General features: G+C 41.4%; 1 protein-coding gene across 1 annotated transcript; it reads left to right on the forward strand.

Annotated features, from left to right (window-relative positions):
- Positions 1 to 4,980: 4,980 nt before the first annotated feature.
- LOC142102265 (C-C motif chemokine 21b-like) lies at positions 4,981 to 35,581 on the forward strand. Its single transcript, XM_075187012.1, has 4 exons — positions 4,981 to 5,098; positions 26,997 to 27,117; positions 27,937 to 28,105; positions 30,784 to 35,581. The coding sequence occupies exons 1-3, from the start codon at positions 5,035 to 5,037 to the stop codon at positions 28,082 to 28,084; spliced, it is 333 nt and encodes a 110-aa protein (XP_075043113.1). The 5' UTR covers positions 4,981 to 5,034; the 3' UTR covers positions 28,085 to 28,105; positions 30,784 to 35,581.
- The last annotated feature ends 36,508 nt before the right edge of the window (positions 35,582 to 72,089 follow it).

Raw genomic sequence — 72,089 nt, forward strand, 5'->3', positions numbered from 1 at the left:
TGTAGGGGCAGAATTTGCTCTTGATACAGAGCGCATTTCAAAGGTAGCTGTGACTCAAAATAATTTTACATGAAGCGCAAAATGCAGGGGGTAGATAAATGAATCACCAACAGTTCATCACCCCAAATGTTGCTAGTTGATTATATATTACACCCCTGTTCAATACTATAACATACAGGTCTGTGGGTATATTTACGAAACTGCGGATTTGAAATAGTGGAGATGTTGCCGATAGCAGCCAATCAGATTCTAGCTGTCATTTTGTAGAATGTACTAAATAAATGATAACTAGAATCTGATTGGTTGCTATAGGCAACATCTCCGCTTTTTCAAACCTGCAGTTTAGTAAATACACACCCTGGTCTTGCGTATACCCATAAACTCATGTTTGACTTGGAACATCTTTTTTAAAAAAGATCAATTGCCGATACTTTGCGTATTTGCATAAAATCACTCAGCACATATCCAGAACTGGAGCATACGCCTGAGAACGCAGCAGCTTCCAATTCATCTTCCAGCGTAAAAGATCCTTAGTACAGACTACAGTTTCAAGGGATGAATGGCGTTTGGACTGGGCTGTGTATGCCTGCTAGAACATGTGTTTGCAATTAGGATCAACTGTATACATTGATTTTATGTACAGTAGACATTAATAACATCCTGATAATTGTATTTTATGGAAACAAAAATACTTTTTTAAAAATGTTTTCAATATTTTGTCATAAATGACTATATTATTAACAGATTATATTTAATAGAATAGTTTTTTTTGTCTGTGCGTACAGCTGGGACTCTATATTCCACATATGTATAGGACGTATTCTGCAGAGCAGAGCGGACCTAGACCCGTATTCATCACCAGATGTATCTTCACATCTGCTCCTTGTTGAACAAACCTCTGATTTCTACAGTACAGAAATACATTTACCAAGTCATCCAATAGATCTCAATTTAATAAAGTAACATACTATTACACATAAGCCCTTACTTGAAACATAACAAACTGGGTTAATTTCTATGTGTACATTGCATCAGTTTAAAGCAAAGAAGGATATAGAAGAAGTAGCAATGCCACACGTGTTTATCTTTACAAGTAAGTACCTGTCTATAAAGTATTAATATTATATTTATCCCTGAACATTCCTAATATCAAGTACTTCCTAACTCTCCAATTATGCCAATAAAACAATTGCTGTAAAGAATCACTCATTACACGGAGATCCAACTTGTGTAACAAAATATCCTGGACAAGGTCCAAACTACAAACACAATTTAGAAACGGCAAAGATTAGAGATAAGGAAAATAGTTCGGTTTGCCAAATAATTCCGCATGAGCGGCAGAAAATGTCTTTGGCCAAACGCTCATCGGAGATTGGAGTAGAGATCGGTATTGGTGCCACGCGGGCATCTGGGATTCCAGTGGTTTGAGTCCTTACAATGCGGTTTCTGTGCTTGCTGATATATTGTATAAACGGTCGCAGATGTGTGCGATGACTGCAGGTTTAAACATGACCACGCATTTAATACACAACTGAAAACCACTCAGCATTGTCCACTTTCACACTTGGCCTCCATCCTTTATTTAACCATGCTCGTCCCCCAGTCAGTGTAATTTTATATTTTTAAATAGAATGGTTGACGTGCAGGTACCGTATAGATGCGCAGTTTACGGTATTTACAGCGTTGCTAGGTATGAACGGAGCAAAGGATTTGGTATCAGCTTCATGAAATAATTACTTCCTGCCATCTTTGAGGCAACTCTGCCCGTTTTAAAAGTCCCTCCGCACCGCACAAGAAAGAAAAATCAGGAACACCTTGGTAAATAGGCCTCTAACCTATCAGGTGATTTAAATATTTCAGGGTCTAATTATCAGAGCCCTAAATCCAGGGAAAGCTGCTATCCTGAGATGGCGAAAGCAGGACGGGATATCTGAAAAACATGTTTAATGCTTTTGAATTAAACATTTTTTCCTTTCTTGAAATAAAGTTGTTTTCTATTTTTTTATCCTGTTTCGGAAACTTTTTTTTTTTGTTTTTTTATTAATAAATCTACAAATGAAAACTTGCAGTCTCAGTGCGCATGTGTAAAGCAGCAAGTGGGCTCGCTCGTTCGCACAGGGACACTGAGCTGGCCTGTCAGGTGGTAAGCCTCCTCTTATCGCTGCTAGCCAGTATTGCCGGGTCATGATCTAAGAAGGGTAATAGCGGAGGGTAAAGACGGGGCTGTCGGAACACGGTAAGCCTGGTAAGTGTGGCAGGAGCGTCAGTCAGCCTGCTTCAAAAAATGTTTTCTTTTAGTGCGGACAACTTGACCCCTAATGTTTTATTACCGGCTCTAAATAGAACAGGGTTTGGTCTAGGGGCAGGGTTGTAGGGGATTGGCACAAACTCAGGGAAGATGGAAACTGGAGAGGCCAGCGCTGGCCTTGGGTACAGAGGTAATAAAGGAAGGAATCATAGCATACGTCCCAACTGTCCCGAATTCTGCAGGACAGTCCCGACTTTAGGACTCTGTTCCGCTGTCCCACCCAGGGATATGTTTGTCTCACGGATGGGAATGTTGGGGGAAGGGAGGTATGTAATGGTCAGCCGAGTGCTTTACAGCGCTAGGCAGTCCTCTAGCAACATGACCACGCCCCCATCACAATGTGGCCACACCCCTCTTTGCAGTGGACACGCCCTGTGTCCCACTGTCAGGGACATGCATGTTGGAAGATATGTCATAGCTACCTATGTATTCTCTGCCCTCACCTCCCACAACTGCGGCCTCCCAGAGACAGAGAAATGTCTTATTAGATAAAGAAAGCATTTTTTTCTCTTTTACTTTTATTTTATACTTTTTTTTTTTACATTTTAAACTTTTTAAGTTTTTACAATTTTTCATAGAAATTGGAACTGCGATCGTAGGCGTGTGTGACCGCTGCCAGCCGCTATCACTGGCACCTGACTGTCGCCCAGGTGCCTGGCGAAAACCCAATAGTAAATTACAGCAATAGGAAGTTTATGTACAAACACAGCAGGACACCGTCACACATAGCAAGGCATGCTGGGCGTTATGTTTCTACATATCAGTAGGTAAGGAACCGCATGTTAATGCTTTGATAAAAATCCTATAGAGATCTAAATGGCTTCCGTTGCCCTATTCCACTTACTGCTGTCAGACTAATATGTTATAAGTGTTTTTATTTTTATTTTGTGTGTTGGCTCCTTTGTGTCCCTACATGCCTTTCCTTTCATCATCATCAGCTGTTTATATAGCGCTTCTAATTCCGCAGCGCTGTACTCACTCACATCAGTCCCTAAATTTCCGAACACACAGACACACAAAAAGAGTTAGCAGCTAATTAACCTACCAGTATGTTTTTGGAGTGTGGGAGGAAACTGGAGCACCCAGAGGAAACCCACACAAACATGGAGAGAACATACAAACTCCTCACAGATAAGGTCATGGTCGGGAATTGAACTCATGACCCCACCAGTGCTGTAAGGCAGAAGTGCTAACCACTGAGCCACCTTGCTGCCCGTTCCTTTTCCTGTATATATTATATATATATATATATATATATATATATATATATATATATAGAATAGTGAAAAAGACAACGGCGCTCAGTGTAAATTAAAACACGTGAACAAACGTGCTCATAGATACATAAAATCACATACAGTAGGCTGCTTCACTTTTGTACATCAGATTGCAGATGTAAACCTATAGAAAAAAATAGAAAAAGGAAGTGCCAAACATAGTGTATTATCACCAATTGGTTAAATGTGGAAACAATTGTTCCAAATTAGCCCCGTACCAGATAGCAGATGATAGATTGCACATCTTTGTGATATTCCACTGGGATTCAAAGCTGGCCTCCGAATTGGATTCACACACTAGGGCTCAAAGGAAATAGCAACACAATAGTGTAGTATATTCATGACAGGTGCGTTATTTTCATAAAAGATAATAAAATTTAATAGACATGGCACATTCCAAAAAGACAAATAGATTGCCCGTACATTGAATAAAATATAAGCAGGCTTATCTGTGTCATATAGTTCCAAATAGAACCAAGCATGGACCGGGAACTCCTTCTCCTGCCGCCAGCTGGAACACACAGAAAAAGACGCTGCCTCCTTGACGCGTTTCGTCCACAATAGACTTTATCAAAAGGGTCGATATATATATATATATTAGAGATGTTCACTGACCCCCGTATTTTGGTTTTGCTTTTGGTTTTGGTTCTATATTAACTTTGTGTTTTGGTTTTGCTTTTGGTCTTGGCAAAACCGCCCTCGTGTGTTTTGGCTTTGGTTTTAGATCCCTATTTTTTACTAAAATCCCTATTTTCTTTTAAAATCACATAATTTGGCTCTTTTTTTGTGCCTACATTATTATTAACCTCAATAACATTAATTTCCAGTCATTTCCAGTCAATTTTTGTCAAGTGACAAGAACACTGCTACCCCTCCTGTTTCTGTGTGAGCAATGTCACTGAGGAATGTCACTGGAGAATGGAGAGTGACAAGAACACTGATACCCCTCCTGTTTCTGTGTGAGCAATGGAGGGAGGTTCTTATGGAATCCAAAACCCACAAGATGCGATAATGCAACAATGACGGTTTGCATCGATTCAGATCCGAGGACTCGTGAAAGTACCGAGCCGGCTCGCTAGCCTTATCGGATCCATTAATTTCGGGTGAGCTTGGTTTTCAGAAAACCGAGCCTGAGCATCTCTAATATATATATATGTATTGGCCAGGCTTACTGTGATATACATATATATATATATATATATATATTACATAGTCTGTGTGCAGGTGTGTGAGTGACGGTGTGCCCATACCTGTGTGCCCAAGCCAAGCTCCGGGCATATCAGGGTGAGCCTGGCCATAGAGGACACATGGAGAGGAATCAGGCTCTGGGCATCCAGCCAAGATATTGAGATATGAGGCAGCTTCCTATAAATACAGGGGAGGGAAGGAGGAGAGTTCCTGGACAGACATCTCTGAGCTTCTCTCTCTCACAACCCTCAGCCGCTCACTATGAGGAGAACCTGGACCCTGCTTCTCCTGGTGGTCCTTCTGTGTGACACGGTCTACATGCAAGGTATGTCCTGACTAACACAGGGATCCCTCTCCCTGTCTGTTCTCACTCTGACCAGCGTTTTATAGAAGCTCTTTATAAATATAAATATAGCTAAATATAAATGTAACTGCAGGGGGGGAGGTATTTTTCGGCACAGGGGTACCTTGGGTAGATTCACGGGTACTTCTTAAAAATAACTGAGCATACAACTGAAATAATTAGTACAGTATAAAATATATTCAAAGCTAAACAGAAGGAATAGTTTAAAAACATTGCAGTTGATAACGAGTGACATTATACATTTATTCAGGGGTACTGTATAAAAAAAACATACTTCAGGGGGCACTTTGTAAATATTTACTATTAAATGGGAGCACATATTAAACATACGTTGAGCACTTTGGTGCATTATGTCCTCTCATACTGACAATCTTATTCTGTAAAAGTAGTTTTCCTGAATTATTTGTTAACCTCATTAATGCAAATGATTCTATCACAGCACCTCTGTCCTGTACACGGTTCTCTACCCTAATTCATGTATTTAGTTTGTTGCACAGAGAAAGTTGTGTCATCAAAACAAAATCCCACTGCGGACGTTACCCTGAACTCCTGAAAATGTATCAGTTTATCTTCTAGTTAATGTGTCGGGTTCTCTTTACTTTCACTTACTTTTTTTCTTGCAATCATCTTGACAAACTGTACAAATGTTGTGTTGTCAGTAAGTTCACAATCATTGTCCTGCTGTCTATTGTACATAACGACCTGCCAAGGGGAAGCCATGTGAATCCCAATACAGCTTAAATCAACACGCTACATGGCTGTATCACATGTACATTGCAGTTTTTACTCTTCAGACATACAACATACATGTGTGGCCCACCTGGTAATCATACCACTAACATAATATTACCATAATGACCACTCTCTACATGTCCTTCCAGTTATATAATTGTTACATTGTCTAAACAGAAGACATTTGGTTTATGCAGCTGAGTACACAGCATGTTTAGGATATTTGCAGACGCTAGGACGTATATTTACTAAACTGCGGGTTTGAAAAAGTGGAGATGTTGCTTATAGCAACCAATCAGATTCTAGCTGTCATTTTGTAGAATGTACTAAATAAATGATAACTAGAATCTGATTGGTTGCTATAGGCAACATCTCCACTTTTCCAAACCCGCAGTTTAGTAAATATACCCCTAGAACTTTATATTTTATCCATGCAGAAAGGTGTATTGCTGCATGTTCAGAACATATGTGTAGCATGCTTTTTTTGTTTAACGTACTACTATATACCCTACAACATATCTCCTTATAACTAGTTTTTAAAACACCCATGTTGTCAATTACCTAATTCCGCTAAGGTAACTGCAATATGAGGGTTAGTATTTAGTACTCACTCAAGTGTCTCCGGTGGGGATTTAAGTTCTTACTACTAGGAAAGGACAGGGTTAAAATCACTTTGCAGAACTGCAGCTCCCGATACACAGAGGAGCTGAATTTATTGCAGGAATGTGAAGGTACTTAGTGTAAAAGTTGAAAGAAAAGTCAATAGAGTTCTTATCACTTCCAAAGAAAAGATGCCTACAGCTTAATGTCTGCCAGTTCGTGGTTGCTGTGATTGGTAATTAGGTGTCATTTTAGGGTGATTACCTATAGCTGCTTCATTAACACCATCAAAATCATGTAGATAGGTATGGGAAATAGAGCCATTGTTCTGCCTTTCGTATTTTTGCGCTTGTGTTTGGGAGCATTTGCGTTGTGCTGCTGTGTTTTGAATGCTGAATGTTTTATTTACTTAAGTGGAATGCAAGGGAACGTAAATGGGTTACTAGCACGCCCTCACTGACTCCCAGCACAAATGGATGTACTTAATATTACCACATATCATCATCATCATTTATTTATATAGTGCCAACATATTCCGTAGCGCTTTACAATTGGGGACAAACATAGTAAACTAATAAATAAACTGGGTAAAACAGACAAAGAGGTCAGAAGGCTGCTCGCAAGCTTACAATCAACCGCAATAGAGTGTGACATGCAGTCCGACTGGCAGGTAACGCAAAGCCAGTATGTAACCAATCAGATTCATTTTCTGTACTGCTACTGCGATTAGTATGATTCTGCAAGGAGATCTGGAAAACATGCACTGTTGAGTATATTTGAAGATTGATGCACTCCTATGTATTGAGGCATATATACAACTGTGCAAGGAAGTAAGATTGTCATAAATTACATTTAAGGCATAATAAAGGCTGTGACACTTTCATACAAACTGCATTTATTACTGCTAAGTAAGACTAATATGCTGTGAGATGTGTGTATATCACCAATCGTGATTGGATCATATTTGATTGTGTGGCAATCTGGTTGTCATCTGTGTGTGGTTAGTGCCAACGAATCAGCCAATGCTCCCCCATTATTCAGTCATAGAGCAACAATGTTAAAGAGATCTGCAAAATGTGATTCAGGTTTAGGGTGAGCCCAGTTTTGTAAATATTCCCCAGATGAGATTACGCAAATACAAAGCAGTTTCTTACAGTCTGTGAGATTAATGTACCTGCAGGTTACACCTAGAAATAGCATCGAGGAAACAACTTTATTTTAGATTTAATCTTTGGGATCTGAGGAATGTCATAATAACATCACCACATCCAACACGGCAGAATCCTTTGGTTGTAAAATGATTCATTGCATCAACATTCAGTGAGATGTGATCCCAGTGTTGTGTTTGGATATTAAACATCAGATAAATGTTTCTCTTGTAACATAATCTAACACTCGGACAGAAAACCAATTCTCCCAATTGTACCCATTGCCCATTAATGGCAGTAACATAAACAGCTGTTCACATAAAATATTTTGTAGTGCATTAAAATGAATATAAACATCTCATGTGAAAGGATAAACCGAGGTTGTTAAAATACTAGAAGACAATGTTTCTTTTCTTTTTATACTTGCTCTATTATGATAATAGTAATAAGAATAGTAATAGTATTGATGAATAATCACTGTTAAGTGTAACCTTGCTGAACATTAAATCAAAATCTATTCCAACAATTATCACAAAAAATGCATTAATAACCATAATGAATTCCTTGCTACTAGGAGCTTACAATCAAACACATTTGGTTAAAGAAGCAGTAACGTCAGGTCCTGTAGTTCCAGTGTTGTTGTTTTTTACTTTCTGTTTGAAGTGTTACTGTTTCTGGTGACACAATTACCAAATATACAGTAAAATTGTTGTCTCAGAAAGGGGGTAGTGGTTAGGGAGAGGAAACTAGGATGTACTTACACATCATCATCATTGTTTACTTCTATAACGCCACTGATTCCATAGCGCTGTACAGAGAACTCACTCACATCAGTCCCTGCCCCATTGGAGCTTACAGTCTAAATTCTCTAACATACACACAGACAGACAGAGAAAAAGACTAGGGTCAATTTTGATAGAGACAATTAACCTACCAGTATGTTTTTGGAGTGTGAGAGGAAACCGGAGCACCCGGAGGAAACCCACGCAAACACGGGGAGAACATACAAACTCCACACAGATAAGGCCATGGTTGGGAATTGAACTCAGTGCTGTGAGGCAGAAGTGCTAACCACTTAGCCACCGTGCTGACAATTATAAGCTTTAATTATAGACAGATAGATAGATAGATAGATAGATAGATATATAGATAGATAGATAGATAGATAAGGGAGAGATAGATAGATAGATAGATAGATAGATAGATATGAGATAGATAGATAGATAGATAGATAGACAGACAGACAGACAGATAGATATGAGAGATAGATAGATAGATAGATAGATAGATAGATAGATAGATAGACAGACAGACAGACAGACAAACAGACAGACAGACAGACAGACAGACAGATAGATAGATAGATAGATAAAGTAAATGAGGCAACCAAAACATTGATATACAATAGTATTTGCTACTAAAATTTTGGGGGTATATTTACTAAACTGCTGGTTTGAAAAAGTAGAGATGTTGCCTATAGCAACCAATCAGATTCTAGCTGTCATTTTGTAGAATGTACTAAATAAACGATAACTAGAATCAGATTGGTTGCTATAGGCAACATCTCCACTTTTTCAAACCCGCAGTTTTGTAAATATACCTCTTGGACTTTTTAAGTCTTGTGTGTACTGTTCTTCATCATACACTGAGCTTCAGCCAATCAGATGCTGGATTCAGATCTCCGGTGAGTATAATGTAGATGTCGGATGATGAAGATTAAGAAGCTTCTTCTTCACATTCCTACAACGAGCATCCAACAGGGTTCACTATGGGAATACTTCCCAGTATAAAATATATTTTGAATTGAGGACGTTGTCTCACGCTGGTCAGAGGACAGCTCTGCAATAGTGTAGGAATATAATAATTCTTAAATAGAGGGTTTTTCTGTATTTTACTGTAGAGTTGTGTCCCATTGTTTTCTCTAAACTAAGTGATTAGGACATGAAAGTGTGAAAACCATAAAATCCATGGTCTGGGGTTGCACTGAACAGCAGATTCTCAGTTCAGCCCTAATGGTGATGTTCCCTTTAAATTAATCTATTTGTTCTTACATTATAATACATATCAGCATGTCCATAAATCTGGTCAGCAGGTGACCGCTCTCTAATCACTTGGCCCACATGTTATCGTGGTTCCTGATCGTGTGTTTGGGAACATTCCTGTTATGTGGCACATAGCACCTTAAATCCATCACATGTCTTGTTGCTGTATCCTGAAGATTTGCTGGGTAGGACATGTGTATTGTACAAATAGCCAATGAGTGAAAGTCACAAGAGTCAGATGAAAAACAATGTTAATAAAATCATCATTTCCTAAAAACACCCAAAGCGTCATATATAGAAATATCTACGGCCGCGGACACAGTAAGAATGATTGATAACAAGTGTGAGCCACTAATACATCCTCCAGAAATAACTGTGTACAAGATCTCAGGTTCATCAATAACTACAATCCAGAAACTAAAAGCTAGAATTCATATTTGTCAGATTTGTACTATCCCTAAATTCACAATAAGTCATCTGCAGAAACCGACTACAAAACCGTCATTTTCAGACTAAGTTTGGAGACAAATTTAAGAGCCTGTGATGGAGAAATCTACAGAGTTTGTGCTTTTCATTGTAAATAAGTATAAAATTATAATAAAATAGTAAATATTGATCCATAAGAAATAGATGACAGATCTGCCCCTGTTAAAGCTACGTTTAAACACAAATACTCAGATCCTCGCTAATAGTTTACTTACTGGATAAAGTGAAGCTGATACTGACACTACAGTATATTAAACATTTGCTGATCTTTATCAGGGTGGAAAATAATAATATGTGGTGCAGATCCCCTGTCTGAGTATACCCATTATATCACATCATTCTGTGAAACATGTTAATGTTACGTGATGTAACATAATATGCAGAGAGCCCTCCAACGTTATCCAGTATAATGAACTAATCCTAATTGTACGGAGGTTTGCTGAGTACGGTATATATTACATTATATTCACATATCATCTGTTACCTCTCGTACAGGCAAATGTTTCTCCTCTAGTTTTTTGGTTTGTACAAAAATGTGTTTGATTTATTGGTTTATTCTCATGTAACTGCTGAAATGTCTCAGTCGCTGCACAATATGTGTTCATAGAGGTTATTTAAAAAAACAAAAAACAAAGACAAACCCCTATGTAATGTAAAGGGTCAGTACTGCTCATATACTGACAGTGCAAAATTAACACTGGAACACAGCATTTAAATGGGTATTATATATATTTTGGCTATACAATGTGGGCCCTCTTGCAGACTGTACATGAGGAGTACAGAGGATAAATGTCTTTTTTATGTCATTGGATATATGTCATTTGGCAGCCTTTAAATATTGTCAGATGATGGACGTGATTGTTATACAGCCAGGGTCAAATCCTGTCAGTGAGTCATCCGGCTGAGACATATGGGGCCAAACAGGACCGCCCCTGAGCAGCCAGTTTAAGCTCCTCTGCTTTGCAGCACAGTGAGAAGCGACAACGGATAGGACTGAGCGAAGGAATCCATCATTATAACAGCAATGATATAGACTTTTCATGATAAACGTTATCCACAAAAATAATTAAGACTGGTTAATCTCCTGGATATAAATTCAGCAAGAAAATATTCCATCCCATACACACAATGTATGTGATCATTCACATCTGTCCCTGCACCATTGGAGCTTACAATCTAAATTCCCTGTTGACTGTAATAGGAAACTCACATAGACACGGGAGAACTAACACACAGATAGGGTCCAGGCTGGAATCAAGCCCTTGGCCGCAGTGCTGTGAGGGAGTAATGCTAACCACAGTGCCAACGTGCTGCCCCTGAAGATGTTTGGAGCAAATCGGGCAAAAGGCTGCAACTGTAACCCTAAATATTGATTTTACATGCAGGGAAAACACTTTAGGATAAAGCACTTGAAAGCTTTATTATAACGGCACAGTTTAGAGTTGAGTTGGGACAAGTCCCCTGCTGACTCTAAGCCTGTCTGCACATTTTAGATTTACATATTTCCATCTGCTCTGTAATATGAGAACACGTGCAATATCATTTCTTCAATTCTCATAAAGTTTCCATTAGTGATTGTAACGTATTAGAATTTGAGCGTTGTCACGGTATTTGGGCTGAATGTCACCATAGATTCTGTAACTAATATCTCTATTAATAGTAGCTGGGTGTGACGCTCACTCTCAGCCTCTTGTAAACATGTGTATTATAATAATAATATAATATATAATACTGTGAAAGAAAGCCACTCAGTGTCCCTGGGAAGTAATAACTGACAAGTCCTGGCTCTGTGACTTTGGGCAGGGGGGGGACTCTAAATCCCCGGGACCCCCTCTGCCCTTCTGAGCACATTGGGGGAGGGGGGCTGTCCTTGTTTAGGATTCACAACACTGAGCCACGTCAATATCTATTTGTCTGTAGTTTTAGAATGCTCAGTGATGAAGTTATTCTCTCCTAGAAGACTGTGTATCGTCTTGGTAGTGAGATAATTGTGTCAGTGTTCAAATGAAGATTCTTTTCCAGTTCCATCTGGCAGCCCACAATGCATTGTGCAACTTTACTTAATGTCTTAAGCAAAAAAACCCATCTTAATACAGTTATATGTGAGAATTCCGGGGTCAAAATTCTTCACTGAATATTGTTCAATCTACCGTCCCCAGCTAGCTAACTCCGGGAGGTATCTATGATGGAGCACTGCAGTGATGTTCACTAGTGCGGTCTTCTCCCTGTCTCCTTCTGTCTTCTCTGTGGATGTGATGGTGTTACCGGAGGTCTGAATGAACACGTGGATGTGGACAGTGAGCTTACTGGTTTTATTATTGAGCAACATACGATGGACATTGTTGGTGCTGAGAAAGATTATGCTCTAAACGGAAAATTAAATAAACTAATCATCATGATTGACTGCAATGTATCACTGATAAACTGGGCACCTGGGGGGCATAAATAAAGATAATTGTAGAATAACTTTTGCTAATGCTGGTTAATTAGATGGTCTGTGAGAGTTTCTAAAGCACAATAGTGGCATAATCATTGAAAAAAACAAATAAAAGCAATGCCAGGTCCTCTTTATACCACAATTCTGTACTAAGGACTCCGGTGTCTGAGTATTACAGACAATTCTGCAACATGTGAGATTCTCAATACTAAGGTGATTTGTAGCTGGTGAGTTCAACGTTGTTTCTTAAATATTTTGTTTGGATAATAGAAACATAGAATTTGACGGTAGATAAGAACAGCTTGGCCCATTTAGTCTGCTCATTTTTTAACCTATTGTAACCTCCAACCATATTTAATTCTTGTTTATTTATAAGGGTATCCTAATGTCTATCCCAAGCATGTTTAAATTGCTCTACTGTATTAGCCTCTACCACCTCTGATGGGAGGTTATTCCACTTACCCACTACCCTTTTTGTGAAGTAGTTTTTCCTGAAATTTCCTCTGAACCTCCTTCCCCCCAGTGTCAGTACATGTCCTCGTGTTGTAATATTTCTCTTCCCCCCAGTGTCAGTACATGTCCTCGTGTTGTAATATTTCTCTTCCCCCCAGTGTCAGTACATATCCTCGTGTTCTAATACTTCTCTTCCCCCCAGTGTCAGTGCATGTCCTCGTGTTCTAATACTTCTCTTCCCCCCAGTGTCAGTGCATGTCCTCGTGTTCTAATACTTCTCTTCCCCCCAGTGTCAGTGCATGTCCTCGTGTTCTAATACTTCTCTTACCCCCAGTGTCAGTACATGTCCTTGTGTTCTAATACTTCTCTCCCCCCCAGTGTCAGTGCATGTCCTCGTGTTCTAATACTTCTCTTCCCCCCAGTGTCAGTGCATGTCCTCGTGTTCTAATACTTCTCTTCCCCCACTGTCAGTGCATGTCCTCGTGTTCTAATACTTCTCTTCCCCCCAGTGTCAGTACATGTCCTCGTGTTCTAATACTTCTCTTCCCCCCAGTGTCAGTGCATGTCCTCGTGTTCTAATACTTCTCTTCCCCCAGTGTCAGTGCATGTCCTCGTGTTCTAATACTTCTCTTCCCCCAGTGTCAGTACATGTCCTCGTGTTCTAATACTTCTCTTCCCCCCAGTGTCAGTACATGTCCTCGTGTTCTAATACTTCTCTTCCCCCCAGTGTCAGTGCATGTCCTCGTGTTCTAATACTTCTCTTCCCCCCAGTGTCAGTGCATGTCCTCGTGTTCTAATACTTCTCTTCCCCCCAGTGTCAGTGCATGTCCTCGTGTTCTAATACTTCTCTTCCCCCCAGTGTCAGTACATGACCTCGTGTTCTAATACTTCTCTTCCCCCCAGTGTCAGTGCATGTCCTCGTGTTCTAATACTTCTCTTCCCCCTAGTGTCAGTACATGTCCTCGTGTTCTAATACTTCTCTTCCCACCAGTGTCAGTACATGTCCTCGTGTTCTAATACTTCTCTTCCCCCCCAGTGTCAGTGCATGTCCTCGTGTTCTAATACTTCTCTTCCCCTCAGTGTCAGTATATGTCCTCCTGTTCTAATACTTCTCTTCCCCCCAGTGTCAGTACATGTCCTCGTGTCCTAATACTTCTCTTCCCCCCAGTGTCAGTGCATGTCCTCGTGTTCTAATACTTCTCTTCCCTCCAGTGTCAGTACATGTCCTCGTGTTGTAATATTTCTCTTCCCCCCAGTGTCAGTGCATGTCCTCGTGTTCTAATACTTCTCTTCCCCCCAGTGTCAGTACATGTCCTCGTGTTCTAATACTTCTCTTCCCCCCAGTGTCAGTACATATCCTCGTGTTCTAATACTTCTCTTCCCCCCAGTGTCAGTACATGTCCTCGTGTTCTAATACTTCTCTTCCCCCCAGTGTCAGTGCATGTCCTCGTGTTCTAATACTTCTCTTCCCCCCAGTGTCAGTACATGTCCTCGTGTTCTAATACTTCTCTTCCCCCCCAGTGTCAGTGCATGTCCTCGTGTTCTAATACTTCTCTTCCTCCCAGTGTCAGTACATGTCCTCGTGTTCTAATACTTCTCTTCCCCCCAGTGTCAGTGCATGTCCTTGTGTTCTAATACTTCTCTTCCCCCCAGTGTCAGTACATATTCTCGTGTTCTAATACTTCTCTTCCCCCCAGTGTCAGTGCATGTCCTCGTGTTCTAATACTTCTCTTCCCCCAGTGTCAGTACATGTCCTCGTGTTCTAATACTTCTCTTCCCCCCCAGTGTCAGTGCATGTCCTCGTGTTCTAATATTTCTCTTCCCCCCAGTGTCAGTACATGTCCTCGTGTTCTAATACTTCTCTTCCCCCCAGTGTCAGTACATGTCCTCGTGTTCTAATACTTCTCTTCCCCCCAGTGTCAGTACATGTCCTCGTGTTCTAATACTTCTCTTCCCTCCAGTGTCAGTGCATGTCCTTGTGTTCTAATACTTCTCTTCCCTCCAGTGTCAGTACATGTCCTCGTGTTCTAATACTTCTCTTCCCCCCAGTGTCAGTACATGTCCTCGTGTTTTCATACTTCTCTTCCCCCCAGTGTCAGTACATGTCCTCGTGTTCTAATACTTCTCTTCCCTCCAGTGTCAGTGCATGTCCTTGTGTTCTAATACTTCTCTTCCCCCCAGTGTCAGTACATGTCCTTGTGTTCTAATACTTCTCTTCCCCCCAGTGTCAGTGCATGTCCTTGTGTTCTAATACTTCTCTTCCCCCCAGTGTCAGTACATATCCTCGTGTTCTAATACTTCTCTTCCCCCCAGTGTCAGTGCATGTCCTCGTGTTCTAATACTTCTCTTCCCCCCAGTGTCAGTACATGTCCTCGTGTTCTAATACTTCTCTTCCCCCCAGTGTCAGTACATGTCCTCGTGTTCTAATACTTCTCTTCCCCCCAGTGTCAGTACATGTCCTCGTGTTCTAATATTTCTCTTCCCCCCAGTGTCAGTACATGTCCTCGTGTTCTAATACTTCTCTTCCCCCCAGTGTCAGTACATGTCCTCGTGTTCTAATACTTCTCTTCCCCCCAGTGTCAGTACATGTCCTCGTGTTCTAATACTTCTCTTCCACCCAGTGTCAGTGCATGTCCTCATGTTCTAATACTTCTCTTTCCCCCAGTGTCAGTGCATGTCCTTGTGTTCTAATATTTCTCTTCCCCCCAGTGTCAGTACATGTCCTCGTGTCCTAATACTTCTCTTCCCCCCAGTGTCAGTGCATGTCCTTGTGTTCTAATACTTCTCTTCCCCCCAGTGTCAGTACATGTCCTCGTGTTCTAATACTTCTCTTCCCCCCAGTGTCAGTACATGTCCTCGTGTTCTAACACTTCTCTTACCCCCAGTGTCAGTGCATGTCCTCGTGTTCTAATACTTCTCTTCCCCCCAGTGTCAGTACATGTCCTCGTGTTCTAATACTTCTCTTCCCTCCCAGTGTCAGTACATGTCCTCGTGTTCTAATACTTCTCTTCCCCCAGTGTCAGTACATGTCCTCGTGTTCTAATACTTCTCTTACCCCCAGTGTCAGTGCATGTCCTCGTGTTCTAATACTTCTCTTCCCCCCAGTGTCAGTACATGTCCCCGTGTTCTAATACTTCTCTTCCCCCCAGTGTCAGTACATGTCCCCGTGTTCTAATACTTCTCTTACCCCCAGTGTCAGTGCATGTCCTCGTGTTCTAATACTTCTCTTCCCCAAAGTGTCAGTGCATGTCCTCGTGTTCTAATACTTCTCTTCCCCCCAGTGTCAGTGCATGTCCTCGTGTTCTAATACTTCTCTTCCCTCCCAGTGTCAGTACATGTCCTCGTGTTCTAATACTTCTCTTCCCCCCAGTGTCAGTACATGTCCTCGTGTTCTAATACTTCTCTTCCCCCCAGTGTCAGTGCATGTCCTCGTGTTCTAATACTTCTCTTCCCCCCAGTGTCAGTGCATGTCCTCGTGTTCTAATACTTCTCTTCCCCAAAGTGTCAGTGCATGTCCTCGTGTTCTAATACTTCTCTTCCCCCCAGTGTCAGTGCATGTCCTCGTGTTCTAATACTTCTCTTCCCTCCCAGTGTCAGTACATGTCCTCGTGTTCTAATACTTCTCTTTCCCCCAGTGTCAGTACATGTCCTCGTGTTCTAATACTTCTCTTCCCCCCAGTGTCAGTACATGTCCTCGTGTTCTAATACTTCTCTTCCCCAAAGTTTCAGTGCATGTCCTCATGTTCTAATACTTCTCTTCCCCCCAGTGTCAGTGCATGTCCTCGTGTTCTAATACTTCTCTTCCCCCCAGTGTCAGTGCATGTCCTCGTGTTCTAATACTTCTCTTCCACCCAGTGTCAGTACATGTCCTCGTGTTCTAATACTTCTCTTCCCCCCAGTGTCAGTACATGTCCTCGTGTTCTAATACTTCTCTTCCCTCCCAGTGTCAGTACATGTCCTCATGTTCTAATACTTCTCTTCCCCAAAGTGTCAGTACATGTCCTCGTGTTCTAATACTTCTCTTCCCCCCAGTGTCAGTACATGTCCCCGTGTTCTAATACTTCTCTTACCCCCAGTGTCAGTGCATGTCCTCGTGTTCTAATACTTCTCTTCCCCAAAGTGTCAGTGCATGTCCTCGTGTTCTAATACTTCTCTTCCCCCCAGTGTCAGTGCATGTCCTCGTGTTCTAATACTTCTCTTCCCTCCCAGTGTCAGTACATGTCCTCGTGTTCTAATACTTCTCTTCCCCCCAGTGTCAGTACATGTCCTCGTGTTCTAATACTTCTCTTCCCCCCAGTGTCAGTGCATGTCCTCATGTTCTAATACTTCTCTTCCCCCCAGTGTCAGTGCATGTCCTCGTGTTCTAATACTTCTCTTCCCCAAAGTGTCAGTGCATGTCCTCGTGTTCTAATACTTCTCTTCCCCCCAGTGTCAGTGCATGTCCTCGTGTTCTAATACTTCTCTTCCCTCCCAGTGTCAGTACATGTCCTCGTGTTCTAATACTTCTCTTTCCCCCAGTGTCAGTACATGTCCTCGTGTTCTAATACTTCTCTTCCCCCCAGTGTCAGTACATGTCCTCGTGTTCTAATACTTCTCTTCCCCAAAGTGTCAGTGCATGTCCTCATGTTCTAATACTTCTCTTCCCCCCAGTGTCAGTGCATGTCCTCGTGTTCTAATACTTCTCTTCCCCCCAGTGTCAGTGCATGTCCTCGTGTTCTAATACTTCTCTTCCACCCAGTGTCAGTACATGTCCTCGTGTTCTAATACTTCTCTTCCCCCCAGTGTCAGTACATGTCCTCGTGTTCTAATACTTCTCTTCCCCCCAGTGTCAGTACATGTCCTCGTGTTCTAGTACTTCTCTTCCCCCCAGTGTCAGTGCATGTCCTCGTGTTCTAATACTTCTCTACCCCCAGTGTCAGTGCATGTCCTCATGTTCTAATACTTCTCTTCCCCCCGATGTCAGTACATGTCCTCGTGTTCTAATACTTCTCTTCCTTTGTAGAATGTTTCCCTCCTGCACCTTGTTATAACCCTTGTTATATATGAAAGTTTTTATCCTGTTCCTCTTTCCCTTCTCTGCTCCAAACTATACATATTAAGATATTTTAGTCTTTCTGGGTAAGTTTTGTGCTGTAGACCATGCACCATTTTAGTTGCCCTTCTTTGTACAGTCTCTAATGTATTTATATCCTTCTGGTGATACGGCCTCCAGAACTGAACACAGTATTCTAGATGAAGCCGTACCAATGACCTATACAGTGGTATAAAGGGCTCACTGTGTATGTTTCCATAAACTTCACATCAACCTTAAACTCTAAACATTTGCATGCAAATAAACACACGGAGTCATGTATAAGTTGCTAAAAGATGGAAGGACTTTTATTATCACTTTGTATTAAACTAAAACCGATGGTGGCGGAGACAGGTCACTGCGAAACCGCTCTCAAGCTGATCACACTAGATCACATGGGGACTGGCGCAAACCGCCGTAAGCCACAAACCAAAGGGGAACACATCCCAACATTACTTGCGCTGAGTTGGCGTCAGAGTGACTGCCCCTTCCAAACTCACGCTGCCCTCCCTCACCGAGCCGGACAGGGACCCTCCTCACCGAAGGACCAAAAGGAGTTACTGGTGCCTCTAAGGGGACAGTGACCTGCGGCCAACTACCTGTGTGCCCACTAATCAGCCGCTGAACGCAGTGCCTTCCTACCGCAAACGTTAACACATAAAATACTTAAACTGAGGAGTGGGTGGGTGGGATCTCGTGCTGCAGAGTGAGGCAGACAAGGAAGTACAGTCTGCTATATTCAATCAAGGTCCCTCCCACCGGAACTATCATTGCTCGGGCCCAACCCTATGTTAACCCCTTTAGGTAATTGTTCAGCTTGCTACAAACACTGTCGTCCTTTAAGTGCGTTCACCCTAAAAGCCTCACTTGTCATTATTACTTCTTTCTTTCTGTTACTGATTCCTCTCCCTATACAACCAAGCAACTGACTTGCCTTCCTCATTGCTGTGTTACATTACTTACCTGCCTTTAAGACACCTGAAATAGGGACTCCTAGATCCCTTTCCTCCTCAGTATATTGCATTATACTGTACATTATAGTGCCATTTATACTATATCTAACATTTGGGTTTTTGAGACTCAAGTGATTAATTTTGCATTTTTTAGCATTAAACTGTAGTTGTCACTATCTGACCATTCCTCTACCAGTCTACCTAGATCATCACTCATTTGTTTTACCCCTCCTGGTGTGTCTAACCTGTTACATATCTTTGTGTCATATGCAAAAAGACATACTATCCCTTCAATACCATTTGCAACGTCCCCAGTAAAAATAATCCTTGGGGTACATCACTGGTAACCTTTCCCCTCTGTGAATGCACTCCATTTACTATGTGCCAGATTCATTAAGGAAAGTAAAGCCAAAAACATAGTAACTTTGAACCTTTGCAAAACCATGTTGTTTTTGAGGGGAGGTAAACTTAAAATGTGTGGACAGGTTTATAATTGGGATAGAGCATGTCCTAGATCAAGTTTGAATGTCAGTGTACAAATAAAACTATCAACTATTTATGTGCTATATGAAAAAACAGAGAGTATATATTTTATGTTTAAAATAATAAACTAATTTTCACCCCTTGCATTGTAACATGGTTTTTTGACCAGGAGAAAACTTTTCTTTCCTTAATGAATCAGGCCCTATAACTGTTTTCTATCGTGCAAGTTCTTATCCATTCCTCCATCTTTGAATACAATAGCGAGCTTTCAAGTTTATTTAATAGCCTGCGATGTGGGACAGTGACAGAAGCCTTACTAAAATCTCGATAAGCTACATCTATGGCCCCCCTTGATCTATAGTGACTGAGTCACTCAGTCAAAAAAGTCAATAAGATTTGTTTGACATGATATCCCCCCCCCCCCATGCTGTTTGGGATCCTGTAAGTTAGTGGATTTGAGATACTGTACAACTCTTTCTTTTAAGAGTGTTTCCACCAATCTCCTACTACTGATGTAAGACTCACTGGTCTGTAGTTGCCTCTTCCCTGCTTCCACATTTGTGTAGTGGGATTACATTCACTCTTCTCCAGTCCTCTGGAATTACTCCTGTATCTACTGACTCGTTGAATAATTCTGTTAATGGTGTTACCAGCTCCCCTTTAAGCTCTTTTAGTATTATAGGATGTGTCCCATATGGCCCCATTGATTTATCCACATTCAGTTTTGAGAGCTCTGTTAGGACCTTCGCTGTGAATGTACTTGTATCTACCTCATTTTTATGAGTATACTTGTAACTTAACTGTGGTCCCTTAACCGCTCTTTCTGTAGTGAACACTGGCAAAAATAATTGTAACAGGGCAGATGGTTGGTACCCCAAATGTAGTATAAGGAAGGATTCTACAGGCCCGGTTGAATGGTGGAGAGGCGAAGGTCCCCCCAGTAGTGTTAGAATAAAACAAGGAACACAGGGCTGAATCTGCATAAACTGGTGGGTTTATTGTCTGTGCTTGTGGCATAAGGCTTTACCACAGCAGAAGATCAGTAGAGGTAGTGTAGATAAGTAATAGCACATTACCATCTACATGCAATGTTATTCAACATGTCACAATATAAATAACATTTTAGGAATCTTGGTTCAACAATATGCAAACATAAATCAGCACAATACTTTTAGTGTAATTATACCGATTATACTTATCAGACAAAAATCAGCAGAGATGTAACAAGGGTTAATCCAGCTTGTTCAGGTTAGATGCTTTCTAGTTCACTCTATGATATACAGAACCCAATGGGGTAAATTATAATCCACAGGTTTAAGCGACGTTTCAGCTGACACATGAAGCTTATTTACTTGTACAAGTTGAAATCAGTAGTCCACTTAGCAATCCGTCTAATGCAATAAGCAACTCTCTCCCAGCAACTGTAGGGTTAAGCAACTTGCAATTCTCTCAATAGCATCATTTCAGGCAGTGTCAGTCAGCTTGTAGATAACTTTAAATACAGCATATTTGGCTGGAACAAACTCTTCCTTTAGCCAGTGCTATAACACCTCACAATTGCAATATTAGAGCCCCAGTCAGAGGTTTTAATAACATAGTTTGATGTCACGCTTAAATAACTTGAACATAGCAAAGCAAAAGAAACTGATCTATCTTCATATGAGTCCTGCTGACATCTCATGGGCAGTGGCAAAATAGGCCTTTTCCTATACTGCCAAGGTGCTTCTTTCTGGGCTGGCTGCAAACATCTCTCAGGACAACAATTCAGCCATAGATTCAGTGGCTCTTTATGGGAAGATCGTACATTAGTTCAGCCAGCAGTCACACACATCACTTCTCTGTCTAGCCAGTCCATTTTTGGCTCTTCCCCTTTTCCCCAGCAGCCTACAGCCCAGAGCAGCCTGGGCTGTAGTTTGCAGCCTGTCCACCCAAAAATGTCCAACACAATTTGCATTTAACTTCCCAGAGGCATTCCAGGGAAGTATATTTTTCTGATTGAGTGCATTCAGTAATATACGTGATTTGCAGAGTATTTCAAAACTACTAAGATGATCTGTTATTACCTTTTCTCCCTCAACAAGACCCTCACTCTCTGTCTTTAGTCTTATTATTCCTCCTTTTGTTTTTCTCCTTTCACTTATATACCCAAAAAAAGTTTTGCCCCCTTTACCTACTGACTGGGTCATTTTACCTTCAGTGTGTGATAATGAACTCCTAAGAGCGCCACAGTAGATCAAATTCAATACGCTGTTAGACCTATAACACTATAAAGTTCAGGCACTTGTGCTCAGTGAAGCAGCCTTGTCCCCTTGTCCTGGATGTGGGATAGCTGGAAGGAAAAGGACCAGCAATAAAACAAGTGGTAAACTTTATTATAGAGAAATATATAAAACTATCTACTCCCAGTTTATACAGATATAGAGCACGTTGGGGCTTCTTGTAGCCCTGAACCATGTAGATCACAGGTGAACGGTATATTTCATGACAGTCTGACCACTAGGTGGCGCTGTAATATTGTAGTTTATGTAAGATCTGCGCCAGCGGTACATTCGCAAACACCAATCACAAGCATTTCACTGCTGCCGGAGACCGTCACCATCATCCACTGTTTACACCAGTCCCTGAGCACCCACAAACAACACAACCCTCACAGGTATATATACATCTTATCATTGTCTTTATACATCACCATCATCATTATTTATTTATATAGCGCCACTAATTCCACAGCGCTGTACAGAGAACTCACTCACATCAGTCCCTGCCCCATTGGGGCTTACAGTCTAAATTCCCTAACACACACACACACAGACACTGACATCAGTCCCTGTCCCATTGGGGCTTACAGTCTAAATTCCCTAACACACACACACACACAGACACAGACACACAGACGATTAACCTACCAGTATGTTTTTGGAGTGTGGGAGGAAACCGGAGCACCCGGAGGAAACCCACGCAAACACAGGGAGAACATACAAACTCCACACAGATAAGGCCGTAGTCGGGAATTGAACTCATGACCCCAGTTCTGTAAGGCAGAAGTGCTAACCACTTAGCCACCGTGCTGCCACATTATATATTCACAATTACGCCCTATACGCTCCATTCACCTTTCCGGGCACTGGCTGATGTAACTGGCGGAATCACGTTTATCTATATAGGTGCTCGTGCTTGCATCCACTTTCTGTGTATGCACAGAGTGATGTCACGCCAGATACACTATTCACACCGGCATAGACCTCACCCTGCACCAGCCCCGCTGTGTGTAGATTACTCTACTCTCAGACGATGGATGATGATCAATTGTATAAGAAAAATCAAAGTAAATGACAATTGTTTCCTTTAATCCATTATCTGCTGGAACTGATGTCTGTTTTAGGTACATTAGTGAATCCCCCTTAGAGCTTTGAGACACGATATCTTCCAGATGTTACAAAATAATAATATCATCTCCTTATGGAGACTCCGAGTAGATAGAACATACAGATCAAGGAGGATTAACTCCTAAAATTCACTTATGTCCACATAACACCACATAAAGACCATCCATTGCCTACACGAGATGAGGGTCATTTACGAATAGCAAAAAGGCCGCAGTTCAGGAAAAAAAACCAGCTTTGGACACACTGCGATCCTCTGTGCAAATTTACCTACATTGCAACCAAAGCGCAGAGGGCGCGCAGGACGGTGGCGGAGAAGTTTGAGACCAGGGAAGGAGTTGGGAAGAGTGAGGACATATATCCTCCTATCCATCTACTTTCATGGAACAGCACAAAAACTAGATTTCATTTTGGCCACGAGATTTTTCAGTTGGGTACAAGAGAGAAGAGGGAGCATAAATAGCGCCGTTCCGTATAGAGAAGTGCGCAGCCATTTACACCCAGCAAAAGTGCTCTAATAGTACAAGGAATACACAGTAATACACCACACCAACGTACCGACCCTGTGCACAGCGCTGAGTAAAATGACATAGGGTCGGGTGCGTGCAAAGAACACTGACCCCCAGCGCTGCAACGTTGCAGAGATCTGTTGCTCTTCCGGACTCCCCTCCGTAATCAATGTGACACCTTTGCTGCCCCAGTGGTCCTGCCCATTATACCAAAGGAGTGGGGGGAAACACATATACAACTTTAATATTACTTAACTTAAAGACTACGGACCTGATTCATTAAGGCATGTATACTTAGCGCAACCTGCGTTTAGTATTATACGCAGGTATTTAGAGTTCAGCAAGCCACGGATCTGAAGACACGTGCGCTGCTGATAGTGGAAGCAGGTCTGCTGTGCTCTACTACACACAATGCTGCAGGATACATCCAACACCTATGTGGATTATAACTTGGCAAAAGAACGCACAGAATAAAATATGTATAGAATTAATGCCAACAGTTAATAATATAGGCATTATTGAACAAACAGTAAAAAAAAAATGTCATTTTTTTTCCCCCATGAAATACATTTATTAGGATGACCTTAATGTCTATTGAGCATAAAATACATTTTTTACAGTTACTTGTGATTTCAAACACATGTTATAGCATGTATATAAGACATCAGGACCTGGACTAGTCCTGTAGCTGGAGCAAGAGATACGGCAGAAAAACAAATAACTTAGAGATGGCCAGAAAACGTCAGCTGTAGTAACTGGCATTTGTGTATAAAGACAGAGCAGACAGGGCAGCGTTCACGGCCATATATCCCAATTCTGGGCATGCACAGAGTGATTTTATGTACGATAGGATCAAAATCGGCAGACATAGGCCATGATAAATCAAGCCCTACAGGTCCAATCTCATAGGCAAACCGAGGGGGTGTTTCCTAATGCCTGGAAACCAAGCTGCCATAAAGGGCTGGAAATACTATTTATTTCATATTGCACCTTCCATCGGGAAACTCTTTATGAAACTAAACCTTGTTCTGGAAGCCGGTATCTGGTTAATATGTTACTTTCACCTCACTGGCCGGTGCCTTCATTAGTTGAACCAGCTTTTAGGACAGGTACTCTTTTTTTTTTATTTTTGTGGAAGTTAAACTTGCTCGAGCGCTATGTACGTTGTGGGACCCACCAGCCGGTCCCATTATTATTACCACTGGAGGAGCAACGTTCAATGCGACACACACCAGTCCGCACACAGAAGCGTGTACTGTGTAACCATGGGTTGTAAAGATTGCAAGCTCCAAAACTGTTGGTTTATTTTTTCTGACAATGGAACGGGACTAATAACAAATATGCCACAAACATTGCTGTTTGTTAGACCTGGAACCAACCTGTGGCGTTAGTTGTTGAACTACTACTCCCAGCATGCCGTGTGAGCTACTTGCAAGAAAAAACAGGAGGGTTAACAAATTGTATTGTTTACAACTTTTAGTCCATATTACTAACAGTAGCACAAGGTCCTCTCCCTTCATGTATGTAGTGGTCCCTTCATGTGAGATCACGGATGTGTCACTGCTGACAATGGGACCATACCAACCACATAACAAGGGAAACTGCGCCACCTGCTGGCTCCTTTTATTATGGCTCTAATGGACATAGGCAAAAGCAGACCAAACACTGGCAAAGTATGCTGGGAGCTGTAGTGCACCATAGAAAAAGGCTTTTATTTAAATGTAACATTTATTATTAGCCCACACCCAGCGGCCTGGGACTAGTCCTTGTGCCTTCAGCACGGGATGCTGACCGTCCGAGAGCTATTTAGTACTATGTAGGTGGTGCCACGTTTACCTGCTACAGTGTCAGCTGGGCTGGCAGCGCTAGAGGTGGTTTAATCTTTTTTTTTCGGTGGGGGGGCAACAATTTGTTTTCCATTTTTTGTTTATTTATGCCCTGCACCACAAGATATGCTGTAAGCGTACCGTGCACTTATAATGTACCCCACGCTGTTGTGTCATGCGCTATAAGTGTATCTGACTTAGATGTATGTCATTTGCGCTCTATACAGATTTATGAGTAAGATTCTGCAGCTCCACAAACTCTGCAATTTGCGTCATTTTTGAGACGTATTTTAATCTACGTTTTTGGCGTAAATCGCATCCGGTTCTACATAGGGCCCTGCGTGGCGGAGACGTCGCTCTGTCGCTATATACACAATATGATGACTGTGAACATCGCACGGACCGCAGTGTTTCCGCTGTTCCTGGGATTATCCAGCGACATCTGATCGCTCAGTAAACAGCTGGCAGCTGCCTCTTAGTTATGTGCTGTGGACTATCATGTAGATCTGATAAAACATTAACTGCGACTAACAATAAAACAAACAGCTTCCTGCAATAACCCGTGAACATTCCGCTGCTTTGTTCCCCGGCTGAGACGCTCCCAGTTCTGATCTATTTTGTTTTATAATATTTGCCTTTTAGGCTGTTTATAAAGGTGAAAGTTCAGGTGGTTTCCCTGTAACAGCGATAAATGTTCCTGTGAAAAATAAAAATTAGATTATAAATAAAAGATTCAGTTATTCAGAAACCTAATTTAGAGCCAGGACATAATAAGCAGTGCTCCCTCCTACAGTCACTGTGAGGAGCGCTGCTACACCAGGTAATGGGGGGAATGTCATACACACAGGTATAGTAACCAAATGCATCTTTCTGCAGCCACTGCGAGGAGCACTGCTAAACAATTAAAGAAATCCTGTTGCTTTTTTACTTAAAACCCAAACCCTTTATTATATATTATATAAATATATGTTATATTTCATACTGCAGCTGTAATGGTGTCCCACCATGTGTTATAATGAGAGCTCTTAGCTGTAGAGATATCTTATGGCGGGTCTAGTACATACTTGCCTAATTTCAGGCAGTGCAGTCCCGGAGAGGGGCGTAACTAAAGGGCGGGAGGGGCGGGGCGCGGTCAATAGTGTCAATCGCCACCCGCAACAAAAATGATGTTTTGTCGCCGGGGTCGGGGTCAAAATGACGAAATTCACAGCGAATTGCGTTATTTTTGCCAGGGAATTGCGGGATGCGGGAGACTTGCACCTCTCCCGGGAGTCCCGGGTCTAGCAGTATATTTATCATAGGCCTATCACATGCCTCATCTATACCCGCCCTATGCCTCTGGTTGAATAACAATGGGATTTCTGTGTATGAAGTAGGTGTGATGGGGCAACTGGGTGTTATTAGGGGAGGGGGGAAATGAGGGCGGAGGGGTCTGACCCACTAGAATAGACTCACAGAGCAGATGCTGGTGAACATTTCCTAATACCTGTCTATTGTTACATTATGGTCTGTTCTCTTCATGCGGATTTATTTCCAACTAAATAAAAATATTCTATCTAATACTAACACAAAAATCTAATAAAAATATAAATCGGTCCAGCACATCCATAACCTATCCCAGTCACAGCCATAGACAGCTGTTCTTGTATTGTCTGATATTCTTATAGGTGAATGAACTGAAAGTTGTACGAAATGAACTAATCAGCCGCCACTTTCTCATTTTGTATGTTTCCCAGGTACCGGTCACACCGCGGCCGACTGCTGCCTGCAGACCAGTGACAAACCCATCCCGTTCAAAGTTGTGCTGGGATATAAGATACAAACAGTGGATAAAGGATGTCAAATACCAGCCGTGGTGTAAGTAACAGAACATCTATATATATGCCATCATTTACCTGTCTATAGCAGCCATAGGAGCTTACACTCTAAATTCCCTAACACACACACACACACACACACACACACACAAACTAGGGTCAATTTGATAGTAGCCAATTAGCTGGGAAGAAACCAGAGCACCAGGAGGAAACCCACGCAAACACGGGAAGAACATACAAACTCCACACAGATAAGGCCATGGTTGGGTAATATATATATATATATATATATATATATATATATATATATATATACATACAAGTTAACCCGTGCATGATACTCCTGCATTCTAGTCAAATCAAGCTACTTAAGGTCTTAAAAAGGTTCTTGTCATGCATTTGGGCCATGGCCCAGGCCTCAACCACCAACCACTCCCCACTGTCATCCCCGGCAACCACCAACCACTCCCAACTGTCACTTCTCCTTCAAGAAATATATATATATATTTTTAAATCTCTATAAACACTTTTAACAATTAACAAATTAAATTAACAAATTAAAAACATCTTAGTATACCAAACTTCAGCCCTTTCTGAATTTTTTTTCCACACACACTAAGAATTTAGTAGGTCAGTGTATAACTCCGCCCAGCAGGTGGCGCTGCAGCTTGTGTTTTTTTTTTTCACACACAGACTAACACACGGCGCTAGGCTTATATATATTAGATATATATATACATATATATATATATATATATATATATATATATATATATATATATATACTGGTGATTTCATTGGAGGACCCTGCAGAGTAGACCTGATCCTTATTGATGATGCCGTGTCTACCTTCCTCCAGGTTCTATACCAACTCCAAGCCCCGCTCCAATCTCTGTGCCACCCCTGGCTCATCGTGGGTTAAAAAACTGATCAAGAAACTGGACAAGCTTAAAAAAGATGGTGGGAACAAGCACAAGACCAATAAGAAGCCAAAGAAATCACCCTAAATTCAGCGTCGCTGAGCCGAGGTGAGAAGCTGCTGATTTATAATCATTTTATACATTAAATGGAACTTAGGCTGATGCCGCAAATTAGTGTCATCATCACCGCACCGTTTGTAGTGTAGTCCACGGAGGAGACAGAGGTGTAACGTGTATGTGTAGCAGGTATTACTGGTTGTCAGTCTGTATCTCTGGATGGAAATAAAAGAGACATCATCCAAAACACAGTTTATTTAGTTCAGTTAAGCAGTACAGTTACTTGGCACAAGAGCTGACATTCTCACCCGATCTCTTTTGTTATATGCAGCTGCATTGGGCGGAGACGTTCAGACAATGTCAGAAACATTTCACAGACACATAGTAATGATATATATAAAAGATGATGGATAATTATTGGTGCTATAAAGAAACATACGAATCGGACATGGACACAGTTTCCTCCTCATTCCTTCCTGGATACAGACACATTGGGGATATTTTCACAAGAAGCCAATTAATCTGTTTAACTGATCCAGATATAGATTTTTAATAAATATAGATAAATTCCCCAGTAACCTCCTAATGTTCATTCAATGTTTGCTTAGATCTTTGATTTAAATTACGACTAGATTCTCTGTTTACCAGTCCGGGCTCCTTCTTATCGCAATTTAGTTACTGTCATTTCCTGTCCCAACGTATTCGTCAGTGGTCACAAATGAATCCAGTTTCCACAACAAATATCAGACATTCAACCTGTTATACAGAAATGATATCTATAGAGAGAGATTTAAATATAAATCTTTCCTATGGATACGGATATATTACAGATATTAGATGCCGCTCGGATGTCACCTGTCACCTGTGACTGAATGTTCTACAATTATATTATAACATCATAAACACTACAAAACATGGACGTTTTAGGGCTTTTTCTCACCTCGTCCAATACATCAAAGAGTTACCATACCTCACAACTGTCCCGATTTCAGCGGGATAGTCCCAATTTTAGAGCTATATCCCATTATCCTGCCTGGAGACACGTTTGCCCCGGTGGGTGGGAATGTTGGGGTAAAGGAGATATGTAATGGACTGTAAAGCACCAGGGAGCCCTCTTGGGTCATGGTCACCCTCCTTTGCTGCATAGCCACGCCCCATTTGCAACATGGCCACGCCCCCCTGTTCCACTGTTGGGGACACACATGTGTGGAGGTATGGGTTACTGCCGATGATAGTAGTGTAAACCCCGCCAGCGGTGAGATATAACTGTCTTATTTAACAAGTACTTGTATAACTGCAGTGACATTATTACTATTTCAAGGTGAAAATCATTTGAAAAAACATATTTTTTTTCCCAATGTTTAAAGGTTTTTAAATATTTTTATCTATTTCTTTATTAATTAATTTATTTTACTAGTGGAACCGAAAGCGCAGATTTGTCCAGCAGTCTCTGAGACGGGCCCGGCGCTGTGGTTAGTTAACCCTAACCTCTCCAGGCCAATATCGTCGGCAGTGGAGAATCACTCAGCTGTCCGGCGATATATTGTAGATGAATTGCGGAGGCTGATAAATAGGCCCCTGTGTAATAAGGAAGGTGATATAACTAATCTGATAATATAAAACTGTGGCTGTCGGTAATATTTTTCTATATTGGTAGCTACAATTTGCCCTGACAGTTTTATTTCACCCACATAGGATAAAGACAAAGCCTCTCCCCTGTTATCGCTTCCTGATGTCTCCTAAATACAAGGAAGTTGCAGTGATATTATGTGTGTCCCGTTTTGCGCCAGCGCAGAGGTGCGGAGCTGCACCAATGCTCCAGTTCCACTTTATCTTTCCCATTCTATTTCGTGGAACGAATGCAGCCGGGGTGACGGCAGCGCGGTGTTTTTAGGAGGAACTGAGAGCACTGAAGGCCACATTCCACGCAGCGGATTGTGCGAAATGTCGCGTCCAATGTGGAATGAGGCAAAAAATTTTGGGAACAATTTTGGAAATGTTGCTCCAATCTAGTGAATGGAAAAGATCCGGCTATAGCCAGGGCTGTTGCCAGAAATTGCAGGGCCCAATATAAATATAACAGGCAGGGCCCCCTCCTTCCTTCTCTCACTCCACCCCCATTTTTAAGTTATCCTCTACCCAACATTTGCTTGCCCCCCTATATTCTACAATCACCCCCCCATCCCCGGTTCTAACTCCTGCAGTAGTTCTCTTACCACTCTACGATCTACTTCTTCTTGCTGTTTCCTTTCAGGTCCTCTCCATTGATCCCGTTGTAACGTCATTAAGTACTTGATGTCAGCGAAACTGCAGAGAGCCCCTCTGCTATGTCGCAGCTCATTGTCCAAGGGGGCTGAGACTGTAGAAAATGACGGCAACCGTGGGGCCCCCACACCTTGGGAAGAGAGGCGGACACGGTTCAGGAACCCCTTAATTCAGTGCTGAGCCCCCCCCCCCCCTACATCTCAGGAGCTGCTGCTGCCTAGAAATTGAGCCTGTTAAATCCTGTAAATCACTGCGGAGCCCCCCCCCACCCCTAATAAATCTGTTTTGGCCCAGTGCTGGTGGGGCCCCACAATGCTCTCGGGCCCCATACTGCGGTACTCCTGGCTATAGCTGTGGTCTCCCCACAATGTGATAATACTGCGTAGACCGTACATTCTGGACTATTGTTAGATAAAGTGACAGAATAGAATAAACATCTGATCATTTCTACACTTCCTCCCCAGGTCCTTGTGGGCGTCTGCACAGAGAGCTCAGACTGATGGAGCGTTTAATACCTGGACCCGGCTCTGACAGAGATTATATCAGCTCCACAATGGGATTAATGGACTCTGTACAGCCGCTGTCAGTTATACTGTGTTTTATTGTTACTGTGAATGAAATGGAAAATCTCACCCTCCTTTATTTACTATTGTCCCTCTCCCTCCTTCTAATGGTACGTACCGCACACACAGAGGCGCCAACGGGGGCTCCGAAAGCACCCGATGAGCGATATAACGTCACCCAGTGATTATAACCACTCCTCAATCATAAAACATGAGCTTTTAATATTTCTAAAGCTCCTGATTACAACATACATCCAATGTGGGGGGTCGTTTAGTGCGACCTATGTGCCATTTAGTACGTGTACAAAGATGTTTCTATTTTTATATATCTTGTTTTATACTTTTTATTTCTGATAAGCTGATACCACAATTTGGTGCGCTCATTGTCTTATCATGGCTATACGTGTAATTCAATGTGATTATTTTTTTTTTGCTGTGCAGAGTTTAATTCTATGAGCTAAAGTTCTAGATTCCAGGTTAAACATTATTAACAGAAATCATATGAATGAGTGTATACGTTCTCATGGAAGTCGTTATCGCTGCTCTACTACTCATCACCACTAGAGGGTGCTAGTGGTTCTCAGTAGTGAGTGAGCGAAAGAACAGCCACTAGGGGGCACTAATACATTCTACAGAGATTAATCATATTATTAAGCTGCAGCGGAGAATTGAAGTCAGGTTTATATATTAAAACACAAAAATAACATAAAAAAACAATTGCACAGCATGGAGTCATTTTAATGAAAATGTTGCAAATCTGTAAAAAAAAAAAATACCAGTATATCACTAAATGGAACTGTTAGATAATCCACCCCCGAATGACAGTTTGTCAGAATGTTTCTATTAGGTTTATATTCTGTTATACGGAGCCATAAATCACACCCCAGCCACACACATGACTGGATTTGCAGTTCTCATAAAACCACACTAAATTTATGAGCTGCTCAGTGTAAAATCTTTTACATTTTCCGTGCAGTTGTTTTTACTCATTTGTAGGATTTTTCCGCTTCTTCCCCGCAGAGTCCTGTGTAAGACCCCGGACTTGTGTCTCTAATTACAGCACTCACCAATCATCATTATATGGGACGTATTTCAGACCTCTCTCTAGTTACATCATTGTCAACTATTCATAAAATGGACCAATAAAAATAGATTAAGATTGATAAAGATCAATAATCCCTGTTAGATGTGAAAACAGAAAATGTGAATTCTTTATACAGCCAATTATGTGAAACTCTGTTACTTAGAAAGTTAGAATGTGCTTTGTAACTTGTTACAATTTACCAAACGTATGATACATTTTATAACACTAGTTTATAATTATACATCGGTGCGATATGCCCCATACGTTGTCATATGAGATGAGATAAAACAATGTTTAATACCTTTACCAGCCAAGTGCAAGATACCATCATGGAAGATGTCCCCAACTGATAATAAAATGATTTGTAAATATTTTGAAAATAATTGTATTTAAAGCCTCGTACACGTGGGCGTGAATATCAGGCATTCAACACACGAAGCCCAGTAAACTCTATTTAACGCTGATACTATAGTAATGTAAGTGGATGGTGCGGTACAAACACACTTACTAACAAGCCACATTACAATGCAGTAGTGTTGTGTGTTAGTAAGTACATGCGACTCTATCATGGAGACATGGAAAACGTGCTCTGTTAAACGCGAGGATGTTTTTACTTGTAACTGGTGCTGTGCTCACCGCCTGCGTGTACCGGCCCATATGGTGAAGCTGTAGTCTCTCATCTCGTGTTGTAGACGGAGCTTCTACTTCCATTTCTAGGTAACTTTGGATATAGCATAATAATGTGTTAGTGCAAAATGCTGTCAGTAAAGCTTCATAAAACTGTAACTAAAACATATTTCCAAGCGTTGGTAACACTGCCCTCAGCCAGGAAAATAATCAGTATTTAGACATTAAAATAGTGGCCCATAATGGGTGCAGCTGTGGCTGAGTGACTAATAATGGTCCCCAGTGTAGTGATTGGCTGCACTCTCAGTGATGTCACTGGTCCCCAGTGTAGTGATTGGCTGCACTCTCAGTGATGTCACTGGTCCCCAGTGTAGTGATTGGCTGCACGCTCAGTGATATCACTGGTCCCCAGTGTAGTGATTGGCTGCAGTCTCAGTGATGTCACTGGTTCCCAGTGTAGTGATTGGCTTCACTCTCAGTGATGTCACTGGTTCCCAGTGTAGTGATTGGCTGCCTTCTCATGATGTCACTGGTCCCCAATGTTGTTATTGGCTGCCTTCTCAGTGATGTCGCTAGCTCCTATTGGATTTATAGGCTGCATTTGCATGAATGTTGAATCAGACCACTAGAGGAAATTATCTTGGTGTGCGTCATGCGTGTATCTTGGTGTGCGTCATGTGTGTATCTTGGTGTACGTCATGCGTGTATCTTAGTGTGTGTCATGCATGTATCTTGGTGTGCGTCATGCGTGTATCTTGGTGTACGTCGGGGGTGTATCTTGGTGTGCGTCATGCATGTATCTTGGTGTGCGTCATGCGTGTATCTTGGTGTGCATCGGGGGTGTATCTTGGTGTGCGTCGGGGGTGTATCTTGGTGTGCGTTGGGGGTGTATCTTGGTGTGTGTCAGGGGTGTATCTTGGTGTGCGTCATGCGTGTATCTTGGTGTGCGTCATGCTTGTAACTTGGTGTGCGTCATGCGTGTATCTTGGTGTGCGTCATGCGTGTATCTTGGTGTGCCTAATGCGTGTATCTTGGTGTACGTCGTAGGTGTATCTTGGTGTGCGTCGGGGGTGTATCTTTGTGTGTGTCAGGGGTGTATCTTGGTGTGCGTCATGCGTGTATCTTGGTGTACGTCGGGGGTGTATCTTGGTGTGCATCATGCGTGTATCTTGGTGTACATCGGGGGTGTATCTTGGTGTGCGTCATGCGTGTATATTGGTGTGTGTCATGCGTGTATCTTGGTGTACGTCGGGGGTGTATCTTGGTGTGCGTCATGCATGTATCTTGGTGTGCGTCATGCATGTATCTTGGTGTGCGTCATGCATGTATCTTGGTGTGTGTCATGCGTGTATCTTGGTGTGCATCATGCATGTATCTTGGTGTGCGTCATGCATGCATCTTGGTGTACGTCAGGCGTCTATCTTGGTGTGCATCAGGCGTGTATCTTAGTGTGCGTCGGTGGTGTATCTTTGTGTGCGTCATGTATGTATCTTGGTGTACGTCGGGGGTGTATCTTGGTGTGCGTCATGCGTGTATCTTGGTGTACGTCGGGGGTGTATCTTGGTGTGCGTCATGCGTGTATCTTGGTGTACATCAAGGGTGTATCTTGGTGTGCGTTATGCGTGTATATTGGTGTGTGTCATGCGTGTATCTTGGTGTTCGTCGGGGGTGTATCTTGGTGTGCATCATGCATGTATCTTGGTGTGCGTCATGCATGTATCTTGGTGTGTGTCATGCATGTATCTTGGTGTGTGTCATGCATGCATCTTGGTGTACGTCAGGCGTCTATCTTGGTGTGCATCAGGCGTGTATCTTAGTGTGCGTCGGTGGTGTATCTTTGTGTGCGTCATGTATGTATCTTGGTGTACGTCGGGGGTGTATCTTGGTGTGCGTCATGCGTGTATCTTGGTGTGCGTTATGCGTGTATCTTGGTGTGCGTTATGCGTGTATCTTGGTGTGCGTTATGCGTGTATATTGGTGTGTGTCATGCGTGTATCTTGGTGTACGTCGGGGGTGTATCTTGGTGTGCATCATGCATGTATCTTGGTGTGCGTCATGCATGTATCTTGGTGTGTGTCATGCATGTATCTTGGTGTGTGTCATGCATGCATCTTGGTGTACGTCAGGCGTCTATCTTGGTGTGCATCAGGCGTGTATCTTAGTGTGCGTCGGTGGTGTATCTTTGTGTGCGTCATGTATGTATCTTGGTGTACGTCGGGGGTGTATCTTGGTGTGCGTCATGCGTGTATCTTGGTGTGCGTCATGCGTGTATCTTGGTGTGCGTTATGCGTGTATCTTGACATAGTGGTGCACAACCAATACATTTTCGGTGTGCAATGAACGCGCCTCACATCTTCCTCTATATAGAGATGACAGACGCTCACTAATATCATTTCATCATGAAAGATCCAGTGACTTTCTGTCCCTCACCAGGAATGTGCAGAGGGTCCGACCGGAGTCCTAGTAGGAAACGCTCTGTAACATTGTTTCATCCAGAACAGCGCAGTATTATATGTTATTATCTCTAGTATTACTGACATGTTCACACATTGTATCTGGCAGATAACATCTGTTACTGACGGTTCCTTCACTAGATGGAAGTAGAAGCTGCATCTACAACCAATAGGGTCACAGGGGTGTATATAACGGGTGTATACCCCTATATAAGCAGTGTTATGTCTGCCTTTTACTGACCTCTACTTTTCTTACTGACGGGTGAAAATTCAGCCTTTTTTTGGCTTTCAGTAAATTGGGCAACACAGGTAGAGGGCAAATAAATCACCAATGTGGGCAGAACTGTTATGTATTATAATAATGATTATTCCTGGTAATATCACTATTTTTGTATAGTAAAAGTAAAGTTATATAAAGTAGGGACCATATAAAGATTATAAATATAAAAGTGCAGTTTTCTAAAAAGATTGTTTTTTTATATGTTCTTATTAAATTCCTGCTTAATCTGAATTAAACATAATATATTCACTCATATTGTATAGTTGTGTTTCTTCACATGCTTGGAAAATGGTACAGACGTGATCATGTAATGATACACTGACCCCCAAACCTGGAGTATGAAGCGTTGTTCCTCTAGAGCTCCCACCCTCTGGGATGTCACACGAGTAATGTATGTAACTGTACAATGATCACAAGCATGTTATAATGTGAGGACATTACATATTACACGCCAGCCAGCATTACAGAGACCACCGATTGAACACGAGGGATAGATCCCTAATCTATATAGTATATAAGCATTGCCCATAGAGTCCTATATTTCTGCTTTTGTGGTCTTTTTATGTCCTAGTAAAGATATTTTTTATTGACATTAAAAACAGGAAAGTTACTGGACATCGGCCGGTGTTTATGATGTTTTCTATATTATTGCTGGAAATATAAGGGATTCTGAAAAGTCCCTAAATATATCATTTCTGATCTCTCTTTCACTTTCATTGTGCCCATAAATCCATTTTTTAAGAAGTTATGTTCTGGAATAACGATGGCTCAGGAACAGACAATGATAAGGACATCTCCTCCCCGGTGTCTCTCTGTAGCCGTAAGAACACAGCAGGGCTGACGGTTCAAGTCTGGGGACAGATATAATAACGGCTCTTGCAGCCGCTCTGCAGTATAAGATGTGTTTGGCTGTGTCATGTAAACGTGGTTTACACAGCCAGATATATGAGCCATAATCATACACAATACAATACAGAGACTTCTCTAGTGTACTATACGCAATTCAGAGATCATTGTATTAATAAGTATATAATGCATAGAGCATTGTAGTGACTCATATACAATATAGATAACATTTAAGCAACTGATATACAATATATACAATGCAAAGTGCATTCTGGTTTCCTCTATACAATATAGAGAGTATTTAATTCTTGTGACTGATATAAAATGCAGAGCAGTCTAATGACTGAAGTATTGTAGTGACCACTGTGCTATACAGAGAGTACAGAATAAAAGAGCCTTATTATGTATCTGTTATGGTCATCCCAACGTCCCCTGTACGCTAGAGATAGATATCGCTGGTTTGGCTATTGCCATCGGTACCCCATATAGGATGATTAGAATCTAGCGCCTCTGTCAAAGCTTTACATCCATTTTCACTTTACGCCATTTGATAAATAGGCCCCACATAGTGTGAAGTTTTCGTCCAAATCCATCCAGTGGTGGCCGTAAAACAGGCTCCCCAGGTCATAGTCTTGCCCAGCGTACACCAGTGGGAGGTCCGACTGGGACCCTAATTCCCCTAAAACCTGGATCCAGATCCATCTGGACCACCTTGCGTTGCTTTAAATTCTCCGTAATATATCACAGCGATTTGTTTTGTGTGTAACCCCCTGTCACTGTGTGTATGGTGGGGTGCACAGGGGACACAGTGCACCTCCTTCTCCAGCCCTGGCTAGCTGATGGGCATGGGTGTAAATGATCAGGGGGTCCCTGCACATGCAGGTGTTTCTCTGTAGTTAGTGGGACACAGGTGATGTCACTTTGGTGCAGTGTAATAAAAGTCACAATAATTTGGGCGCCAGACCATCTCTATGATAAACTGAACTCTTTATTTACACTCCTCTTCCTCCAGCACGATAATCATACAGGTTGCAGCAATACAGAAATATATATATACATCTCCTTACTCCTCCTGCACAGTTCTTAATGAGCAATATGAATACGGTTACAAATACATCTTCTTACTCCTCCTGCACACATCTTACACTGCTGGTGGTCACAGTACATACCAGGTTCTCCTGGTCACAGTAGTTCCATAAGTACTCACAGTTCAGCCTCTGTTTCCAGTACACACAAGCAGGAATCACAGGATGACTTATCTCCAGCACACACTTATAGCTCTGACCCTTTCTCTGTGTAGCTCACAGCTCTGCAAGCAGGGGTAACATCCCCGGGTCTATAACACTTCACTAGTGTTCTCTGCCCCTCTCTGGGTTTACCACAACTCCACACCTGCCTCTCGTTTGCTACAATCCTCTCTCCAGAGGTCTCTAGGGACTCTCTCCCTATTCAGGGCACACATTCCTTGCCCTGGCGCAGTCACTGCACTCACGCTCCCAGGGAATGCCGGGGGAGCCTGGCAGGTCCCCAGCTTCTGACATCACCTCCCTCTCTCACACTGTCTCTGTCTCTCTCTCTCTCTGTTCCCTCTCTCACTCTCTCTCTCACTCTCTCTCTCTCTCTGTTCCCTCTCTCTCTCTCTCTCTCTCTCTCTCTATCTCTCTCTCCTCTCTCTGTCTCAGTTTCTCTCTCCTCTCTCTCCTCTCTCTCAGTCTCTCTCTCAGTCTCTCTCTCTCTCAGTCTTTCTCTCCTCTCTCTTCGTTCTCTCTCTTCTATCTCTCTCTCTCTCCTCTCTCTCTCTCTCTCTCTGTTCCCTCTCTCTCTTTCTCTCTATCTCCCTCTCCTCTCTCTGTCTCAGTTTCTCTCTCCTCTCTCTCAGTCTCTCTCTCAGTCTCTCTCTCTCTCTCTCTCTCTCTCTCTCTCTCTCTCTCTCTCCTCTCTCCTCTTTCTCTCTCTTCTATCTCTCTCTCTCTGTTCCCTCTCTCTCTTTCTTTCTCTCTATCTCTCTCCTCTCTCTGTCTCAGTTTCTATCTCCTCTCTCTCTCTCTCTCTCAGTCTATCTCTCTCTCTCTCTCTCTCTCAGTCTCTCTCTCCTCTCTCCTCTTTCTCTCTCTTCTATCTCTCTCTCTCTCCTCTCTCTCTCTCTCTCTCAGTCTCCCTCTCAGTCTCTCTATCTCTCCTCTCTCTCTCCTGTCTCTCTCAGTCTCTCTCTCTCTCTCTCTCTCTCTCAGTCTCTCTCTCTCTCTCTCCTGTCTCTCTCCTCGTTCTCTCTCTCCTCTCTCTCTCATTCAGTCTCTCTCTCTCAGTCTCTCTCTCTCAATCTCTCTCTCTTCTTTCTCTCTCTCTCTCCTCTCTCTCTCAGTCTCTCAGTCTCTCTCTCTCTCTCTCTCTCAGTCTCTCTCTCCTCTCTCTCTATCTCAGTCTCTCTCAATCTCTTTCTCTCTCCTCTCTCTCTCAGTCTCTCTCTCTCTCAATCTCTCTCTCTCTCCTCTCTCCTCTCTCTCTCAGTCTCTCTCTCTCTCTCTCTCTCCTCTCAATATCATGACTATCTTGTGACCATATATTCCCCACTGATAAAAGTATAGGACGCAGTGTAGAAAGCAATTCAATTCCTAAACAAAACAACATGGTGATAAGAAGAAACGTCACTAAGAATTGAATCGCCAGCTCAGAGTAATTCTTATATGGACTGTAAAAAAAAAAAAAAAAAAGTAAAAGTTAAAAAATAGATAAAATGTATAGCTAAAATAAAACAAGTAGGGAGAAAAAAATCTATTACAGTATAAAACTAAAAAGAAATAGTTTTCCATTTACCATCAAACGTAATTGACACAAACTGTTACTTTTTAATGTGATCACTACAATGTGTGTAAATAAATGTTAGAATGTACAAGTGGTTCTTTTTGTTTCCCCCCTCTTCCCCCATAAAATATATTTATTAGGATGTCAATCTTTGGGCATCTCTCAGGTTTGTGATTTTCAGACGTATCACTGGCACCAGCTACAGGTCCAGTGTAAGTGGTGATTACTAGTGATGACGGCTGTGTATACAGCTAGAACATGTGTTTGTAATCAGGAGCAGCTGTAACAATGCATTTTATGTACAGTAGACATTCATGTCCACTGTATGACATGATCATCGGGACTTTCAGTCGTTAGTAAAATCATTACAGGAATCTCATCTGCAGTAATTTTCTGTAGTGTGTCCCCAGCTTTAGCTTCAGAGTTGTCATGGTTCATCCAGTTTAAGCAAAACATGAATTATTGTAAAATATATACTTGTTTACTAAATTTTGGGGAAAACATTATTAAGATGCAACTTTATTGGTAGATTTGCTGGAACACCTGGAAAAGCAACATTATATGTCTTTAGGGATGTGAACATTTTATTTTGGGTTTCACATAGAAATTTATTGTATCAGGATAGTATAAAACAATGGTAACGTTTGGTTTTGCATATGATTTGCATTTTGCCGCTGTGTCCTGGTTCATCTTGGTCGCTTTCCAGACATCCGAAGGAGATAAGTGGATCTGTCACTCTCCCTAATCCTACGCTATGTGATACAAGAGACAGGTTGTGTGCAGTGTGTGTTATCAGGGTGTGTCACACCTTACAGCACATACAAAGTCATTATACCTGCATGTTTCTGGTAAGGAAAGCAAATAAGCTCTCTAGATATCAAGGAGAAAAACATATTCATATTAATCAATGCAAACAGTGCGGTGAAGCTCAGAGGTTTGTAGATCTACAATCTGCTGCTGTAATTGGTTTCTTAATGTTGTTAACCTAATACGTTCCACGTGACCTGCAGATCGAGAGGATTACCTGGTAATAGTCTATCCTTGTCCATTCTTTACAACATAAATTGTTCATTCATTTGAAGGAAATGATCCTGCATTGAATTCTGCTTTGTACATTATGCTACGCGTTCTGCTTTTTGGCGTTTTGGTGCTATGGTTACCATGCTCTGTATTTTAAAACTGGAGCATTGTAAGATTAAAGGATGGCCAGAGGTTTGTCTATTTTAGATTATAGCACTAATACTTCCCTTCTAGATAGGGATTTAATCGTCTGATCTTTGTTTTCTTGGTTTCTAACCAATATTCTACCTCTTACTTTCTTTCCAAGGATGTAGTACATTTTAATCTTGGCAATATACTCCAGAAATTAAATTTAATTATGGTATATCTGATTAGAAACAAGAGGGGGAAATGTTGGGAAATCAATAGTTATATTGGCTTCCTTTTATCATCCTAGTTCATGTTTACCCAAGATACAAATTTCAGTAAAGCATCAAACCTGTCTCCTACATTTTGGGAAAACCGCTAGTGAGACCTGGCTGTACTCCTAGACGCGCTCAAACACCTGGAACAAACCACATCCTGTTGTTTTAGGCACGTGAACGATAATTTAAATATGTGGGAAAGGATATCTTGGTTATTTTTGTTTCATACAGAAATATATTGTATCAGGATTCTATAAAAACTCAGAGTTCAAAATGGGAAAATGTCTCATATATATATATATATATATATATATATATATATATATATATATATTTATATACTATACTGTATATATATACTCTGCTGTGCTGTGTCGGGAATAATGCTATATGTCTGATATAGGATATCTGACTTCTAATTACCTGCCCATTCCACAATATGTCTGAATGTCATGTAATGAGATGACTTTGAGAACAGCTGTTTTCTTCTCTTTTATAACCAACTGGTTATAGCTATAGGTACATTTGGGTATACAAGCATTTACCTACATCCATTCATGAGTCCTGTATACAAGCCCTTCAAGCCCTTGTTCTTGTACATCCCCCGCCCTCTTCCGATGATGACCTTGTCTTGGTGGCCATGGTTGGGTACATGAGATACCTATAGACACTGTGCATGCGCTTGTTCCGCTCATACACCGGATTGATAAGAGTAAAAATGTTACTTAAGAGTGAACTTTAGGACGACCCAGTTCTTTCATTTCAGCATATGTTTTCATCTTAACATACAGCACCGTTTAGCTTCAGAGATTATCACTATCATAGATGTATGTCCTCAGAGTGAACGCTACACCCGTTTCTTTGTACCTTTATTGTGTCACACGTCGCATGTGATTGTATGTGATAGGAAGTGATTGTATGTGACTGCAGCTGTTCAGACCTGCATTTTTTTGGCACTTAGGACCCCATACACCTGAGGTGTGACATGGGAAGGAAGGGGTATACTAACGTAGTCAATGTACAGCAAAAGCACGTTTCAGCAATTGCATAGGGACTCAGACCGGGACATAGACGCAGATAAGCCTGGAAAAGGGGTTTCATTTGTGGGTGACCAGGGGCCAGTGTAAGTAGCAGATGGCAATGATGATGAATAAGTGAACTGCTTGTAATTAGATAAAGGATTCCCAGACGCTTATTGACATTTTAGTAGTCACTCGGCCATAGATTAGGATTTGCAGAGCGTGTTGTAGCAAAGATGAAAACTTTTTTTTTGTACGCAAGTCAGGAAGTTGTTTCTGCTGTTTTGATTAGGTTATTCAACTTTTTATGATGTTTGATAGCAGTTGCGTTTGTAACATATAAAATAAAAGGCTTTTGTACATGTTCACATGAATGTAAGTGTCCGAGAACCGAACCCACCCGAACTTTGGGTATCCGAGTACCGAGCTGAGCAGCTCGGTACTCTCCCACCCGTTCCGAATCCAAATTGAGGCCGAACGTCATTGTGACGTCGTCGGATCTCGGGGCTCGGTTCTCGCGATACTTCAACTTTATAAATACACGCCTTCAAAGCAATCCATCGCCATTTGACAGAGGGAGAGAGCAGGGTGTAGTCATAGGCTGATTAGAGCAGGGACAGAGAATACAATATAGTTCTTGCAATTGCTCTAACCAAAATGGCTAGTGCAGAGAGGAGGATTGAGGTTTATTATTTTTTCTTAATATTTGGCACTCCCCAGCGCTTTTGGGGTGTCCTCCCTAATTGTGCATTAATATTTCTGGCTGTCAAAAGTCATATCTGTCAGCAGTATCTACTAAATAATTTTTAGAACTCCTCAGTGCTTTTGGGGTGTCCTCCCTAATTGTGCATTAATATTTCTGGCTGTCAAAAGTCATATCTGTCAGCAGTATCTACCAAATAATTTTTAGCACTCCCCAGTGGTTTGCGCTCAGAATGGATTCAAAGCAGTCCACATATGATCTGAATGAGCAACCAGGTTCTGTCACCAGTCCTGATGTTAGTGTTCCCAGTACGTCATCTGGCCAAGGCGATGTCAAACAACAGAGTGTTTCCAAATTAGTGCAAAAAACAAAAACCAAAAAAAAATTTACTGTATTGAAGCGAAAAAGAGGTGTAACTGAGCAAAACTTAAGTGACGATAAAAAAAAAATTGCAAGCATGCCATTCTACACACGCAGTGGCAAATAGAGAATGAGGACTTCACCTTTGGCTATTAGTGGCAGATTCCCAAAAAGTTACCCAGCCTACAATTGGTGCACAACTACTGTTACGCGTCAAAGCCGAGCTGCAAGATAACAGTGAGGCATTACAGGAGAATATTTGCTCTGATTCACAAATGACAACAATCCCTGTGGAGAGTCCATCCAACAGTGGGATGTCTAATCGGGAGCATTCTGCTGATGTTTGCCTTAATAGCCCGAGTGTAGCCGGTGATACCCAAATTGAGGATGCCACTTTGGAATTAGAAGAGGATGAGGGGGGAGATTTGTGTAGGCGATGAGGGCGCTAATGAGGATGTTGATGAGGATGAGGTTGTTTGTGTAAGTCCTGCACCAGTGGCAGCATTTCTGGCACGTGACAAGAAAAAGGCCATTGTCATGCCTGGGCATAAAACAAAAAAATCCACTTCTTATGTGTGGAAAAATTTCTACCCAAATCCAGACAACAATTGTATAGCCATTTGTAGTGTATGTCAAGCCACAGTCAGTCGAGGGAGGGACCTTAACCATCTTGGAACCTCGTCTATGTTACGCCATTTAACGAGAGTTAATGGCAAAGTGTTGGGAAAAGCTGAAAGTTCTTCCCAAAAGAATACAAGCACTCCCTCATCAGCTAAGACCCTCCGCTCACCGACATACCGGCGGCTACAAAATACACCCACCACACCATCCTCATCAATATCCTCAGTAGCGCTCGGAGTTAGCCCGGCATCCCACTTAAGGCTGGATGACTCCGGCACTATTATTGATTCCTCTGAAGAAAGCGTTAGTCCTGCTGCTGCTGTTGCTGCTGTTGGGGGTGAATCGTCATCCCAGAGGCAGGTTAATAAAATGAGCAGTCCTACATTTCAGTAATTAACTGTGAAACAATCATTTGCGAGGGGAAGCAAATATGACAGCAGTCACCCAGTCGCCAAGCAAATCACAGACGCCATGGCTGCAATGTTAGTGTTAGATATGCGTCCAATCTCCACAATAAACGCAGCTGGTTTTTCACAGTTAATTGAGGTTTTGTGTCCGCGTTACAGAATTCCATCGCGACACCATTTCTCCCGTAAAGCTATTCCACAACCATACCAAAAAGTGTGTAAAAATGTAGAGATTGCGATGAAAAATGCCATTCTGCCCACTGTTCACTTAACCACAGATATGTGGACAAGTGGAAGTGGCCAAACCAAAGACTATATGACTGTGACAGCCCACTGGGTTGGTCATTCACCTTCACCAGCAGGAACAGCAGCAGCATGTACACCACTACGTAACATTTGTCACAGGCAGGCCACTCTTTGTATCACCGGCTTCACTAACAGGCATACGGCTGACAATTTGTTACGCAAACTGAGAGATGTGATTGATGCATGGCTTATACTACTCGGACTCTCCCCAGGGTATGACATTTCAGATAACGCCAACAATATAGTTCGAGCATTATAGCTGGGTGATTTCCAACATATTCCCTGTTTTGCTCACACCATCAACTTGGTGGTGCATAGCTTCCTACGAAATAACCGTGAGGTGCAGGAGATGCTTTCGGTAGCCCGTAAAATTTCAGGCCATTTCAGGCATTCAGCCACAGCATGTCGGAGATTACAGCAGCTCCAAGAGCAGTTTAACTTGCCCTGCCACCAACTTAAGCAAGAGGTGGTAACTCGGTGGAATTCCACCCTGTACATGCTTCAGAGGATGGAGGAACAGCGCAAAGCCATCCAAGCATATTGCACAAGCCATGGCATTGGGAAAGGAGGGGGGATGTATTTCACTCTTGCACAGTGCTGTGCAAGGTGCTGAAACCATTTGAAGTTGTGACGTGTGAGGTGAGTGCAGACTCTGCTAGTTTGAGCCAAGTCATTCCTTTAATTAGACTATTGGAAAAGCAGCTTGAGAAAATGAAGGAGGAGCTGAAAGAAAGCAATTCAGCAAAGTATGTTGGCCTTGTCGATCAAGTACTTAATTCGCTTCACAATGATCCTCGAGTTATTAAGATCTTGAACTCGGATCAGTACGTTTTGGCCACTGTGCTTGATCCAAGGTTTAAAACCTACATTGAGTCTTTACTTGTAAATGAGCGAGATGTGAACTTTTGCAAGGAGCTATTGCTCAGCAAGTTGGCCGCTGAACTGGGCCTCGGCTTGACGACGTGTCCTCCTTCACTTTCTCAAGCTGCTGCTCGTAAAAAATTAAATTTCCAAAAAAGAAGCAGGGAAGACACAGGGGGCAGACCAGAACAATTTAACATCTGGGCTGGTTTGAAGGATTTTTCAAAAAAATGTGTCACTTTGCCCATAACTCCATCCAATACGAGTATAAACATGCAAAGGATGGTGGAGGATTACTTTCAAGAGGTAGTTGATATGGAAATGTCAGACAGTCCCTTTCCTTACTGGGAAGAAAAGCAGGCCATTTGGAAACCCATGTACAAACTTGCTTTGCAATACCTAAGCTGCCCACCCTCCAGTGTGTACTCTGAACGAGTGTTCAGCACAGCAGGGAACTTAGTCAGTGATCGCCGTAGAAGGTTACTTCCCAAAAATGTGGAGAAAATGATGTTTATAAAAATGAACTACATCTTCCACGAGGAAGGCGTTCACCATCCAAGACATCCAAGCACTGACTGTTCTCTTATGGCGGATTCAAGCGGCGATGAATTGATAGTCTGTGATGATGACGTACACACTGATGAGGGTGAGGATTAAGCTGAAGATGATGCCGATAACATCTTTTTAAAACTTTCTATGTAAGTGTAGGGTGCAATCTACCCCCAAAGAGGAAAGGGACTTGTGGCATTTCCATATCACATACCATCTTGAAAGGCTGCTGTTAGGGCAATTTATCCTTAAGGGTAGGGTGTCATAGACAGAGTGACCCTAAACTGGCTTTGTCCATTTTTCATAATATTGTACAGTCTATAATGGCTGAATTTTTTGGTATTTTATACAAGTGGAGGGGGGCCTAGAGAGACATAAACCAAACTGGCTTTCTCCATGTCAATTAATATTGTACAGTCTATAATGGCTGAATTTTTTGGTATTTTATACAAGTGGAGGGGGGCCTAGAGAGACAGAAACCAAACTGGCTTTCTCCATGTCAATTAATATTGTACAGTCTATAATGGCTGAATTTTTTGGTATTTTATACAAGTGGAGGGGGGCCTAGAGAGACAGAAACCAAACTGGCTTTCTCCATGTCAATTAATATTGTACAGTCTATAATGGCTGAATTTTTTGGTATTTTATACAAGTGGAGGGGGGCCTAGAGAGACAGAAACCAAACTGGCTTTCTCCATGTCAATTAATATTGTACAGTCTATAATGGCTGAATTTTTTGGTATTTTATACAAGTGGAGGGGGGCCTAGAGAGACAGAAACCAAACTGGCTTTCTCCATGTCAATTAATATTGTACAGTCTATAATGGCTGAATTTTTTGGTATTTTATACAAGTGGAGGGGGGCCTAGAGAGACAGAAACCAAACTGGCTTTCTCCATGTCAATTAATATTGTACAGTCTATAATGGCTGAATTTTTTGGTATTTTATACAAGTGGAGGGGGGCCTTGAGAGACAGAAACCAAACTGGCTTTTTCCATTTCTTTACATATTTAACTATAAGTGTAGGGTGTAATATACATTCAAAGACGATGGCTGCATTGCCAATATGCATAGATGGAGAGGAAGACAATCTGTTTTGTGTGTAGAATAAATGAAGGCCTACCAACGAAGAATTAAACTGTTTTTTTGGATGATTTATTACCTCAACAATTAGATTACTTGTCTCTAAAACAGTTGGAGCACTAAATTGGGTTAATTTAGGCCCAAAAACATGGATTTTCCCAAAAAATAGCAAAACAAAACCAAACAAAACCAAAACCAAAACCAAAACACGCAATGGCGGTTTTGCAAAACCAAAACCAAAACTCGACGGTAATCCAGATCCAAAACCGAATCCAAAACCAAAACACGGGGGTCAGTGACCATCTCTAGTTGTGATCCTCATTCACACCTGGGTGTGTCTTTACCTCTGTATACAGCGTACATAGGCATACAGATGCATGGGACTTTTTCAATCTCAAGTTACGCTTACGCTTGTGTTCCACTCTGAATCAGCACCTTAATGTTTTTATTGCAAGGGTTGAAGTATTTCTAAAAATGCCCCTGATTGGTGCATCCCTTATAGATCAGTGGAAGTTATTCCTACGAAGACCATCATTCCGACACCACTTACAGAGACAGCAAAATTCTGAATGCTCTAAATCTGACATGGAGTAAATTGATGCTTGATAGGAAAAGTGACTGAGAAAAAGTCCTGCATCAGAAGATACCACCAGTGAGTTTCACGTCACTTCAATCGGCAACTGTTACATTGATGCTATTAAGGGGCAATGAAAGGACCTGGTGGGTGTGTGGACAGTAGACATGGCCTTGTCTGCGTGGGTTTCCTCCAGGTGCTCCGGTTTCCTCCCACCCTCCAAAAACATACTAGTAGGTTAATTGGCTGCTATCAAATTGACCCCAGTCTCTCTCTCTCTCTCTCTCTCTCTCTCTCTCTCTCTCTCTGTGTTAGGGAATTTAGACTGTAAGCTCCAATGGGGCAGGAACTGATGTGAGTGAGTTCTCTGTACAGCGCTGCAGAATTAGTAGCGCTATATAAATAGCTGATGATGATGATGATACACATATTTCTGGTGATTGATAACCGGCACCCACTTATCACCCATATCAGATACACTATTCTGCCTTTCAGAATATTTCCAGGGACTGAACGTGACATCTACCATTACAGCGTGATTGATGTCAATGCGTCTTCCTTGAGATATTCCTCACTGTGGGTCTCATTTAGAGGTGAACGTAAAGATGCCCAGTTTGCATGTAGAAAAAAATTAACTTAAACTCTGACATTTCCATGGCTATATTTTGAGTTACACGTATCTTAAAAAATACTCAACATAAAATCCAGTGTATAGATGCATGCGGAGCAACGATATAGAAGTCATCATCGTCCACATGTCTGATCCACAATATTCAACTCAAACTATGAATGCAAGTTCTACTCATGGACGTTGCAACAAATTATACACAAGGCACATTTTTCCATCAAAAATCTGTCCCCGTGTTCAGAAAGAAAAAAGACCTTGTTGTTTAAGCACAATTGTTCAACCCTTACTGGGTGGAATTGTCCTTTGCTAATAATTTAAGTTGGCTAAAAGTCAAGATACCGGTTAGAAGAGGACCTTTAATAGGCTTCAGGCTTCAACATTAACATGTGTACTCATATTTTGCTATGGGTCCCGACAATTCCTAATTCCGAGCAATACAGCCACTGCCATAGAGTCGAATAAATTATCACAAACCACGCAATAGATGTTTATACGTTCTCTCAATTACTAATTAAAGTTAAGTGACTGCACTAACAGGCTCCAAAAGAAAGTGTGTGGGTGTATGACAGGGATATGTACTGCATTTATTAACTGGAATGTGCTATAATCTACTTATACCACGCATAAAACCTATTGGACTTGTTAGCACAAGAAAAAAGAAACACAAATACAATCCACAGAATGGAAAACATCTAGTTCATTCCGGTAAGTCTCATGTGCCAGTAATACACAACTTTTATGAAATTTGGAACTCATCACAAACACAGTGAGAACATACAAACTCCACACAGATAAGGCCATGGTCGGGAATTGAACTCATGACCCCATCGCTGTGAGGCAGAAGTGCTAACCACTGAGCCACCATTTATTGCACTAGAAGATTTAGACATTGGAGACCTCATTTTAGAGGTGGATGAATCTGCGCTCCAAAAGTACGTAGAAAAAGTAGCATGCAAAAAATGCCTACTTATGTATGTGTGTTGTGTCAGACATATATTAAAATGCGCGAAGCTCAAAAAAACTAGTATTTGTGCCAGATGTTGTATAAGTGTATATACTTACACCTCACCATAGCGTAGAGATGTGTTAGTAGTAGTAGTAAATGCTAACGTTTCATTACCCTTTTTACACAATAGACAATGATGTGTCAGATACACAAAATAGAATCTTGTCCTTCCTGTGTTATTAATAATTGGAAGTTGCAGCTTCAATATAAAATGCAAATAAACATAAACTCAAATAAAAAACACAAATACAAATTTATTGAAATTAAATTGAAATTACATTAAATAAAAAAAGGGTGAAATCGAAGGAAACACACAGACAATTCTACTTGCTAAAGAGGGCATCCACTAGCTGACTCTCAGAAGACTGGGAGCTTGTTGTAGGATGGTGTCACTATAAGATCTATATGAGGTCTTACCCATCATCATCATCTATTTATATAGCGCCATTAATTCCGCAGCGCTGTACAGAGAACTCACTCACATCAGTCCCTGCCCCATTGGAGCTTACAGTCTAAATCCATTAAACATACACACAGACCAAGAGAGACTAAGGTCAATTTAATAGCAGCCAATTAACCTACCAGTATGTTTTTGGAGTGTGGGAGGAAACCAGAGCACCCAGAGGAAACCCACGCAAACACGGGGAGAACATACAAACTCCACACAGATAAGGCCATGGTCGGGAATCTAAATCATTACTCCAGTGCTGTGAGGCAGAAGTGCTAACCACTAAGCCGCCGTGCTGGCTACTCCTATCTGAAAGTCTGAAAGACTGCTGGATCTAAATATCACTCTCCTGGGTCCACTGTCCTCATGTAGATTTATGCTGCTTTTTTGTTCAGAAATATACAAAAATGGTGGAAAATCTGTCATAAAAATCAATCTCCAAGAATAGTATAAGAGCTTTCGTCCAATGTCCAAATAGTAGAATACTCTCTTCTATTATTCCCAGTCTTCACACTTCCAAAATCAGAGGTGTTGTTTCCGCATGGAAGGGAACAGTGGGTGACCACATATAGTGAAGTATGTCACAAACATTCAATATTTTATTTATTAAGTTTTCTCTCACCATGTGACCTCCTTACGATCACACCCCCAATATCACACTTCATTCCATGCAATAGTGTAAAGACCTCTTCCCACCCCTAGTGGTAATGCACTTACATTAATTGTCCACTGGGGGTTGGACTTTAATGTGTAACCTTTACTGCTGCTCCTCCTTTCTGTTCCCTGTGTATCTGTTCTTATATACACAGAATAACTCATAAGTAGATTAGATTGTACTTATATTGTACGCTCCTTTGAGCAGGGTCTTATCTCCTCCTGTCTCCACCACTTTCAACTCTGCTCTCCAGCTATCAGCCCTCCTCCTCGAGGACCCTCTTCCACCCCCGTCCCCTCTCGCTCCCCCCTCTCCCTCTGGGAGTTTCCCTGTCACCCGTGCCTTCCCTCCTCGGCTCCGTCGTATGCGGACTCTCCCCTCCCCCTACCCTAGCGTTGAGCTCATTGAGTTACTGTGCTTATTGTTTACTGTACTGTGCTGTCTCACCTCGTATTGTAATTTTGTTTGTCCCTGTATGGCGCCACGGACACCTAGTGGCGCTCTATAAATAAAAATGAATCATAATAATAATAATAATAAAAAGTAAAAAAAAGAGCCAGATCTAGGCGGATTATTCTTAAAACCCCATATGCATTTATTAAAAAATCATCTTAAGAACATATAAAACATATAGCTCTCCCCAAGAAAGAAGGTGGTCAGTGTAGCAAAACTTCTTACCAGATCTTACTGGAGATCAACGACTTAACAATGGGATTAGCTGTTCAATAGGATCCCAGATCTCCTCAGCATATGTTTTCCTCTAGAGGATAACTGGTAGATATCTTCCAATAATTACCATACCCTTAATACCAACGCGTTTCGATCCATTTATGATCTTTCTCTGGGTGCTTTCTTGTTTAGGTGGCCCTGACTGCTTACAACTCTAGTAGATTGTCTTCCACCCATTATAATATCTGTTACTGCTGATTGACTGACAACCAGTGTATTTCCTGAGGTTATAATCAGTGCTGTTCCTTTTTATCTGCCCCTCAAAGGCACATAAGAAGTCCCTTTGGCTGCACATTTCCTTTGATTCCACTTGTCATATAGATGCTCTCCCATCTTTTTGCACAGGCATCTGCGAAGGTCTTCAGCTATTCATCTGGCTTTAGAGATGCTGGATGGGAGAGAAAGATCCATCAGACCAGTTTCTGGAGAATTAAGTCTGATCATTTGTTCTGCTCTCGTTGATTCCTGTCCCATTGACCGGGCAAATCTCGCTGAAGGAGCCTCACATGCAACATTGTGAACTTGACCCCATCTATGTCTTTTGCGTATACCACCTGTAGCTGTGGTTCATGGCCTTAGACAAAATGTCATACCCTCCAAATGAGGTGCAGTTGTTTCCAGAACTACAGAGAGACCATGGGGTATATCTACTAAACGTCGAGTTTGAAAAAGTGGAGATGTTGCCTATAGCAACCAATCAGATTCTATCTGTCATTTTGTAGAATGTACTAAATAAATGATAACTAGAATCTGATTGGTTGCTATAGGCAACATCTCCACTTTTTCAAACCCGCAGTTTAGTAAATATACCCCCAAATCATCAACTATCAAAATAATAAATTGCTAAGGTTCCTTCAAGTACCCAAGGCTGAACCATTACCTACTAGGCCAGACAAGCAGACTGAGTTGACAGAGCAACAATAAGGAGCAGTAAAGGCTGAGGGGTAAATGTCCCCCCAAGGTGCACTGACATCATATAACTCTGCCATTACACAAGATACCAATGTTACCGTGTAGCGGCTTACACAAAGAGCTTCAATGCTAAACACTGGAGACGGCAACGTTACAGGAAGATAATCAGAGACCTCCACCAGCAAGATCGCAGCCAGAAGTGCTCAACGCAAGGGACAGGGTGAAGAATCACAATCAGATAGGGAAGGGAACCAGGTTTATAATTTTATGTCCTTCACATCTATGTGGGGGCTGAACTATAATGTTCCCACTGCCAAGTGTAGGGGGTGTTAAAGAGGTTTTTCAACATTTACATTTGTAGCATAAAATATTGGTCAATATGGAAACAGAATTCAAACTCTATTACCCTTATCGGTGTGGGGGAAAAATGGGCAATTCACACCAAGCAAACAACATCAACTAAAGAAAAAAAAGGAAAGAAAAGTGATTTACGTGCAGTCATTGGTCTCCACGTTGTCTGAACACGTGAGAAACATTTATCTGCTGAACAATTAGAAAAAGCTGTTTCTGACGGACTTATCGCTTTCTCAACCTAAATAGCGATTTATGCTATTTTGTTATTATTAAGCCTTGGGCCATGTGTTTATCCAGTCAGGAGCAATATATCACATTAATAAATGTGTCGGCTGCAGTACACAGGACAAGTTTATAAATATTTGTTTTGGAAATGCCTCCACTTTATGTATAGTCAACATGGAAAGCACCTATAAGTCTTATGACAAAGTGCGTAATTGCTCGCGACTACGAGATCTGTCTTGTTAGATTCTTCCAGGTGAGTTTTGAGGTTTAGTAGTTTTACATAGTTATATAGTTAGTGAAGTCGCTCACGATAAACTCTAAGGGGTAAATGTATCAAGCTGCGATTTTTTTCGGCGATTTAAAAGTGCAGCAAATCGCGGGAGATAACCTGCGATTTGAACTGCAAATGTATTAACCAGCGATTCTGACTTTCCTAAATCCAATCTGTGGCGATTTGTGGCGATTTTAAAACCCCTATCTCTCCCATGTTACAGTCAAACTCGTGGGAGATTGAAAACAAACTGGCCCGAGTTTGAATTCAGACACAACACGCTGCTTTCTATAGCCGAGATTAGCAAACTCTCCACTGTTACACTGCAGGACAATGTTACTATAACAGGAGGCACAATGGGAGTTTAAATAAATAATATTTTTTGTTGCAGAGGGGCAAAAATGAACCTAAGTTTTTCTTTTGAGGACAATTTATTTTAAGAATAAATTAGTGGCTTTCTTTACTATCAAACTTCTCTGTCTAGCCTGAAAAGTCCATATTTTGTTTCGTTTTGTTATATTTAAATCCCCTCTCTGTACCCTCTACTATTAACAACTTAACTGCTCTGTTCCAGTTTCACATTTACTATGTTCTTGTCTGTCCATATTGGTCTCTTTACTCATAGAACTCGTGTTGTTATAAAGTGAATAACCTGAATCTGTTGTCCAGGTAATTTGCTTTGACCCAAAGATACATTTTCAAAACTGAAATATTTGGCTTATTCCTCATTTGCAATGTTGCACGTTCTGCTGATAGAATTTGGCCATAACTGTTCCAAACTCGAAGATTTTATTGCCGGAACTTCGCCCCTCTGAGAAACGGCATTAACCTCTTCTCACCCGTACCTCTACCCTGGATATCGCGTCTCACCATCTCATCGGCTTCTTACTCAGATCACTGCTAGTGCTGGTTTGTGGACGTGGTGGATCCTCTGGTTGTAAGTTTCAGATATAAAGGATATGATATGTTTCGTATAGATTATAACACTATTTTAAAGACAATTTAGTTTTCTGCTTAATAATATGTTATAGAATACCACAAGGAGTGTCTCTTATGCACAAAATAAACCGTAAATGACCAGGTTTTATGTTCTAACTATAGAAGAACTTGTCCACAAGAAAAGAAGGGGGTTTTGACACCATTAGCAAAGGGACAAGACGTTTCCCAGCACCGTCAGGGCGTAGCTTGTTGTGTGGGGGTTTTACCCTCTCAGGATGACAGGAGAATGCTGCTGGTTCATGGTGTTTGTGTGTGTAACTTCCAGGGCCAGATTCTATAACAAACGTAAAACGAACATAATTTGTGTTTTTTTTAAAAGACGTAATCAACAAGGAGCCGATGTGAAGATAAGTCTGGTGGTGAATACGGGTCTAGGTCCACTCTGCTCTAACAGACAAAGCAGGATACGTCCTATACATATGTGGAATTTCAAGTCACAAAAGAATGTACTGAAGAAAAAAAAAATAATGTCACCTGTTAATAATATAGTCATTAATGACAAAACATTGAAAAATTTAAATATATTTTTTATTTTTTTTCCACAAAATACATTAATTAGGAGGCTCTTAATGACTACTGTACATAAAATAAATTTTTACAGTTGTTCCTGATTACAAACACATGTTCTAGCTGCATACACAGCCGTTATCACTGTTACTCAGCATTTACACCCGACCTGTAGTTGGTGCAAGTGATACGGCTGAAAATCACCTACCTTAGCGCTGCACAAATCAGACGCTCCTGTGTGTGCACGAGCTTGGCACGCCCTTACTGTACATGGACTACGTTCATACGCCCAGTCCCCTCCCCGTTCTGCCCCTGAAATCGTAGGCTGTAGTAAGGGTCCTCGAGGTTTGTATTGGACGTTGCTGTGTTCTCTGGTGTATACTTAGTCTCTGGGAATGTGCAGAGCGATCTTACGCAAAATACGGCACATATCGGCATTTATGTGCATCACTGAATCAGACACCCAATGTTTTCGACTATTAATCCAGGTGTTTCCAATCACTGTTTTATATTAAGGTTTAGAATTTTTTAACCACAAATTAAATTTCATTTTAAATGATACCTTATATTATTTTTATTGTATTGCGCCTAATTCATTTCTTAATTTAACTACTTAAAAAAATCTGTCTTGCCCCCAATAAACCTCTGTTCCCAACCTGTACATACTTGTAGCCACAGTGGATGAATCTGGCTGTGTTAGAAACATCTACAGTCACAGCTTCAGCTTCTTGGAAGCAAATAATTACTCTGCACGGTCCAGTTATTATAACGCTACTTATAATGGACATTCCTCATAAAGTGTCTTATTCAGCACAGCTGTCCTCCATTAGATAATCGTTTCATCATGCTCCAAGTGTTCAACATGACAACTTTAAGGTTTCATGTATCTTAATTGTAATGACCTTATATGAAATCCGCTCTGGTGGAGAGTCCTAGGTCGGGCCTCTTTAAATATGAGATCCCGTCATTTTGTCAGCGATACAATAACGAGACAACGCTGATGGTATTTTTGACTCAGATTTATAGCTGCGGCTTCTGTGTGTTCATGTTCCTGGAGCAGCTTCTAACAATCAAAACTAAATAGTACAAACTCGGACACTCTTCATTCATCCAATATAATGACAGTATTGCAGTAGTGCAGTCAGGTAAATCCTCGCAGTGAAGTTTGTGTTTATAATTCAGTCATTACAGATACTGATCATAAACATTACTATGATTACTATCTAATGCAGATCTAAAACACATTAAGAATATACCATTCAAAACTAATCATCTCTGTTATACTTGAATATAGACATAATTGTAGTCTTTGAACCGACCAACACAAATGCAGTTATGCAGCAAATATGAAAACAGGAATCTCTATACTACATTACTCACACCTCCAAATAGAGACCGTGCCATAGCTACAACATACAGACGGTCTCCCGTACTGATCTTAAGCTGCGCAGAAGCAATAAATTGTTTGCAATAAGCTCAGTCTTAAGCAATACTTAATGCAATACAGAGAATCCAAATGCAAAATCAGTGTTGTAAATATATATACACATGAGTTATATATATACCATGTTTAATCGATTCTAAGACACAATCGATTGTAAGGCGCACACTAATATCAGTACCACCAACAGAAAAAAAGCTTTGATTATATGGAATTACGATCATTTCTCCAACAGCGATCAACTACCTCACTAATGTCAAAATGTCAACTTGCAGCTCTATCTCCACATTCTTCTGCATACACAATAACTTTTTGTTTTAATGTAGCTCCGTAGTGCAATCTTTTTGACAACATTTTGATTACAGTAGGAGATCAAAATTAGTGAATCACAGATCCGCTATAATAAAATAACGGTGGCTCCACACTTGCATAGAGCGCCCGTGTATTCAGAGGGCGTATTCATCGGTCGCACTTCCGCCTTCTATCCTAAGTCGCACCCGCAATTCTAACACGCACACCGGATTTAGAGTAGTTTATTTGGGAAAAAAGGTGTGTCTTAGAATCAAAGCAATACAATATATATATATATATATATATATATATATTGTACATGACAGGTGGCTACGGTGGCCTAGTGGTCAGCACTTCTGCCGCACAGCACTGGGGTCATGAGTTTGGTTCCCGGCCATGGCCTTATCTGTGTGGAGTTTGTATGTTCTCCCTGTGTTTGAGTGGGTTTCCTCCGGGTGCTCCAGTTTCCTCCCACACTCCAAAGACATACTGGTAGGTTAATTGGCTGCTATCAAAATTGATCCTAGTCTCTCCCTTTCTCTCTGTGAGTGTGTATCTATATTATGGAATTTAGACTCAGGGGCGAACGCAGAGGGGGTTTCTGGGTCTCCAGAAACCCCTCCCCTCCGTTAAAGAAGTGCCCTACATATTGGCCTGTACTATACAGCAGCCGCGGCGCTGTCAAAGAAGCGTCCGCGGCGTCTGTATTGTATACAGCACCGCCGTCGGTAGTTAATTGGCTGCTAACTAATTGACCCTAGTGTGTGTGTGTGTCTGTCTGTCTGTGTGTTAGGGAATTTAGACTGTAAGCTCCAATGGGGCAGGGATTGATGTGAGTGAGTTCTCTGTACAGTGCTGCAGAATTAGTGGCGTTATATAAATAAATGGTAATAATAATAAAAATAATAATAATAGGATTACACCGCCTTATACCATATTCCTATTCAGTGGATTTACTACCACATAGGTGTATGATCAGTGGACTTTATTCTTTTTGGGGTGTTATTGAGACAGGTCTCGTTTTGTGCCATACTTAAGTACTGTATGTCACTTATATATGTGTTTTTTAGAGATTGTCTGTTAATAAATATATATATTGGAATAATTATTCCCAGAGTTTCAATCTATTCTGCCAGAGGGAGGCTGAACTTTTGCTATTTACTTACATTTTGGATCTTTAGCGCTGTTATGCTCCTTTGACTATTTTATTATATGCTCTGAAATGTTCCTAACATAACTCAGTCTCTAGGATGATCCCCACCGTACAACAGTACAACGCAGGTGTCAGAGTTGCTTTTGTTGGGGAAGTTGTTTGTCCTTCCTACAGTAATACCTGTGTATCCAGTAATATTATGTGACGGCACAACGACATTCATGTTTGTCAGATAAACATCAAAAAGCCAAACAATTAGAAACAACCGAAGAAATGCAAACATCTAAAAGTCCATAAACTGATAATTGCAACAACACTGATAATCAAGACAATGAAATGAAAACAGAATGTAAAACATATATTACAATGATCACGTTTATTAGGGAGTTAGAACGTCTATAAGAGAAGATTTACACTGAGCTGTTCATTTGATTTAGAGCACAATTCTCTGCAAGTCCTTTTATAATGTTCACAGTCTGCAAGTCATTAGTGGTCGCCCTGTGGATGGGCTTTGTGGAATGTGCCCAGAACAATACAACAATAATGTTATAAACACCCTCGTTACACCATGTTGTCTGAAATTTGGTTCTTTTTATTAAATCCCGACATTTAGTTACACAATTTATTAATTACATTTTAGTTTCATTTTTTTTATATTTCTTTTTGTCACAAAGTCCACGACCTGAGCATGACCTGAGAGACGGATATCAATCAGAGACAGACTGCCACCCGGGGAGATAATATATCCTCAGATAACCCCAGATATGGGTGAGTTAAAGGGCAAACGTGGATATGGAGCAGCTTAATGAAAAACAATGTAATAAATTGTGCAATGAGCACAAGTTCAGTTACATGATCTAAATAACCTACAATATGTCTGCAAACTAAAACATACAGTGGCTCAGTGGTTAGCACTTCTGCCTCACAGCACTGGGGTCATGAGTTTGGTTCCCGACCATGGCCTTATATGTGTGGAGTTTGTATGTTCTTCCTGTGTTTGCGTGGGTTTCCTGCGGGTGCTCTGGTTTCCTCCCACACTCCAAATACATACTGGTAGGTTAATTGGCTGCTTACAAAATTGATCCTAGTCTGTGTTTGTGAGTGTTAAGGAATTGAATTTAGACTGTAAGCCCCAATGGGGCAGGGACTGATGTGAGTGAGTTCTCTGTACAGCGCTGCGGAATTAGTGGCGATATATAAATAACTGATGATGATGATGATGATACATAGAGGGCAGCATCTAAGATGTATATGTTAAATACATACAAAAAATAGGTCACGCATATCTTAAGACTACGCTAAAAGCATCTACATGAAGACACGTTTATAGTGTATGATGTGGTAGAGGTGTCTGTCATCATTATCGACTTGAATGAAGGAAAAATAAAAAATAAAAGGAACAAGCCCCCCCCCCCCCCTAATGTGATCTAAGCTATTGTGGGGGGATTTGCAAAAGCCACTACCAGCACTAAGCTATGAAAGAGTAACCTGGGGTCCCCTTGTGATAATGTGACACCACCACAAACTTTCAGCACGGGTCTGAAATTGCTAGGACAAAACAATGTGCCCCTCTCCATAGGAATCAGTCCTGTACTGAAAGCACTAGAACCCCTCAAAAAAACACCAGCTAGTAGGTGTTGGGTAATAGTTAAATAGTAAAATAATCCAATTTTTGTATGTGGCACTATTGCTCCCAGCAAGCCTTGACAGTCATGCTGGTGCTTGTAGAACTACAAGTACCAGCATGTCCTGGCAGCCAGGGCAGACTGGAACCTGAAGTGTCACATAAAAATACTACACAAAAAGCCACAAACACTGTAGAAATAATCCTTTATTTAAATAGTTTCCCATTCTCTGGTTTACAGTTTATTATTCACCTAATTCAGCATCAATTCTCTTCTTTCTTCCAACGTTTAATCCACATGAAGTTGCAGGGGGTCTAGAGGCAACAAACCTCATTGTGTCCAATCCAACCCCATGATGAACAGACCGGGCTGTGTTACACAATGACGGGTGACCCCACACTGCGGATTTACCTGCTATATTGTCACCAGCCCAGAATGTCATATCCTGCTGCTGGCTGAGTCTTCTGTGTGAGGACCACACACTGTTCGTCACCCCGAAATAGCGGCCTCAAGCCCAGACTGTGAGCACTGGTGATAATATTTTTTTTTTTTGTATGGCACCTTTTTTTTGCTCACACTGCAAAGATCAGCGGCAGCAGCGGCAGCAGCGGCAGCAGCGGGATCTTGTACGTGAGGTAAGCACCCCCACAAATATGTCACCTGACAGACGTATCTCATCATCATCATCATCATCAACTATTTATATAGCGCCACTAATTCCGCAGCACTGTACAGAGAACTCACTCACGTCAGTCCCTGCCCCATTGGGGCTTATAGTCTAAATTCCCTAACACACACACACACACACACACACACACACACAGACACAGACTAAGGTTAATTTAATAGCAGCCAATCAACCTACTAGTATGTTTTTAGAGTGTGGGAAGAAACCCACGCAAACACGGGGAGAACATACAAACTCCACACAGATAAGGCCATGGTCGGGAATCAAGCTTATGACCCCATGTGGCAGTATTATTAACCACTGAGCCACTGTGCTGCCCATCTGCGTATCTGTGGCTGCTGACCCCTCTGATCTTGCTGCTATTTTGCAAATACGTCTCTGCTGTACTTAACCTACATTTACCTGCCCCCTCCCCTGTTCCTCCTCTCAAAGCGCAAGGAGTCATACAAGCACAATTCAGCCGAGTCTGCACATGGACACAAGTCTGCACATGGACACAAGTCTGCACAGGTGCAGTACGGTGATCCTTTTTTTGCAAAAAAATCTTTTTCTCATGCAGACTTTCACACCATATATCCTATATACATAGCTATACGTCCACACTAACCATAATACACAAGCCATGCCTTCTTCTATCATCTTAACATACATCTAGATTGTAAGTTCTTCTGATCAAAATTCTCTTCTCTTTTACTTAAGCTGAGGTGGGGGGAAGGGGGGGGGGCAGGAGGCTTAATACCTGGAGGGAAGGGGGGCGGCATGCTAGGACCAATCACAAGCCGGAACCAAGAGATTGCAGATTGCGTGATGGGTCCTCACATTCCCCTCTGTATCAGGTAACACACACATCTAATAATATATGCAGTTCAAACTAACCTAGGGGGAGCTAGATAACTGTCTAACTGCACAAATGCATGACTATAATAATAATAATAATAATAATAATAATAATAATAATATTATTAAATAATACATCTTGCCAATATAAAGTAAACTGTGTGCATGTGAACACTTGAGAAACTTTCTACTAGTAACTGTACAGTGACTGATCTATGTCCTGTGTTCATATGTTTTCTACACTGCATTGTGGTAAACCATACCTGCCTACATTGGGCAACTTCTTTCCGGGAGAGGGGCGTGACTGGAGGGCGGGAGGGGGTGGGACGCGACCAAATGTGCCATTTTGGCCCCGCCCCCACTACGGAAATGCCTTTTTGTCACGGGGACGGGGCCAAAATGACACGATTCACAGTGAATCGCGTCAGTTTGAGACGCCAGTAGCGGGATGCGGGAGATTTGCCTGCTCTCCCTGGAGTTCGTGAGACTGACCTGAATTTCTGGAGTCTCCGGGACATTCCGGGAGAGTTAGCAAGTATGTGGTAAACATGTCATTGTCAGTTTACAAAGCTGCCTAAGAATGTATAAATGGAGGACATAACACGACTGTAAAACCTGTCCTCTACCCCCTGTGTCTAGATGACAGTGCAGCTTTAAGTGGGTAAAAGTCAATGATAATCAGTAGCATTATGGGATATATCATCTCTGCTAAATATCCTGGAAAGAGAAAGGGATTTAAACACTTTCCTCCAGCATTGAATGAATCCCCACCCCCCACACACGACCACCAGTAACTTATAATGCACAACTCACCAATCTTGGGGAAACTGACATTTACAGCTATTGCTGGGAAGTGTGGTTAAATATAAATAAAAACAAACGTTGAAATCTTAAGATGTTTTCTACTCCATAATATGTCGGTCATCGATTGTTCTCTCGTATGGAAATCACCTAGTTATTTTTCAATGAATATGTTTCAATTCCTCATAAATTGTCACTTTATTGCTCAATACTGGTTTGTGATTCTTTTACTGTTTCCTGCACATTTCCATCTACAAATGTTGTGTTAATTTCATAGTGGATGAGTCATCCGTTCATGAGTACAATTTACTGTACACAGCATTTTCTGCAATAATATTGAAAATCACCTATTGAATGAATGTTTTGCATTGCTGAATATTTCTCGCAGTGAACGTTTTGAGATAAATGGGACAAACAGCACAAATTGTGACATTTGTTTCAGGTATATGTACCCCCCTGGGGGGTTGATGCAGGGTCAGTACTACAGCAGTCTGCATAGTGTAACCTGCGTGATTCTGTTCCCATCAGAATTATGGTATATTCTAAACAGAACATGTCAGGATAATTATCAGCCGTAGGGTTTTTTTTGTCTCTCTCTTGGATTATAATAGCCTTATGTCTATTTTATTTTGCTAATTTCTTTGATGTATTTTTGTGCTAAGCCTACTTATTTTGTTGTGCAATGTTTTGGCTAATGCTTATTATTTTTAACTAATATCAGCATTTTTTATGAGTATACTTTGTAATTTTTTTTGGTCATATAGAATATTGCTGCAAAAGTGGCTGAATACTTTAGCCAGTGAAGAAAACAACATTTCAGATCCAGGGACCGTGTCTAAAGATCACGTGTAAACCTCCTGCCGGTTGCTGTGCCGATACACCACTTTCTGCTGCCACATAATGTCATCATGGACACTGTGTAGATTATGGAGACTGACATACAGCCTATGACCGGCATCTTCGCAGCGTTACCACTGCTGACTAGATTGTTGGCCCTGTTACATTTATGTGTGTCTGTATCCTTTCAGACCACAGTCAGTGTGGCAGCAGGAATGTCCCAGTCTGCTTTCAGTTGGGTACTCAAATGGGTTCTGTGGGCATTCCTGTTATGCAGCAACCAGTTTATTAATCTGAAATTGGATGAGGAGTCCCTTTTGATGATAAACAGCAGTTATATACTGTAACTTTACTAATCTAATTTTCTGCAGGTCATAGGAGCAGTGGATGGCACTCATCTACCATCTTGAAGAAATTAATACATTTTTTTGGAATCAGAAACATTTTAGTCCCATCAATGTCCAGTCTATATATGACAAACCCCTTCTCATCCATAGCTTTGTTTCCAAATACCCAGGGAGTGCTCATGAGTCCTTAGTGAGAAGGTAATCAGTCATATGGTATAAATTATAACAAAGGTAAGGTGAACACTCATAGCTATTATGTAACAATGTTTATTTTCTGAAATTTTATTGCAAATTGTGTTGGGTTTATCTAGTTCATCCTTGAAAAGAAAGATAATGGTTATTAAAATACTAGTGGAAACTTATTTATTATACATTTCAAGTATAATACTAAGAACATTTAAGTACCAGTGTGTTCTAAAAATAAATATTGTATCCAGTACATAAATAAAAATGTAAAAATGGCACACAGGAGTTATAACTCATTCTCAATACACACTTTTAAAGATGTTTTGCTGTTTTCTAGCAATCAAATGTCCACGATCGGTTACTGTTAACAGAATGAAATAAACATTTGGATTTTAATACACATATAATAAATTAAATAAAAGATAATCATCCTGTAAGTGCACTGCATTAGCTGACTTCCTTGGTTGTGATAAGGCAGGAAGTAGCAGAGGGCCACAGGTGAAGGCTCGGGGGGGGGCGCATGATGACAAAAGGCTACTTGTTGCCCATTACTGCTCTGTATAACAGAGACCTTTCTGACTGCATGAGAATCCTTCTGCCAGTAAGAGTACTGTGACTGATCGGTGTCCTTTCTGATATTTTATTTGTTTTCTATACAAGATTTTTCAAGACAAAGTAAATGTGTCATTGTCCGTTTGCGGTGTTAACAAGGCTCCCTGTGAATGTATAAACAGAAGATACAACCTGTCGTCAAACATTTATTATTTCACATAAAAGTATATTATATCTTCGTACATTTTACTTTGAAAGTCCGAAAACGAACTTACAAAGAAATTGGAACCTGTGTATTACAGAGAGTTATGTAGCCACCAACGTTCGGTAGATATTGATCAGCCTTTCACAGGATTTCAGCCCATTTCTCCTTGCAGAAGTCAATCAATTCAGTGACATTTGTGGGTTTTTGAAAATCAGCTGCTGTTTACACAACACCTCCACGGGGTGTAGGTCAGGACTATAACTAGGCCGTTCAAAAACTGTCAATATTTGCTTTTTTAACATCCTGATGCAGACTTCGCTGTGTGTTTTAGATCATTGTTTGCTGCTGTTCGCTTTAAGATCAAATGATTGTTATTGTTGCTGGTTTGAAAGGCGCCTCTGTATTCCGCAGCACTGGAGAAAACAGGGACATAGGAGGTAGAAAAAATAAATGCAGACATAAAAATAAAGGGTAGGGAGAGAGCTTACAATCTAATGTGGAAAGGGCAGAGCTGAGATAAGTGGAGCAAGGGGGTTCGGAAAGGAGATTGGGTAACAGGGCTGAAGAAACAGCAGCTGCTAGAACAGGTTGGAGAGAACGGTGTAGTCTGTCAGCTGACTGATTCTGAGTCTCGCGCTGTCAGGTCTTTTGTCCTAATTGCAGGGACAGTGCTAGTATGTCCCACTGCACGCTGCTGAAGGGGGGAGCCACAAGTGCCAAAATCACCTCTGAGGGGGTAGAAGATTTTAGTCACATTAAACAGACCAGTATTATGCAGTCTGTTACCTTCCAGATCTTGTGAAACTATAAGCCACAGCTTGGTATGCTGGAACTTCTAGTTCCACAATTGCCAGAGCATGCTGTGGAGCGGACAGAGAGATCTGTTTGGGAATATGATGACGTCTGACCGAGCTGGACTGAAGGGGTGGAGAGAGATGGAGATCTTTGTTTAGGCTTTTTTCGGGGGAGTCACGATTACTCTACTGTGGGCAAGTTGGAAACATTAAAGCAAAAAAAAAAAAATCCTTTAAAAAAAAAATACTACTCATAATATCCACTGTGGCCCCAAACTGCCTCTCACAAATTAATGTGAACCATTATCATTACTGAGAACTTTTACAGAATCATTATTCCCAGGATTCCGCCACAGAGCTGGTAAATTGTCTGTAAACCAACCCCAGTCCCTGACAGGATGTCAAAGGGCGCTGGCCGGTTGTACATAGATGCTTATAATCACCCTGCTGCTGTCTCCGCAGGCCCTTTGATCACATGCAAAGCTTCACTGACATGAGATGTAGAATCCGTTTCAGAAATGACGCCTGCACCCTAATTAACAGAGCACTAATCTTAGAGAATAATGTTAAATCCATATATTAATCTCACAGATTGAGCTATAGTAAAGCTGTAAGCTCAGCAATGCTACATGATTTCTGCACATAGAGGTGACAGAGGCCCCACATCACTGCTCTGTGCTGATAGAGGACTCTGCTCCTTTTAATTGAGGGGAATTAATAACGTTTCTTTCAATAAGTTTTGTTGCAGTTTTTCTCCCACTGTTCTGTCTAATTATAATTACTATCATCCCTATGCTGATTAGTCCTTCATCTGGTAACTACTTTGCATATTTCCCCCAAATCACGCTAGCCAGACCAACTGATTATTGCATGAGCTGTTTAGGGGACAGTTTTGTTTTGCACATATTTGTAAAATACAGAATATGTTTTATTCATCCTTCTTTTTAACATATTTTGCAAGATCGTTTCATGTTCTCAATGTATAAATGCACAAATGCAACATTTTCAGAGAGGGGGGGTGTATAGTGAATGCTTTCAAACTATAATCCAGTTATGTAGGTGAAAATTCCAGTGGAAGTGCGGCTGCAATATTTGTGTCTCTAGCTTGAAGGCGCATTTCACTGGTGTGTGTGTCTGCTGCTTTCTTTTTGGTCCATTTGTCAGTGATCTTGAAGTCCGTGAGGCTAAAACTTTCACATGACTGAAAGCCAATCAGATCATTGCAATATTTACAGAACTAGAACAACCAGTAGCCAATCAGAGCATTAGAATTATCAGAAGGCTAGAACAAACTATAGCCAATTAGATAATTAGAACATTCACATGAATATTCCACCTGACAGCCAATCATATCATTGCAATATTTACAGCACTAGACCAACCAGTAGCCAATCAGAACATCAGAAATATAAAATAAAAGCACCAATTATGATAAGAACATGCTCAAAATACTTGTAAAATTGCCCCAAATTCAGCCTTTCAATATATACTACAAAGGTCCAGAGTTGACCCCGCGTGTCCTCATTCGTTCATATTGATGGATCCTCCTCAATTCCTGGCCCCTAATGCTCCCCATGACGTCGTCATTGCTGGTCATTAATCTCCCTTGAGGACGCTCTTTAAACCATGTTAACATAACTGCTGCTGTGAAAGTTCATTATAAGATGCAACAAGAGGAAAAGATCTGGAAACTTTCCAAGGACAATGTGTTATTTGAAAGAGGAAACCGCAAATACCATAAAATTCCCTAATTTGGGGAATGAACTTTGTTTACTAGACGAGTACAAGATAAAATGTCCGGTGTGATAGACAGTCAGCCAGTTCATTAGAAAAATGAGGTTTAATCATTAGAAACAGACAGAGCTAAAAAATAAAAATAATGTCATACCTTATATATAATCATCCGTGAGTCCTGACAACAGGGGGACAGTAACTGGACCGCGGTCAATTTAAGAATTGCAAAACGGCTGCCCACCTCGATTTGTTCTGGTGCTCCGCCAAAGTGCATAGATTTATGAAGCAAGGTGGCGGTGTTTCGGAGAAGTACTAACTTTCTCGTCTTTGGTCAAATATACCATCAGTGGTTTGTGGGGTTTTTGCATTTCATTTTGTATTAAATATATTGTATTGATATGCTTAATAGTCTTTCTCTGTACAAACTATAATTTTTGGGACTTAAAGTTCCACAAATCCTTGGACTGATATTAAAGAAATTGGTTTCAGCTCTTTGCAAATTAATTTTCTATTTGAGATGTATTTACAATACTAACAACAAAGAAACCCAGTAGGAATGATATAAATGTATATATATTTGTAACAACCTATGTAGTATTTGTTTTATATGAACGTAGATTTTCTTTGTGTGTTTTCAAGAAATTGTTTGATATAAAAATACTAGGGATTTCTTTTTTATAACTGTATTTTGTATGGTAGATGTCAAATAAATATTATATGTTACATTTATCACATGCTTTAGTATTTTTCATATACACATGTATAGGATACATTTATCATGTTTTATAGTTTATCATTTGATTTATGTCTGATTTATTTCTATCAGGGTAGGTGCGTCACCTGCAGCTGCTGATATAGTTTGGAGAAGTTGCAGAAACTTTCTTTTGCTTTTAGAACAACACAGGCAGCCTGGTGGAAAATCCGATTGCTGGTAGCTTCTTCTCTGTGCAGTGGTGCCTCTAAGTCCGGTCTCATGAGATAAAGATTGCTGCATCTAGTTAGACTGGACTAAGAACCACGGCCCGTACTGACAGATGCCCCCCTTCTCTCCAGCCCAGTCTGCCCCTGTCTATGGGGTCACTGTAATGCTAAATACTAGTCAGATGGGGCTGGTAGATGCTTGCATTTGATTATAGCTCTTTGACAATAATTCTTCATATATTTTATTCTCTATACATGCCTGTGCTATGGGATAGTGTTATCAGGCCATAATGGAGTATTGTTGGAGTGATTAAAGAGCCTAATCATTCAGGGCTTGTTGGCAGTATGCATTATAATAACATTTTTGCAGACTTAAATAAATTAAATAGGAGCCCACTCTCCAGAAACCAGGTCACGTGACAGCATCCTGCATTCTGACTGGTGGATAGTTCCAACCATTCACCAATCAGAGTTTGGAGACCTCCTACTACACTGACTGCTTAAAGACCAGTGTGCACCCCTGCCAGTTAGTGCACAGTATCTAGCAATTCAGCACAGCTGGTGTCAGCTATGTGGCGGCTGTATAAATAGTATGTATGTATATCCTACTATGGTGATCCCCAGAGAAATTTCATAGGACAAGCCACACTATTTTCTTGTGGGACAGAAGTCAGATGCAATCTATACTCATGCAGAGATGTACAAACATCTGTTTACTTAGTATAAAATCCACATTTCTATTCTGCCCATGCCCAAGAGAAATGTACCCCCAAGCGGTGCTCATAATGGGGCGGTATGAGCCCTATGATATGACGGCACTGGGGCTTTGTGAGCACAGGGTTAGGCAGAGGCTCCAGGATTGTGTCCTTACTGAGAGGAGGGGAGTGGGGGGTATATTAAATAGTAATAATTAAATTATTTTTGAGTATGATCGCCTTTCTCTCTTCCATTAATTATATACATTGCCCCATTCCGTTCAGACACAACCAGATCTACTTGTTGGCTTGTACAACACTCTGCTGGGTCTGTGCATAGTTCTCACTGTACGGTATACACACTGCTAGTAAGCTGAGGCTGATACATTGTTTATACTCAAGTGATCTCCAATTGACAAGAACCAAGCTTGTTACACTGTGAAAGAATTGTAACTCTTAGTAATGCTGGGTACACACCTATGCAATCTTATTTCACATGTGATTTCTGTACCGATTTCCCCAGTGACTGAAAGTCCCGATGAGCAGCCGACTCATGTGTACACACCTACATGATTTACCTTCAGATCTGTGATCTTCATCTCTCATAACCATCTGCTGAAAAGATTGTGACCCTGTACACTGTACAGATATCTGCCTACGCTGCTGGTCATGAGTGTGTGCACACTGCCACATTTACCTGACACCGTTCCATCGTTGATCTTGATTTTTAGGAAGTTTATAAAACTAAATCAACAGATGCGATGTGCTTTGTTATGACAAAACATGATCATGAGAGCGTACACACTCTTGCAATATCTGACCAAGCGGATGAGACTCATGTGACCTGCACGATGATTGCATAGATGTGTACCCAGCTTAACAGCTAATAATCAGCTACAATATGAGGAGTGTGAATTCTTTTGTTTGGCTTCTGTAATACATTGTTGGAAGCAGTATTCTCCTGGGATCTCATACAGTATGTGTCTCTATCTCACTATCTGGCTATTTCATCTAATGAAAAGAAGGATTACAACCTATCCTGGTTCATTCTTCTCTGATTGACAACCTTTATTATGTCAGAGTCATTAACTGTGGATCACAAGTACAACTTACAGATTTCTATACTGCATGATCTCAGATTGTTTTTTTGTAGCCGGCTAGTTAGATTAATTGATCTATTTCTCGCATGGCCATTGTATGTTTTTTTTAACTATCATTATTTTATGAAGAAATAATATAAAAAGCTGGATAAAGGATTTTATGTGTTAACTGCAAATCATTATACGGCAGGGGCGGGCTGGGCCGCATCGCGTGTCATGTGATGCGGCCGCCTGTGCGCCCCCCGGGCTGAAATTTGCCAGCCCGCCCCTGTTATACGGTGATGAGATTTGTTTAGTTAATATATGACAATCTTCAGCCCAGCGCTAAGAAATGTCTTTTCAACTGTTTAGATTAAAACAGTGTCTAGCAAGGTGTGCTGGGACTTATAGTCCCATAGGAGCTGTCAAGCGTATCTCTGTGCTAACCTTTCGCACAGTCTTCATATTTTGTCGCATTATATACAATTTTGGAGAAATAAAGATATTGGGCCTAGGTCATTAAGGAAAGCAAAGCATAAGAAAGGAGTAACTTTGCACCTAGGCAAAAGTATTCATTGGAGTTTCCTTGGATGGGGAAGTAAATTAAAAATGTGGTGACAGATTTATAGTTGGGATAGGGCATGTCCTAGATCAACTTTAAATTTCAGTGTAAAAATAAAGCTATCAAGTATTTATGTGTTACATGAAACAACAGCCAGTATTTAACTTATGTGCAAAATAATAAGCTAATTTGCACCCCTTGAATTGTAACATGGTTTGTTCCAGAGAACATTTACTCCTTGTTTTGCCTTACTTTCCTCAATAACTCAGACCCATTGACCTTAACTCCTAAGTGCTCTCCTTGGCATCCAGGGGGGGGTGCAACATTTTGTGGATTAGCAGCGCTGAGATTTTATTGTGGGCTAGGTTCATTTGTGAGACTCATTTTACGCCTATATTTAGATGTTATTATATGATGTTAACAACCCCTGACCAGTCACTTGAGATTTCCATACCAGCATTTCTAAACTCCCACTTCAACCACTGCGCATACGTCCACGTGCTAATTACGCCAAATCTTACACTTGCGACTCCTTACTGGGCAGGGAGGCTGCGCATGTCATGAGGCAATTGCTCGACCCCTGGAACAAGATCCGTGCTGCAGATAACGGGAGAGGTCATCAATCTCCCCTTTAATAGACTCTAAACTTGATCTTAGTCAAAAGAGTCCATCAATTTTTGGTCAATTACTCCCTTCCCTCAGGACTCATGCATTAGTTCTAAATTTTAGAGTTTTCAAGAATAATAAAACATTAATCATTGAACAACGGACGTTTTTCCTTAAAGAAAACAACATAGATATGTACAGCAGACAAGCATGAAGAATGTACGTGAGAAGTGATTCCATTGTGTACGTATCCATAACCCAGTACACGGTGCGGTCCCCGATCATATGTCATTGTTTCACTAACACTACATGACCTGGAACACCACAAACCATCTCAGCCAGGGTTCACTGTAAACGCCACCTGCAAGTTTATCTCCAATTCCATCTCCGTCTCCAGGCCAAGAGATTGCATGAGAGAACGTGTTATTTGTCTGTCAGCGACTTTTCTTTATGGTGTAATGAGATATAATAGATTAGTAGTTTCATACACTATCAGAGACAGTGAGTCCTACTGTAACATTTGTGTCAAGGCCTCTGTTCCTCTCCCCGCCCTGCTGCTAACACCCTCAGCATATTATGCAGCTGTAATGACCAGCATATAATGCTGCCACTGGTGTCATTGACGTCCAGTAGGCAATATCTAGCGTTAAATAACACTCAATTGTCCTCTATGTAGTACAGCCCCCTGAAATAATAAATTATGCAGTATATAGACAGTTTGGGGCCTATGCATGAAAGTGTGATGAGCCATCGCAACGGAGAACATAGCAGTTAAATGGCCATCGCAGAATTCATGAAGGGCTTCCGCTGCCATAACACACTGGACATTTGTCTTCGATGACCCCATAGATTACTATGGGGACTGCAATGTTCTGCAATGCATCAAGCTTTGATAAGCTTTGCATTGCGCAGACAGATAACGCCATCTGGCGTTACCTGTCATTTCCTTTGGGATCCTGGTGAAGCCTCACCGGCTTTGCATAATCCGTCACAGTGGAAGTGCTATGCGAGCAGCGCTTCCTTCTTTCACCGGCGCGCTAGACTGCCGGTAAAAAGACTTTGCAGAAGAGGGGTTACTTCGCCGGGGCTCCCAGAGTCTGGTGCATTCCAGTGACATTTAAATTGGCGATTGCTTGTAAAGGCAAATTTGCCTTTACAAGCCATCGCCGCTTTAAATTTCCCCTGCAGAGTCGCCAATTTCTGGCGACTTGCAGAAATTATTGTTTAACTTATATAACACAACTCAAAACTGAGATATCCTGTAGATCCCCTGGATTATCTTCTCCTTCCCACTCAGCGGAGCTCAATTCTGAGTGAGACTTTGCCCCTGGATTACACTGGCAACTTGAACCAACAGTGTTTTAAAGAAGAAATAGCAGTACAAGCTCTATCATGTGCTGGGAGTCACTGGCAGCCATGGACATGTTGGCACTTGTAGTTCTTCATGTGCCAGCATACTCATGAACTTAATGGCTGTATGGGATTTCTGGGACTGGCAATGTTGATGATGAGCCAACAGAAGGCATTGAGGGACTAGACATAGGCAGGGGTGGCAGAGAACTCATAATTTCCTTAATTACCCATTATCCCAGCCAGTCCATGGAGGGGGGGTAGGAAGAGCCCAGTGCCATTCAGCACGGGCTGGTTTTAAGATCCGCCTACATATTATTTGCAGCCTGTTTCCCGTAGGGAATTTGGCCCCCTGGTAGAACTGGTGCAAATTATAAGAAGTGGGGGGCTCCGTCCTGTTATAGTGTGACCAGCCCAGCCTGGTAGTCATCTGCTGACTGACGCTTTTGCAGGAGAACCCTCCACATTAACTGTAACCAGCTCAGACTGCTAGCACTGGTGCAGATGACTATTTTAGGGGAGCTGGACTACGTGGGGGGTTTTCCCATTAGTTATGTAATTATTTTTTTTATTTAAATAGGAGTTACCATCAAGTTGATGGTGACTAGTACATGTTTACAGAGACTGCATCAAGACAAACGTAAACCTAATCTTAATGCGTTTAGCCCGAAATAGATGCATTAAACTATAATTTCGCAGTTGGTGCTGTAAATTAGGGCTTACATGTGAGTATATGCCCTGTTAATGGGACTTTTCATTCCCCAGAAACAAAAGCCCCACGCTTGGGCAGGTACTAATTCAGGTCAATCACTGCAGTTAGATTCTGGGACAGAAAGCCAATCATTAGGATCTTGTCGGTGCACATCGGCCAATGAGATCATGTCTACCATGTAAACCTGATATCATTGGCCTCATTTACAGGACCCAATAACTGACTTACTATCCTAGAGCCGCTCTGTATAGCTGGACAGCAGCATTTGTCCTTTGTCAGAGGGCGGATGAAGAGAGGAGCTGCTGGAAAGTGACAGCGGGGAGAAGAAGGAGAGACAGCCAGAGATTAGGTAAGAATAGAGAGACTCCGCTGGTGGAAGGGAAGAGAGAACAATTGGGGGGAAATAAAAGTGAGAGCTGAGTGAGAACAGAGAGAATGGGAAAGGAGAGAGAGAAAGAGAGATAGAGAGAGAGAGAGAGAGAGAGAGAGAGAGAGAGAACTGAGGGTTGAAGGAGAGAACGTGTAAGTCAAAGAAGAGGGCTGAGTAGAGAGAAGTGATTTCATTTGGGAATGGAGACTGCAGAAAGTGACCTTGGTGAAAAAAAGAGGGACATGGCACAAGTAAGTGAACCGAGAGTGAGAATACGGCGGGAGAAGAGCAAGAGCGGCGAGAGAGATGAAGAGGTTGGACCTGCTGATGGAGCTGGAACACGTCTGTGTCAATGCGTCAGCCCTGTTATGGGGTTGGCCAAGGATGTATGACAGACGGTCACACGGAGTAGCCGCTATGGCAAGGGGCATCTTAGTAAAACCTTTGGCTAGGAGGTAGTGCGGGATTGAAATATATTGTTAGTCTCAGTCTTGTTATCAGATAACATCTTACAGAATGTGGATAAGAAACACTTTGTGACTCAACCGTACTTGTTATTTACAATAAAACAATTTATATACAGAAAAGTGTCTTTTACCGGCTTATTACAGCAAGTTTTCTTTGCTCTATTATGAAATTCAGCATTTGGAAACCCCCCTCTAGAAATCCTGTGTTTATCCGTAGTGAA

Source organism: Mixophyes fleayi, chromosome 1 (genome assembly GCF_038048845.1).
Source record: "Mixophyes fleayi isolate aMixFle1 chromosome 1, aMixFle1.hap1, whole genome shotgun sequence".
In the NCBI taxonomy this organism is placed as follows: domain Eukaryota; kingdom Metazoa; phylum Chordata; class Amphibia; order Anura; family Limnodynastidae; genus Mixophyes; species Mixophyes fleayi.

Bases quoted from the DNA above. Each gene is read 5' to 3' on its own strand.
- LOC142102265 (XM_075187012.1), top strand. From the start codon at position 5,035: ATGAGGAGAACCTGGACCCTGCTTCTCCTGGTGGTCCTTCTGTGTGAC. The intron at 5,099-26,996 runs GTATGTCCTGAC...TATGTTTCCCAG, and splicing joins TGACACGGTCTACATGCAAG to GTACCGGTCACACCGCGGCC. The intron at 27,118-27,936 runs GTAAGTAACAGA...ACCTTCCTCCAG, and splicing joins TGTCAAATACCAGCCGTGGT to GTTCTATACCAACTCCAAGC.